The 71,746-nt window shown below is 43.5% G+C and overlaps 3 protein-coding genes across 3 annotated transcripts; all 3 read left to right on the top strand.

The window, feature by feature from the left end:
- The first annotated feature begins 15,135 nt into the window (after positions 1–15,135).
- Positions 15,136–38,111, top strand: LOC146578083 (endoplasmic reticulum chaperone BiP-like). The gene is made up of 9 exons (XM_085256443.1): positions 15,136–15,199; positions 33,585–33,719; positions 33,814–34,045; positions 34,142–34,279; positions 34,345–34,457; positions 34,558–34,948; positions 35,037–35,274; positions 35,364–35,531; positions 35,672–38,111. The coding sequence occupies exons 2-9, from the start codon at positions 33,607–33,609 to the stop codon at positions 36,172–36,174; spliced, it is 1,896 nt and encodes a 631-aa protein (XP_085112569.1). The 5' UTR covers positions 15,136–15,199; positions 33,585–33,606; the 3' UTR covers positions 36,175–38,111.
- A 10,196-nt stretch (positions 38,112–48,307) lies between these two features.
- On the top strand, positions 48,308–50,567 carry LOC146578082 (endoplasmic reticulum chaperone BiP-like). Its single transcript, XM_085249813.1, has 7 exons — positions 48,308–48,333; positions 48,712–48,846; positions 48,939–49,170; positions 49,267–49,404; positions 49,470–49,582; positions 49,684–50,074; positions 50,163–50,567. Exons 2-7 carry the CDS (start codon positions 48,734–48,736, stop codon positions 50,565–50,567), a joined length of 1,392 nt encoding a protein of 463 aa, XP_085105939.1. The 5' UTR covers positions 48,308–48,333; positions 48,712–48,733.
- A 15,025-nt stretch (positions 50,568–65,592) lies between these two features.
- Positions 65,593–69,622, top strand: LOC146578081 (E3 ubiquitin-protein ligase TRIM21-like). Its single transcript, XM_085256599.1, has 2 exons — positions 65,593–65,678; positions 67,248–69,622. Exon 2 carries the CDS (start codon positions 67,257–67,259, stop codon positions 68,913–68,915), a length of 1,659 nt encoding a protein of 552 aa, XP_085112725.1. The 5' UTR covers positions 65,593–65,678; positions 67,248–67,256; the 3' UTR covers positions 68,916–69,622.
- The last annotated feature ends 2,124 nt before the right edge of the window (positions 69,623–71,746 follow it).

The following is a 71,746-nucleotide window of genomic DNA, read 5'->3' as shown; positions in this document are numbered from 1 at the left end:
CCAGAATGCAATGCATAATTAAAGAAATACGGAAAAAAACTGTGAAAAATCAAAACGGAAAATTCCTTCATAGAAAAACGGTAGATTGTACAGTATTTTTACGGATTTTTTTTACAGTGTGTATACTCAAATGTGGCCCGTTATAGCCAACAGAAAAAAAGCAGAGGCCCGAAAAACAGGTGGGGGTCCTCCACCACCACCACTCACAGAGGCTGAGCAGTTGGCTTCCACATTTGTGATAATGTTGGCAGCATCACATATGATCTTCACATTGCAGAGAACACAAATTAGCATCCATTACTATAATGAAATAATTTGTTAGTTTGAAATGCTACAGGGAACTATGTACCTGTACATTAATGCTGTGGAAAGACTTCCTGTTCACATAGTCTCCTTCATTTACTGGAGGAGCAATGATTGGAATGTGAGTGCCATCTGTACAGCCAATCACGCCTGGGAACCCTGAAAATAAATGTAGAATTTAAGTAGTAGTCCAAGTATCACCACATCATAGATTAAGTTTTGTTCATCCTGATACCTGCAATTTTGTGGCATCCCTCTTTGATGAATCTTGTGGGTCTGTGACCGGGGAACACCACAGACGAGTGCAGGAGACGTTTCAGTGCAACTGTAACATTCCTGACTGCCCGACAGACGGTAGCCTTGGAAACGTGTTCAGCGTCACCAATATTATACAGAAAGCTCCCGTTTGCAAAAAACCGAAGTGCAATACAAATATCATGTACAGAACTGAGAGCATGTCCGCGATGTGTCACATGCGTAATATATGGCCTGAGGATGTTATTCAAATAAATTATAGATTGTGCTGAGAAACGGTAACGTTCACACAGGAAATCATCAGGAAATGATAAAATGTCCAAACGCGCTCTGATCACTCTCTCCCGGCGGAGAGCTCTGCGGAGAATTTGGGCTTCACGATCTACTGGCTCTTCAAGGAAGGGGCACGCCATGTCCGACACTTCCTACTGTCAGGTTTCCGACAAAGGGGCGGAGACAGTCAGGGTTAGTTGTAGTAAACCTGCTAGGGGGCAGGTTAGCTTCACGGCGTGTGTCGTCATAGTGACTCACTCAGGATTAATCTAAACTCGCTTTGTGAAACTGAAAACCCAGAGTTTTCGTTAACTCAGGGTATACTTAGTCAGAGTTTGCACTAAACCGGCTTCCTGAAACAGGGCCCTGGTGTGTTTTATTTAAACAGCAATTGCTAACGTACACGAAACGTTTCCTGTGCAAAAGAATGACGTTCTGACAGCTGCTGCCCACAGAGTCACAGAATAAGAAAGATATCGATTTATTCTGAGTGAATAATAAATCAGATGTTATTAATGTCTATGCTCTGAGTCTGATTAGTAAATGATTGAGTAAAATGAATTCCCTCTGAGCTTTCAGAGGAACTTCATGAGTGAAGAAATGAAGCCAGCAGTCAGTCAGCTGCTTCTGGTGCAACAGGAAGGAAGGAAGGAGTCAGACAAACCTCAAAGTTTACTGAAGAAAACCATTCAGCATTCCAGGTCAGGCTTACAGAGTCTGTTACCCCGGTAAGTGACTGGTAAGTGACTGGTAAGTGACTGGTAAGTGACTGGTAAGTGACTGGAGCTCTTTCTGAACCAGAAAACCCAGAGTTTCCCTCCTTCCAGGATGAGCTAACTTCACTAAACCTGCTTCCTGGAATGAGGCCCTGCATATGTCCCAAAGGTTAACCCCGGGTTTCCTGTAATACAAAGGTGGCTTGTTTCTTATGGTAGTTCGTGCTGCGAGCCCAGCCCACCCTAGACCAGGTTATGCTATTGATTAGAAATCAGCAGTTGTAAAGTCACAACTGTATGACTTGTGACTGTATGTTTATTTTATTTTAATATTATCAGAGCCTGACTTTTTCTCAGATGGTGATGATAAAATGGTGATTAAAATTCTATAAAGAATAGAAAGAAACGTGCAAATACGAGAGCAGCTTAATGCTGCTGAAAATCATTCATCCTGGGATTTATTACACAGAGCAGTAAAACAAATATTTTAATTTCTGCAAATTTTGTTATCGCTGAGTGTGCTCTCATGGCTTCTGTTTATGGTTGGACATTAGAGCCCTGAAACTTAAGTTCTTATTTCTCCTGACAATATTGTCAGTTATAGGGTTTTTTTTTTTGTGTGTGTGTGTGTGTGTGTGTGTGTGTGTGTGTGTGTGTGTGTGTGTGTGTGTGTGTGTGTGTGTGTGTGCAGTCAGGAGAGTTGGGGTATCCAATTTCCTTTTTTTTGGGTGCCTTCTTGTGAACGCTGTCTGTTTTCCACATTCTGCAACGGTAAAATACGACTTAGAGGCGGATATTTGTTTTACTTTATGGGCAACAGTTGTCTGCCCTTGTTCTTGCTCGTGACAAAACTCGCCTCCTGTTGACAAAACTCGACTCCTGTTGACAAAACTCGTCTCCTGTTGACAAAACTCGCCTCCTGTTGACAAAACTCGCCTCATGGTTTAAACTTGACTCTGAGAAAAAAACTCTTTCCCACAGAGGGGAATAAACTTATTCGAATATGAGCTTTTTTCCACTAAGGCTTATTTTATGGGGAGATGTACGAAATTATTTACCGGGTTACAAGCAATGATAATATCGACTGTTGACTCCTCAGGGACTCTCAAAAGGAAAAGTAGTATTCAAAGAAAAGTATTCACTAAGGGATATTTATTCATTTTTACACATACGGGGTAGGCAGCCTGTAGGTTACAAGCGGATAGAAAGTTCTTCTTTTCATCACAAGCTATGGTGTAGCCTAAAAATGCAATTTGTTGCTAGGCAGATCATCTTAAAGGTTTTTTACTGCGTCTGTATTATAGGAAAATAAAATACTATTGAAAGAAACGGTTCTCTATAGGAAGTCACTCTTTTTTCCCATTACAAGCGCCAGTGCAGCTTAAGAAAGTAAAATTACATCTGCTATTGTAAAAAAAAAAGAAATACAGAGAAAATTGTCATAATATTGAAACAGAATTCAAACTATGAGTTTGTGGAAAACTAACTGCCGCTCTGTCTCTCTATACAGCACAGACTCAACTGCTGCATCACCCCTATGCTTCAGGAACCCTCCCTCCCTCTCTGATCTCCCCAGCGCAGAATGAAAGGATCCATCTTGCGTCAGTGCCTAGAAATTGTGACGGCCTCCTCTCTGCTTTTATTCCCCTCCCCTGCCTCAGACCCTCCCTCCCTCTAAAAACTTTTTTCTTTTTTTTTCCAACAACAGGTGGCGCAACAGGTGGCGCAACAGGTGGCGCAACAGGTGGCGCGCTTAGGGGATCAAATTACACACTTCCGGGGGTTTCCCCTCCCTTCTCCGGATGCAATTCGTCACGCTTAGGGGATCAAATTCCACACTTCCGGGGGGGGGGGGGGGGGGAGCGGGGAGGTCAAAAGGTCATGATTAGGGTCATCAATCAAACCGAATCATGGGAGTATGGGAGTATCTCTCTCTCCACTCTCCTCAATCCACTTTATGACAACAGTCTCCTACTTTCCTTCCTAAAAACTTGAGATTTAACCATATCCATGTTATTTGTTTTAGACTTCTCATGGGCCAAGATAACCAAATTCCTCTTTTTTTTATGTAACAAAAGTGAAATAATTTTACTAAAATTATTGTGATAGCGTCAATATGTGAAACGAGGAACCTGGTGACGGCAGAGTTGAAAAATGGGGCGTGTCTGAATGACGCAGAGAGAAACATTTCTCTACCAAACTGAAACTGTGAGAAGAACAATGTATTAGTCTCCCACTGACTGTACACATAAAGATGTATTTTTGAGTCGTTATCTCACAAGTCGCTGTGATTTTGATGACAGAGATTTGAAGTTTCATTTTGCTCTGCACTGCCTACTAGGAAACCTGACACTGGTTCTCTGCTGAGTGCTGCCACAAACAGAGCACGAAGGGAAAGAGAAACTTCTAAAGGTTATCGCTGCTCATACTATTTTATTTTCTAAAAGAGAGGATTCAAGACTTCAACAACAAAGTCAAGCAGGTGAGACTCGAACTGGCGCCGGTTGTCTTAAATTGGGGTCTAGGTTGGTGCATAGTGAGCTAAACTGGCAAAATCATAAATTACAGTAGTTTGTGTTTAAGAAGTAAGAAAGGCTATTATTTAAAAATGTTGAGTGACTTAAAAGTCACCCACTCAGATTTGAGGGGGGCGTGTCTGGTAGCCATGTGAAGACGTGTTGTACAGGGCTCCTCAATGGACTAACTTTTTTCATAATTCCATTGCTCCAAAACTAACGAACTTTTAACAACAGTACGATAACACGCCCGTGTGCTGCTCTGAGGCACTTTTTACATCTTCAAGGCTACGGTGTACGAAATATGAGCAAAACTAGATCGGGGAAAGAGCAGGCCGCAAAAGCCTCGGACCTGTCACGGTTGTTAAAGAGTGGACTCAGGCGCGGAGCTCAGAAATAATGACAGTGCATTTATTTACAGTGCAGCAAGGTGACAACAGTTCAAATGTGCAACAATGGTGATAGTGCGTCCCTCCTTCCGTGTAAGCCCGTGCGTGGTAGTGAGTGCCCGTCTCTCCTCCAAGTGCTTCCTTAGTGTCCGTAAGTCCTCCGTCAATCCCTGGGTGAACACACACACACGCACACAGATATACACACACTGGCAGGTCGACCGGTCAGGGCGCCGTCAGATCCTGACAGGACCATGCTGAGGACAGACCGGAGGCACCACCCCATGACATGAATGAGATTATGAGAGCTATTGCTAGCTCTGAAAAGAGGATATTGGACCGTATCGATTCAAGCACGAAAGATTTAAATGATAAAATAGACACAATCAAAGAAGATCTGGAGAAGCAAGTGTTGAGTTTGCTTTGAATACTTCTTCAGACCGGACATGTCATGGTCCTGCGGCCATGACTCAGTGACTTTATGTTTATGTACTTATTGTTATTACTTTCATTATTATTCATGGCTGTTTTGGGATGGTTTGTGTTTGGGGTTTTAGACACTGGGTTCTGGGTTTGTGCTCCCTCTGTTGGTCCCTGGTGTTAGTGTTCCCCTGTCTCGTCAGGTCAATCAGGTCCAGCTGTTTCCCCCACCTGTGTGTGATTTCCCAGTATCTCTTTGTGTATTTATAGTGTGTGATTTCCTCTGCTCCTCGTCGTGTCGTCTGTGTTCATACCTGGTGTAATCCCCTGCGTGCTCTCCCTGCTGTTCTCCCTTCATGTTCAGGTTTGCCACCCCTTTGTGTAGTCTCTCCCAGTTTAGTTCATCCTTAGTTCTGTTTTACCATCTCCACTTTATGTTTGTTATTATCAATAAATCACCCTCACAACTGAGAAGTGCTGCGTTTTGAGTCCTCCTTCCACTCTCCACACGGCCGCTGCCCCGGACCGTGACAGTACGACGCGACCACAAAATGGACCCAGCAGCGCTTAATCCATCCAGGGAGCTACGAGAGACTCTCATCGATGCCACACAGGAGCTCATCGACCTGTGGCTGGAAAACCCGGGGGGGGGAGTCCCAGCGCGCTATAGAGAGGCGGCTACAGCGTCTGGTGACCGGTCTCCCATGGCTTTTTAGCTCGCTTTGTTCGTGGGAGCGGGAGTTCCTCCTTTTGGACCTTGGACTACACCCCCCGTCTGCATTCACTTTCGAGCAGCCCGATGCGGTGAGTGAGCGGGATGCATTGCTTTCCCCAGTTTCCGGGACTTTATTTTCTGGGGCTATTCAGAGCGGGATAGGAGACTGTACGGATCGCTTACCTACCTTCGTGGTAACGGATCCCTCCCAAGTGGGCGTGTACAAACCCGATGCTAAACTGACAGACTGTGTCTCTGCCGCTCCTTCTGAGCCAGGACTGTATCGCCATTCTCCGGCTCAGTTCTGTGTCCAGCTACAAGCTTCCCAGTCTGTAGCTCCTCCGTTAGCCTCCCTAGGGGCACAATTACATGTTCTACCGCCGCTCCAGTCAGCCACTCAGCCACCACCACCACTAGCATCGCTACAGCCCACAGTTCCGGTAATGGCTGAGCCACAATTTTCGCACTGTTTTTCCACCGCTGTTTCTGAGCAGGGAGATAAACTGTTTCACTACGGACTTGTTCCTCAAAAGCTGGCAACCTTAGAGACTGTTGCTCTCTCCGGGGCTTCCCCAGAGGCTGGGTTACAGCCCTCAGCTTACTCTGGACCCCTGGTGGCCAAGATGCCAGCTGTGAACTGCACCGGGCTGTCACTGCCTGAGCAGGGTCAGTGCTCTGCGCAGCTGCAGCCCTCCTTATGTGTGCCAGAGGCCCACGTGCCTACTGGTTTTGTTTCACATGTGCCAGAGCCCCACGTGCCTACTGGTTTTGTTTCAAATGTGCCAGAGGCCCACGTGCCTACTGGTTTTGTTTCACGTGTGCCAGAGGCCCACGTGCCTACTGGTTTTGTTTCACGTGTGCCAGAGGCCCACGTGCCTACTGGTTTTGTTTCACGTGTGCCAGAGGCCCACGTGCCTACTGGTTTTGTTTCATGTGTGCCGGAGGCCCGCGTGCCTACTGGTTTTGTTTCGTGTGTGCCGGGGGCCCCGGTGCCCACTGGTTCTGCGGCTGTTTTCGCTGGGGGGCCCGAGGAGCCTGTCCAGCCTCCTGTTTCGCCTGCTGGGGGGCCCGAGGAGCCCGTCCGGCCTCCTGTTTCGCCTGCTGGGGGGCCCGAGGAGCCCGTCCAGCCTCATGCCACACTGACTGCCACGTCGGCTGGGGGGCCCGAGGATCCCGTCCGGCCACCTGTGGCTGCTTCTCCACCTGTGGCTGCTTCTCCACCTCCTGCAGTATCATCACCTGCAGCGCTACCACCTGCTACTGCCACGCCTCAGCCTGAAGCTTCAGCCTCACCTGGTTCTGGTCCAGCTTCATCCTCACCTGGCCCAGCTTCAGCTTCAGCGTCTGCTTCGCCTAGCCCAGCTTCAGCTACAGCTCCATCCACGCCTGGCCCGGCTTCATCCTCGCCTGATTCTGGTCCAGCTTCATCCTCACCTGGCCCAGCTTCAGCTACAGCGTCAGCTTCGCCTGGCCCAGCTTCAGCTGCAGCTTATTCATCGCCTGGTCCGGTTTCATCCTCGCCTGGTTCAGCATCATCAGCATCGTCTGGTCCAGCATCAGCATCATCAGCATCGTCTGGTCCAGCATCAGCATCATCAGCATCGTCTGGTCCAGCATCAGCATCGCCCGATCCGGCCTCCGTGTCTTCATCCACACCTGGTCCGGCCTCCGTGTCTTCATCCACACCCGGTCCAGCTACAGCTTCATCCTCACCTGGTCCAGCTTCTGCTCCATCCTCACCTGGTCCAGCTTCTGCTCCATCCTCGCCTGGTCCAGCTTCTGCTCCATCCTCGCCTGGTTCAGCTTCTGCTTCATCCTCGCCTGGTCCAGCTTCTGCTCCATCCTCACCTGGTCCAGCTTCTGCTCCATCCTCGCCTGGTTCAGCTTCTGCTTCATCCTCGCCTGGCCCAGCTTCTGCTTCATCCTCGCCTGGTCCAGCTTCTGCTTCATCCTCGCCTGGTCCAGCTTCTGCTTCATCCTCGTCTGGTCCAGCCTCTGCTTCTGCTTCAGCATCCTCGTCTGGTCCAGCCTCTGCTTCTGCTTCAGCATCCTCGTCTGGTCCAGCCTCTGCTTCAGCATCCTCGTCTGGCCCAGCCTCTGCTTCTGCTTCAGCATCACCTGGTTCAGCCTTCGTGTCTGCATCCTCGTCTGGCCCAGCCTCTGCTTCTGCTTCAGCATCACCTGGTCCAGCCTTCGTGTCTGCATCCTCGTCTGGCCCAGCCTCTGCTTCTGCTTCAGCATCACCTGGTCCAGCCTTCGTGTCTGCATCCTCGTCTCTGCCTGCTGCGGTCCCGGCTTACGTGTCCTCAGCCTCGCCTGGACCGGCCTCGTTTGGGTCTGGAGCTAAACGGCCTGTTGCGACTTTCATCCGTAAATAAAGCCGCGGCCGGCTGAGTTGGTTGTGTCCCTGTGACGCGCCTCCAATAATCCATAGTGAGTCGTACTTATACTTTGCGCATTTATTTTAAGAACAAAACAAAAACAAACATTTGCGCTTTCAATCAATTTACAACTGGCGCATGGATTAACTGGTGTGCCAAAAAATGACGGTCAACAGAAATGTTTGCCCACAAACCACTCACCCAACACACCTGCTGCGAACACAGACACCAGCTAAATAGACTGTGACCACACCCACATCCCATCACCTGAGACGCAGGTAAAGCTATACACCTGTGCCACCAAAACAAAAAGGAAAAACATAAACATTGACTTTGGCTCTTACAATACCGGCCCCTAATTATTATCTTTTAAATAATAATTACAAAATAATCAAGTCTTACATCATTTGCTTGTTCATAAAACATGTCAATCACCCTTTAGTGCAACATGCATCAGTACTACTACTTGTGGTTCACCATCTGTGAAGTTAATAACCCATAAATAAAAGGAGTAGGTCACTTAAAGATTATCCAGTCAGTCCAATATGTTAAATATTCTCTGTTTCCTGCAAAAGACAGACTTTATTTATAGGTCTGTTTAAGAATCCAGTCTTTGTCTTGATCCGAAGATGACGAACAAATCCTCTTTTGTCCTGGATTGTCTCTTCTATTTTTCCAGTTATCCAGGAATTCCGTGGTGCGGAATCATCAACAATGATCACAATGTCTCCTGGCATGAAGTTTCGTTTTGGGTTGCACCATTTCTGTCTTTGTTGCAGTTGTGGAAGATATTATTTAATCCACCTTTTCCAGAATAAATCTGACATATATTGGACTTGTTTCCATCTGCGACGAGCATATATGTCATCTTTTTGAAAACATCCTGGTGGTAATGATGGTGCAGTCTTAAGAAGCAACAGGTGGTTTGGAGTAAGTGCTTCAAGGTCATTTGGATCTGTAGAAGCCTTTGTAATAGGACGGCCATTCAAAATAGCTTCAGCTTCACATAAAACAGTCCTAAGGCTCTCTTCATCAAGACTTTGTACATTTAAGGTGGAATTAAGAATCTTTCTCACAGATCTTATAAGTCTTTCCCATACACCTCCATGATGTGAGCCAGCTGGGGGATGGAAAGTCCATTTAATGCCCTTTTGAAGAAGGGTATTGTGTATACGACATTGATTCCAATCTGCTATCATTTCCTTCAGCTCACGATGGGATCCCACAAAGTTGGTGCCGTTGTCAGATCGCAGTTCTTTTACTTGACCACGTCTGGCAATAAAGCGACGAAGGGCATTGATAAAAGAGTCTGTGTCCAGTGATGATGCCGTTTCAATATGAATGGCTCTTGACGCTAAACATGTGAATATCACACCGTAGCATTTTACGGTAGTCCTTCCACGTTTCACCAGAAACGGTCCGAAATAGTCCACTCCAACATATGTGAATGGTGGTTCATCAGGAGTTACTCTGTGTAGGGGCAGGTCTGCCATTTGTTGTTGTCCTGGTGGGGCATTTACGCGCCGACACACAATGCATTTAGCCACAATTTTTCTTATAGGTACTGTGACACCTGGAATCCAGTATTTTTGACGCAGTTTAGATAACATGTGGTTACGACCTCCATGACCCACTGCTTCATGGACATGTTGAAGGATTAGGTTAGAAATGTGGAAGTCTTTGGCAAGAATAACAGGATGTTTTCTCTCGTCTGGCATTGCAGTTCTACTGAGTCGTCCACCAACTCTCAACACACCTTCTTCCAGGATGGGAGTAAGTTTATAAATGTGACTGGTTCTCTTAACATTCGATCCTTTTGTTAAACAGGAGATTTCATCAGCAAACCGCTTCCTTTGACAAAAGGAGATTATAGCCATTTCAGCGCTACTCAGCTCCTCAACTTTGAGACTGCTGGTGTCCAGACAGTGTTTCTTCATTTGAAGTTCAAGATTTTGTTCAGGATCATGTTTACTCTGTAGTTTTCGTCTACTGTAATGCAGAAGCAGTTTTTTAACTCTCAGAATCCATGCTACTGCACGCTTCAATCGAGTCCAGGAGGAAAAATACTGAATGAAGTGAGAAACCGGATCCATTTCTTGTGACGTCTGAACAGCATTCACTGTTGTTTTAATTTCTGCATCGCTTGATGAGATTTGTTTCACTTCATCAGGATTCTGAGGCCACTCCTCTTGTGGTAGTAGAAGAAATGGAGGTCCAGAGAGCCAAGTTTGTTTATTTTTCAAAAAGGATTGTACTGTTAAACCTCGAGAAGCCAAATCTGCTGGATTGTTATCCGTGTCCACATATCTCCATTGTTGAGGATTTGAAACTTTGACAATCTCAGAAACTCTGTTGGCGACGAAAGTGCGGAACCTTGTTGTTTTATTGTTGATATATTTTAGTACAGAGGTGCTGTCAGTCCAAAATACTGAGTCCTTCAGTTCCATCTGCAGCTCCTTTTTCCACATTACATCCATTCTGCTTGCTAAGGTGGCAGCAGTTAACTCCATTCGAGGGATTGTAACTGGTTTTAAAGGAGCAACACGTGCCTTTCCCATGATGAATGCACAGTGTGCCTGGTCTTGTTGGTTCTTTAGTAACAAATAAGTCAATGTTCCATAGCTGTCCTCAGATGCATCTGCGAAATGATGCAACTGAGCAGTTTTTACAGTTCCAAAACTGTTGGTTTTAAAACAACGATCAACCTTGAACTCCTCCAGCTTGTAGAGCTCTTGCATCCAAATAGTCCATTCTTGTATAACTGCATCAGGTAATGCATCATCCCATCCAATCTTTTTTCGACACAGATTTTGCAGAATCTTTTTAGCAGTTAAGATTACTGGTGCCAACATTCCTAAAGGGTCATAAACAGAGCTGACTACAGAAAGGATGCCACGTCTTGTCAAAGGTCGATCTCTTAGAGTGATTCTGAACTTGAAAACGTCAGACTCCACACACCATTGAACGCCCAAAACTCTTTCCACCGGAAGTTCATCACTGATCAAGTCTAGATCCTTTATTTTGCTTTCTCTGTTACTTTCAGGTATTGCAGCCAACACATTACGACTGTTACTTATCCATTTGTTCAGTGGAAAGCCTCCTTTCAAGCATATGGCACAGAGTTCATGATAGAGATCGATCGCATCCTCTTCTGTGGCTGCTGAGACGAGACAATCGTCGACGTAAAAGTTGTTCAACATTGCATCCACGGCTTGAAGGCTAAACTGTTGTTTGTGATCTTCAGCACATTTCCTTAGTGCAAAATTTGCACAACTTGGAGATGAAGTTGCTCCAAACACATGTACTGTCATCCTGTATTCAACCATGGCTTGAGTGTAATCTCCGTTGGGCCACCAAAGGAATCTCAACATATCTCGATCCTCCTCTGGTATTTTAACCTGGTGAAACATGGCCTTAATGTCTGCAGCAATGACAACAGGTTCTTTACGAAATCTTGTCAGAACTCCAATTAACGTGCTGGTCAAGTCTGGACCTTGTAAGAGCTTGCTATTTAGCGACACTCCTTGATACTTGACTCCACAGTCAAACACCACTCTAAGGGTTTTCTTTTGCGGATGCAGCACACCATGGTGCGGCAAATACCATTTCCTGCCATCCATCCGTTCTAAGTTGTCTTCTGGTACCTTTTCTGCATAACCTTCAGAGATCATATCTGACATAAAGCTGTTATAGTCCTGCAGAAAAGTAGCGTTCTTCATAAGTCTTTTCTTCAGATTCTGAAGGCGTTGTTCAGCAACACTTTTATTATCTGGCATGCAGACCTTTAAGTCTTTCAATGGGAGTCCAATATAATAATGACCATTATGTAGCTTAGCAGTATTGGAAACTTTATCCAAAAACTGTTGGTCTTCCTTAGAAGGTTCTTTCTCATCTCTGGCACACTCTGGGAAATCAGTTTTAAACTGCTGATTCCACAGCTCATCAAGTTTCACCACTGAAACTCTATTGACACTTATCTGTGGCTGATTGTGAACTTCAGTTTGAGTCTCACCCAAAGGTCCGTTCACTGTCCAGCCAAGGACAGTTTTAACAGCATACGGTCCATCTCCAACACTTCTAATGACATCCAGTGGTTCCAGAGCCTTTGGCACATTCGAGCAAATTAGCAAATCGATTTCAGAGTCAATTTCTGGCAGATGTACAGACTTCAAATATGGCCACCGGATTATATCGTTCTGGTGGGGAATGTTTCCTTCATGGACAGGCATAGTGAACTGAGTATAAAGAATGGGAAGATCACAAAACTAATTTCCGTCTAGTCCAGCGACTTCTAAATCTGCAATAATATCCGTTTCAACAACTTTATTTTGTCCCATAGTTCTCAGCAGAATGTTGGATCTTCTTCCATGAATTTTCAGCTTATTCATCAGCTTTACTGTACAAAATGATGCAGTGCTGCCTGGGTCAAGAAATGCATAGGTGTACAGTGTTACATTTCCTTTCTTGGCCTTAACTTTCACAGGCACAATGGAAAGTTTAAATTCATCTTTACCGGCCCCAGTAAGAGCACTGGTCTGAATAGAGACTATGGCACGATTTTGAGTTTGTTCCTTTGATTCTTGTTCTTTACTCATTGTCTTTTGATAGATGTGTAACATTTGAGGATGATTTAAGCCACACGTCTTGCACCTGAGGCGCTTTTTGCAGTCTCTACTAATGTGACCTTTACAAAGACATCCGAAACAGACTCCATTCTCTTTTAGAAAAGTGATTTTGTCTTTTTGCGTTTTTCTTTCCAGCTCTTGACAATTTTCTAAGGTATGTTCACCTTTGCAAAACAAGCAACTCCTCATTTGTATTGTTCTTTCCTTTTCCTTAACTTTGTTATTCAACTTTTCAGATGCCATCACAGAGGTAGCAAATGAACTTTCTTTGAATCTTGTGTGAGTTTGAGACTTAAGTTTTCTTGTGTCTCTATTTGTCGTGCAGGTATCCTTGATGTCCCCAAACACTGGGTCAGATGCGATCTTAACTTGTTTTTCTAAAAACTCCACAAGATCCTTAAATGTAGCTTGTCGATTACACTTCTCATGGAAATCACAGAGTGCAGTTCTCCACTTATCTCTCTGCTTGTAGGGAAGTTTCTTTGTTATAGCTAACATGTTGGCGGGCATGTCAAGCTCCTGCATATAACTGAGATCTTCCATAGCATTGCAACAGCCTCTTAGGAATATTGTGTAAGCTTGAAGAGCTTTCGTGTCCTCGGCTTTTATTGAAGACCAAGCAAGTGCTTTACTCATGTAAGCCGTGGCAAGTTTATGTTCATTACCAAAATGCTGCCGTAATAAAGACTTTGCCTTTCTGAATCCTGCTTCTGAAGTCATGTGTAGGCAACTCCTTACAAGTTCTCTTGGTTGACCCTTTGTGTGTTGTTCCAGATAATAAAGACAATCTCCAGGGTCTTTATTTCTGCTTTCAATGTTGTGTTCAAACGATTTAATAAAAGTCTGGTACTGAAGTGGATCTCCATCAAAAACTGGGATCTCCTTTTTAGGTAATGAAGAAAGACTATGTTGTTGGATTAATAAAGCAGTGAGTTCGTTTTGCTTACTCATGACAGATAAGATGTTACAGTCTTCTTCATGACTAGAAATTTGAGAAGGTACATGTTTATTGTCACGTGAATTTCTAATGTCTGACTGATATGTCAAGGGATCTTCAGAAAGAGTCTGAGGTTGTATTGGAACTCTGCCTGTGGTTAAGAGAGATTGTGAGTCTGCAACATTATGCTCCCTAAAGATATGCACATGTTGCCTTTCATGTACAGGAGTATCTGGACTAGTATTCAACACTTGAGTTACCTTCTGTCCCTTTTCAAAATATGACTCCATACCATCTGATATTTTTGATAGTTTACTTTTAATACTGGATCCTTTTGAGACTTTCAGTACTTTCATTTTTGCAACCGTGGCAGCTATATTTGTTTCCAGCTCCAGTTGCTCCCGCTGTCTCCTTAACTGTGCTTCATGTTCCTCCAAGGCATGTTTATCCTTAAGCAGTTTTTGCCTTACCATCAGAGCAGCTGCTTCAGCTTCAGCCATTATTCGTGCTGATGTTGTACTTGATGCTCTGGAGTTTGAGCTTGAAGAACTGATTTTACTCTTTTTGCTTCCTATGTTTGAAACACTGTCACCTGGTTGTATTTCATCTTGTATGTCAGAATTTGTTTTAACCTGCTTTGGAGATGTTAAGATGTTATTTTTATCATTTGTGGAAGAAACCGTCTCCTTTGATAAAACAGGCTCAGCAGAAACGGGCACATCCAAAGTAACAGCAGTAGGCACTTTCTCAGCTTCATTGTCTTTTTTCATATATGGTCTTCCAGCTTCAAGAAGCCACCGTTTCACATCTTCAACAAAATCATCATTACATTTTGTTATGCGTCCAAACCAGTCAATATGAGCATCTTGTTCATCTTTAGGAATCAATAAAATGAATGCATCATGAACAGCTTTGGCATTTTTATACAAATCATTCAGTTTTTCCAAGTTAAGCAGCACAGCTTTTGCATTGTCATCCTTGTTCATCAAGTCTTTAATATCACGAGTTAACCCTTTAATCTTGTTAACATGAGCTTTTCGCTCTTTCTGCAAAGTTTCCATTTTAAAAGCAAGCGCTTTAGCCGTCAGTTTTGCAGATCTTTTTTCTTCCAGTTCATGTTCGGCTTCTTTTATTTCACTCATTGTCACTTTTTCACATGCATCAAAACAACATTATATTCCACAGCCTCAAAGATAGATCACAGCCAATACTTTTCTTCCGCGTAAACCATTGCGCAGCAGCGTCACAGGCTGTCAAAACCAGAGCAGAGTCCTCCAGCTTGCCGAATCAAGCACACGCACGCACACAACGCAGATCAAACCAATGTCCCCAATGGACAAGCGATGACACTTACAAACTGTGTTCAAAACATCCAATAATACACAGAGTGAATCCGCGTGTCCTACCGCTTCTGAAGTGTCTGTTGCGCTGCGTTCCACCATGCCAGTGTGACGGTGCCGTTTCCAATTACTCACTTGAGAACTGCGTCCACTCATCTGAAAGCTCCGTGACTCCAAAACGTATATCCAAAAATCCTCTTCATTGTTTTGATGCGTGCAATAAAAGACAAGGTTTTTCTGTTGACTAAATGTTGCGACTTTCATCCGTAAATAAAGCCGCGGCCGGCTGAGTTGGTTGTGTCCCTGTGACGCGCCTCCAATAATCCATAGTGAGTCGTACTTGTACTTTGCGCATTTATTTTAAGAACAAAACAAAAACAAACATTTGTGCTTTCAATCAATTTACAACTGGCGCATGGATTAACTGGTGTGCCAAAAAATGACGGTCAACAGAAATGTTTGCCCACAAACCACTCACCCAACACACCTGCTGCGAACACAGACACCAGCTAAATAGACTGTGACCACACCCACATCCCATCACCTGAGACGCAGGTAAAGCTATACACCTGTGCCACCAAAACAAAAAGGAAAAACATAAACATTGACTTTGGCTCTTACACGGCCGTTTTCTGGTCCGCTGGCTAGGCTACTGGCTGGGCGCCATCGCCTGAGCGGCCGCCGTTGCCTTCCGCACGGCCGGCCCCCGGACCGCCAACGCCTGAGCGGCCGCCGGTGCCTTCCGCACGGCCGGCCCCCGGACCGCCAACGCCTGAGCGGCCGCCGTTGCCTTCCGCACGGCCGGCCCCCGGACCGCCAACGCCTGAGCGGCCGCCGTTGCCTTCCGCATGGCCGGCCCCCTGAACTTTTTTTGCGCGCCGTCACGGCCTTCTTCGTGGACAGCCTCCCGGACTCTTTACACGCCGCCACGGCCTTCTTCGTGGCCGGCCGCCTGAGCTGTGCTTCGGACTCTGCTCCCCTGTGACTTTTGTGAACATTTGTTTGGGACTCTGGGGCCTCCGTTTTGGTCGTGGCCCGGTCCCTCCGTCCTGGGCCCCCTGCCGCCCGCCCGGGTCTGGTGGTGTGTTTCTGTGGCTGTCTGGGGCCAGCCCTTGAGGGGGGGGGTACTGTCATGGTCCTGCGGCTATGACTCAGTGACTTTATGTTTATGTACTTATTGTTATTACTTTCATTATTATTCATGGCTGTTTTGGGATGGTTTGTGTTTGGGGTTTTAGACACTGGGTTCTGGGTTTGTGCTCCCTCTGTTGGTCCCTGGTGTTAGTGTTCCCCTGTCTCATCAGGTCAATCAGGTCCAGCTGTTTCCCCCACCTGTGTGTGATTTCCCAGTATCTCTTTGTGTATTTATAGTGTGTGATTTCCTCTGCTCCTCGTCGCGTCGTCTGTGTTCATACCTGGTGTAATCCCCTGCGTGCTCTCCCTGCTGTTCTCCCTTCATGTTCAGGTTTGTTATTCCTTTGTGTCGTTTCTCCCAGTTTAGTTCGTCCTTAGTTCTGTTTTACCATCTCCACTTTATGTTTTGTTATTATCAATAAATCACCCTCACAACTGAGAAGTGCTGCGTTTTGAGTCCTCCTTCCACTCTCCACACGGCCGCTGCCCTGGACCGTGACAGGACAGTGGAGTTGGAAAACGAGGTTAGCAAGCTGAAATCGGAGGGGCGACAACGCCGGTGCAATGCACGCATTGTAGGGGTGAAGGAGGGCTTTGAAAACACCGGGAAACCTACGGCAGTTATTGCTACAATGCTGATAATAGTTAAATAGTGTTGGGGGAAAACTCTGTTAAAGACCCAGGAGAAATAAAGACACAATGAGACAAAGTTACTTTTTATGCTTTAACGTGCGCACGGGTAAGCTGTTAAGAACAACTCACGACGTGAACAGAGGCTTGGCACTTTTTATAGGAAAGACAGTGAGAACAGGATAAGAAAATAATAAACAGATAAAATAAACAACTCCATATGTGGCGCTAGTCTCGTCAGCAGAGAGCTGGGAGAGATAAAACAATCTAAAACAATATGTCCCAAAACAATATGTCTTTGCTGAGAAAGTCTAAAAGGATAATTCTAAACTAATCTAACCATAGACAAAGGGCATCTTTGTACATTTAAAAGAAGGTAAAGAAACATAGAATCGTTTTTCCTGTAACATTCCCTCCTGTTTTAACTTATTTTAAATATGAAAAACAGTTGTCTGAAAAGGTTACTGATTAGTTACGCTTAGCAATTCTCTAATTTTCAAAATATCAGAAATGTAACTCATGTGGTCTAAAGAATAAAATAAATAAAAAAAGAACAAAAAGAACAAAGAAAAGCATAGTAAATGAAATAACAAGAAGAATAATCAAGAAAATAATAAAAATAAAACTACAAAAAATAAAAGGATAAAAAGAAAAGGATAAAAACCTTATATTGTACCTGCATAAACTACTAATGTGTTAATCAGTGCGTGATCACTTGACAAGTCATTTTTAATCACCACGTCATTCATTAGCAGCTATTACAAGTTCTCCTCTAACAGAATTGCAACGGGATGCTGGTCTTCTTGAGGCACGGCAACATAAGCAGTCATTGTAGTTGTTATCATCTTTGAAATCATTACTCTTAGACATGGCAACACACACAACACTAATATGAGCAGTGCTATCATGATGAGACCTAGAAGGACAAACGGCTTTGCTACAGCAGCCAGCCATGAACCGCCGAACAGCCAGTCCAGCCAGTCTAGCCAGCCTTGTGCTGCAGCTGCTCCAGGTGTGTGGTCAGTGACATATTTTTGCAGAACTGTCAAATTCTGCAAAGCTTCATAAATGTCTCCTCCAGCTTCGTATCCATCAGGGATAAAAGTGCAACATGTCTCCCCGATCAGCTTACAAACTCCTCCTTGTGATGCTGTTAGCAGGTCTAGTGTCAGTCTGTTCTGCAGCACCATCATTCTCATGGCCTTCTGTTCTCCTGCTAAGGCCGGTCCTAGGGTCTTTGTCAAAGTTGATGCGTCGTAGCAGAGCATATCGGTTGATCTCCACATGATCCCGCACCTCGGCAGCTCCAATGCCGGGGATCAAGCTCTGTAAGAATTTCACTCCTCCTCAGATGCGAAACTCTGGTTCCTTTACTGCTGGGTGCCGTCCGCGCACATCCTGTCTGGTACTGAGTCTTTGTTTGTAGTGTCATCCAGTAGATAGGTGAGTAGGCAGCTCCCCCACTGCCTGCGATCCATTGTTCATCACACATACTGGCAGTTGTGCTGCGTTCAGCTTGTTCAGTAGAATTACATCAGGCAGTGGGTCTGAGACTTGGGGCCAGGTCAGTAGGTAGGTCTGTCCGGAACAGTTCACATTTGTGGGTGATGATGACCTCCAGGTTGCTTTTGCTGGGATGCTGTAGTTGGCCTTGGACCAAAGAGTACCGTAGCCTGGATGTGTTGCCAGGCCCAACAGACACCAACTGTGATCTTCAGGTATGCTGTACGGCCACAGGCCAGACGTCTGTGAGGATAGGGGCATGTGGGTACATGCATAGCAGTCAGTTTTATTATTCCAGTAAGCTGTAGTGTTCATAAACTGCCACCAGAAATTAGTGGCGCAACCATGGGGAAACTTGGTGTACTTTCCTTTGTCATACAGTGTCTGCCTTTTCTTCATATAGCGTGACTTGTTGTCCCTCACGGAAGCAAAGATGAGGAGCCCGGCCAGGGTCAGGGCCGCTGCAGTTATTAGGAGCCACCACCTCATGACAACAGGACACACCCTCCTGTCGTGAGTAGACCCCCCGGCCAGGAAAGCTGTCCCCTCCACCGGGCGAGATCACAACAAGTGGGCACGCCTGTGTCAACTGTGTTTAGATGGCTTCACTTACTCGCCTGCAGTGACTCTGATGGATCCAGGATGGTCGTTCCGCAATTTTGCAAGCGGTGGGCGTGGTGAGGAGAACCTGATGTGGTCCCTCCCACCTGGGTGCGCTCCAGTTTTTCCTTTGGAGCACCTTGATCAGAACCCAGTCACCGGGCTGTAATCTGCAAGGCACTTGATAGACATCATTACGTTCTTCGTTATTTACAATCATCTCTTTATTGTTGTGGTTAGTTCAGTTTGGATCAGAGAAGAACGCAGGCTGAATCCAGGTAAAGGTGTCAAAAATAGTGATCTTTATTACATACTTCTAAAAGAAGCATGGGAAGACAAAGCATACAGCAAACAACAATCTTCTCCGGGCGGAGGCTCCTTTTTCCCTTTATATTATCCTGATGATGTCACACAGTTAGATCTTACTGGAAATGATATCAACTCTCCACACTCCACAAGATTACCTTATATAGACATCAGGATAAGACTTTTAGAGAAAAACAAGTGTGTTCTTATGTGTATTTTGTGAGGCTGTGTGTCCTTATAGAGAGGATGTCCTAACACGACCTCCTCTTATTAATAAGTGTGTTTGTGAACGTGCGTGTGTTACATGACTCTCCATGCATGTTGGTGTAGGCCTGACTACGTGCAAAACTGAATGTAGGCGTCCAAGGTCCAACAGGACCAGATGGTGCTCCAACACTGTGCAGACCATTTGAGACTGATTAGAAGATGATGATGAGCCTCAGATTAACATAGATATACTTCAGAGATTATGCTGTCATCAGATTCAACAATGATAAATGATTAATCAATGATGGTTATGATTATAAACTGTCATCATAAGAATACAAAATAAAATATCTCTTTTCCACATTATTTTCCTACAACTTAGACATACATTTTGCTACTGAAATTTCATCTGCCTTTTTCACTGGGTAGATTTCTGGCCACTTTGAGAATACATCTATAACCACTAGGGCGTATTTTTACCCCTGGCATTCATTTAGCTCAATAAAGTCCATATGGATTGTGTGGTCTCAGGTTTCCCTGAGCATTATATTTTTGACACGTCATGCACGTTCTGACAAATTGTTTTGCTGAGGTTTCAAAATTTACAGTGTAGAATTTACAGTGTAGAATTTACAGTGTAGAATTTACAGTGTAGAAATGAGAGTTGACAATACTGGTCAGTCCCCCTGTTGACAAATGCGTACAGCCATGAGTCACTAATGCCGCCGTTTTGTGGAGGGATTTTGGCAACACTGGCTTGCCATAACGCATCATTAAGTCGTTTTTTCAGAACTGCACCGTGTTTTAGCCATTTTGCCTGCTCGGCTGTGCTTGCTGTGTGTCAGCAAAGTTATTGCCTGTAGCAATGAAAGAGGCGTTGTAAGAGGTTGGCATGCTGAACCGGTTTTCCGGTTGGTGTAATCATTCCTCTGTTTTGCCAAATTTTTTGCAAAATGATGCACAGCAGAGAAAACATACTGGCTGTCTGTATGTATGTTTATTAGTTTGTCCTTGTGTATTTAGCTTTTGCGTATCACAGCTATCAGCTCAGCGCTCTGTGCAGAACATGAAGAAGAAAATGGTTTTGCTTCTATTATTTTACTATCTGTGGTTACTGTGTAACCTACACAATTTCGGCCTGTGCTGTAAGGTCAAATGCTGTTCTCCTAGCTTCCACACTTGCTGATCATAAGGTGGGTCTGGGCCTGGAGTTTGTTTAAATCTCAGAATGTTGTGATACTCGGTCGGTTTCTGGAAAGTGGATGTGGCGGGTGTCATTTAGTACGCACTCAGGTGTAATACCAGAAAAGAATGGCATGACTGCTATCTTAAGTTTTGTCAGAGCGTCTCTACCTAGCAAATTTACTGGACACGACGGGTCATATATGCATTTAATAAAGCACCTGCGGCCACTTGCTGTATGTACTAGTTCTAAAGGGGCAGTTAATTGTTGTACAGTTGTGTGGCCTGAAGCTGACTTTACAACTAATTTGTCCTTGGAAAACTGTAAGTTTAAGTGGCTGCCTCAGAACTGTTTTGCATTATTTCTCTGTGGCCTACTCCTACAATCTCGTGTGAAGTGACCTTCCTCTCCACGGTTCTAGCAGGCGTTGTCTCTATGTTATCTGCTGTTTCTGCGTGGCTGTCTGCGGCCTTGGTGTTTGTGACTTTGCTCGCCTCTCTGTTCCTGATAGCCACCTGCAAATTAGTGTTTTAGTCTGTTGTCAACACGTCAGCCTTATTTTTAAGTTACAGAATGCTCCTTCTTTTTTTTTGTCTTGGTTTGGGAGAATAGATGCAACACTACATTTTCACTTAAGGCATTTTTTGATAATTTCTAGTTCTTCAAACAGTTCATGGATCTCACACATTTCAAACTTTCAAGTTAGGGTTGTTTCCCATTTATATATATATATATATATATATATATATATATATATATATATATATATATATATATATATATATATATATATATTTTTTTTTTTATATATATATTTAACTTTGCATTGCTCACAGCTCATAGCTCACAGCTCTAAACCTAGGCATTTTTCAATCATATGCCTAATCACTATGTGTCATTGTGACTCTCAAGTATTGTCACAAGTTCGTTTAAATTAGTTTCCAAAACCAACAAAATAATCAAACAAAAACAAAAAACATAAACGTGTCAGGACACAAAAGAAAAAAGAAAAAAAAATGCTGCCACCCGAACAAGGCAGAAGTCTGCATATGTTGGCTTTTAATAGCATGCAGCTTGTAACATGGTAGACTAATGTGCCTGTGTTAATTCAGCTCCATATTATTGTGTGAAGTTGCACTGGGTTGGGAGTGGTGTTGTGTGTGTCACATTTTTGGTGAGCCAATGGCTGGAATGGGGTTGGACTAATTAGAGGCAGGTGTACTTGATTGCACTGATACACTGGTCTACTTATAGCCCACACTACAACCACTGCTGTGTCGTTGTGTCTCTCTGTGCAGATATGTAATGTGATGAAATCAGATATGTTTGGATGGATGGGTTTTGCGCTATGAATGTTATATTAAGTGTGTCGTTTTGTCTCTCTGTGCAGTCCAGGGCCTATTATATGCCACAGCCTAAAGGCAGCAGGGTTGCAGAGGCTTGAGTGACCACTGACTATATGCTTGCAGGGTGGTGGGTCTCCAAGGACAACTTCTAACCCTGTTAAAGGCAACATGTGGAGTGCAACTTGGCTGTGTGGCATAGCTGGCTCTGGCCTTGGGACTGTGTGTTTTTATACAATTCTTAAGTGGGAAACTGGACTGTTTTATCTTTTATCTCTTGATATATTTTTCGTCAATAAATTATCTTTTAGAATTTTATTGACTGACATCTTTTTGCCCACGACTGAGACGGTTGGTCAGACCTAGAGTCTTTCTTTGGGTGTGTTACAGCAGCTTCTGCTCTAAAAGAAACAAATAAATAAAAAGAAAAGAAAATGTGGAACATGCTCATCAGCTTAGCAGTGTCTACATATTTAATTCAGCTTCTCAATCCTGTAGTTTTAGCTGTTGTCTACAGGGTTTTGCTTATTGGTTGTTATTATAGGTGTGCTCTATATCTCAGCAATGTGTCATTCTAGGATGATAGGTTTCAAGCTGGTCAAGTGCCTCTATGCACTTCATTAGTTTAGTTATTCTCTGTATTGTCTTCATCTCACATGTCATTACACTGAGTTTCAGCAAACTGTAAGCTTGATGCAGACTACTGCTTAACAATTATCCACCTCACATCATAACCGATTAAGGTGCCTCTTCATATTAATATTATGTCATTGTTAATATTATCCTCTTTGTCTTATATAACAGCAATAGCATATTATAATATTTTATTAGTGTGTACCATTATACTACTACTGAGCCAATTTCTTATTCAGCAAACAGATAATTTTGAATTCATCCAATCTGCGGTCACATTTGTTCTCTCTGTTGCATGGCGGACCAGGCAGTTCTATTATAATATATTATTTATATTTTATTTTGTATCCATCAAGGGCTTCAGGTGATCTGCAGTTATCACCATTTTCCCAAGGTGGAGACAGTTACATTTTCACACACTGTCCTTGGCTGAACAGTGACACAGTCTTAATATACTTTATTTATTTTATTAAAATATTTTCGTGTGAATTATTTGCTTTATATTCATTTTATACATGCTGGGCATGGTCATCATGCCAACTGTGTTTCATTGTTAACATCACTTTACAGGTTGTTATCCTTGCTATTATTAATTTCAAATACTCTAAAGATCATTTCTACTGTAATTTTCCCTTTGTTCATCTTTATTTTGTACTTTTTATATTTATATCTACTCAGTGGGGTCTGTTTTCAACCCTTTTAAACTACTTCAAACTACTTTGATCTCTAGTTTTCACTTAATAAGGGATTATTAAGTTCTTCCTGATATGGGTGTTGCTGCAGATGCGGCTGCAGGAATGAGTGATGGTTTACTAAAAGGATTGTGGGAACTGCAGTGTCTCGTCTTCTGGTTTTACTAAACTGGCAGTTGGATTCTGTTCTTCTGACTGTTTATATTTTGTTTTCTTAAATCTCTCAGTTTACAGACACTGTTTTTGTCCGGCGTCTGGACTTTTCTTTTCTCACCACTGCTCGTCAGCAGGAGTGAGTTTTAATTTCACTTGCTTGATTACCCATCTTATTTATGTATTTACTTATTTTTGTTTAAGTAATATATACACGATACAGCTGCTATCACCTTCGCTGGTATTAGAGACGAGAGTGGTTGCTCACACGCCCTTCTACTTTCGGACTATTTCCAAAAGCGGTGTGAACTTTACGAGACGGAACTCGACCATTCAAACCTAACCCACAGAGGTGGGGAGCTTCCAGTCGACGAGCTCCAAGCTACCAGTCGACGAGCTACTTCCACTATTTTAAATTCCCTGAATTCAAAACGTGCTTTTACGCAAGATTGTGTCAGTGTGTCTGTATCTACCTGGTCAGTGTCGCCGGGTCTGGTCCACCTCGATCGGGCCCCACCACCGTGGGTCGCTTTCTAAGACGTTGGCCAAGACTCGAATTTAACGCTCTTGGTCTTTTACCACACACCTGGTGTGTGGGCTGTCGACAGACGAACAACGTGGACTGGTCACGGAGATGGGACACGATGGAGGCGCTCCGGCTCTCGAAGGACCAAGAAATGTTGTGGGAAAACTCTGTTAAAGACCCAGGAGAAATAAAGACACAATGAGACAAAGTTACTTTCTTTATCAAACGTGTACACGGGTAAGCTGTTCAGAACAACTCACCTCATGAACAGAGGCTTGGCACTTTTTATAGGAAAGACAGTGAGAACAGGATAAGAAAATACAAAACAGATAAAATAAACAACTCCATATGTGGCGCTAGTCTCGTCAGCAGAGAGCTGGGAGAAAGCTGTGAGAGATAAAACAATCTAAAACAATATGTCCCAAAACAGTATGTCTTTGCTGAGAAAGTCTAAAAGGATAATTCTAAACTAATCTAACCATAGACAAAGGGCATGCTTGCACATTTAAAAGAAGGTAAAGAAACATAGAATCATTTTTCCTGTAACAAATAGTAATATAGGTAATATAAGATAATAGTTTAGATAATAGAATTCTTCCCAAGGTTTTAGTTTGCCAATACAACTCTATTGTTATCTCAGACCATAGAAGGTACAATTAGATGTAAATTTTTATGAACGCTCAAGTCAAAAACCGGCCTGCTTGATCCTTTACTCCTAACTAAAGACTCATTTAAAAAAATGGTCTCTGAGCAAATACAGTTTTTCTTAGAGACAAATCAAACCCAAGGGATGAAAATGACTGTTGTATGGGAGGCATTAAAGGCCTATCTTAGAGGCCAGATAATTTCATATGTATCATTTCAAAAAAGAAATACTTACAACAAATGAACAACCTAGCCAACAGTATAAAAGAGTGCTTAAAAACTGCTTATATGCAGAAAATCCAACACCAGACCTCTATAAGAGAAAATTATTACTAAACAAAATCTTGTCCATTCAGCAAACAGAACATTAATTTTTCAAATCAATGCAAAAGTTCTATGAACATGGAGAAAGAGCCGGAAAACTTTTGGCACATCAAACTAAGCAATCCATATCAGCTAACACGATTTCTGAAATCTGTAAAACCTCTGGAGAAAAGACGTCCGATCCGAAAACCATTAATGACCAGTTTGAAAATGTTCTGTTCCAGTCTTTATACTTCAGATCCGGTTGATGAAAAAAAGATTGCTGAAACTGTCACGGTCTGGCTAGGGCAGACCGTATGTTGCAGGGAAGGACTCAAGCGCAGACCGAAATGAGGTGTGAATAACAAAATAAGCCGTTTATTGAAACTAGAAATGAGGGTACAAAATAACAGGGCATCGTTGAAAACTAAACAAATACCTAAACTGGGTGAACTAATAACAAAACATGAAAAACCTTAACCATAGTGAACTGACATGGGTACCTGGAGATGAGCAGACGACCTGACAATGGCATGCAGAAAACAAAGGGCTTAAATACATACATGAGGTGATCAGGGGAAGTGGAGACACATGGGGGAAACAGCTGACAGACATAAACCTAATGACAGGACCAGGAAAGGAAAGCTAAATACAATAAACAAAGAACACATGACATTGTCAGAATAAAACAGGAAATACTAAAACTAAAACATGACAACACAACTTAACAGACCTAATATGTGATGAATAAATACAAAACCCCAAAAACATAGAAAACCCAGGAACAATAACTGCCTAAACTAAAGGCAGATAGGAAATAACACAAACTAAAAATCGCATAACAAAATGAGACGAATACAAACATGAACTCAGAGCGCTGGGTCAGAGACCCAGCCTGTGACAGAGCCCCCCCCTCAAGGGCGGATACCAGACGCCCAAAACCTCGAAAAAACAAAACCAAAAACAACACACCAAGGGCGGGCGGTGGGGGTCCAGGACGGAGGGCCAGAAACAAGGCCAAAAAAAACCAAAATGTCAATCAAAATCACACGAGCGCAGGGAACAGTTCATGACTCCTCAGGGGGCCGACCCGGAGGGTGACGGTCCAGAAAGTCATAGTCCATGTGATCAGGGGGCCGGCCCGGGGGCCGACGGCACAGAAGTTCATGGTCGAACAGTTCCGGGGGCCGTCCGTGCGGACGGCAATGGCGGCGACATGGAAACCGTTCAGGGGGCCGACCGTGTGGACGGCAACGGCGTAGAAACAGTTCAGGTGGCCGACCTCGACGGCGGTGACGTCCAGCAGGTGGCCGAAGATTCCCAGGTGCAGAGCGAGGCTTGGGCGGCGGCATAACAGCCGTAGGACCAGGCGACGCTGAAGCAGAGGCCGGACCGGGCGGAGCAGAAGACTCGGAGGCCGGACCAGGCGGAGCAGAAGACTCGGAGGCCAGACCAGGCGGAGCAGAAGACTCGGAGGCCGGACCAGGCGGAGCAGAAGACGTAGCAGAGGCCGGGCCAGGCGGAGCTGAAGACGTAGCAGAGGCCGGGGCTAATGGCGGCTGGATGGGCTCCTCGGGCCCTCCAGCGGAGACAGGTGGCTGAAGCGATTCCTCGGACCCTCCAGCGGAGACAGGTGGCTGAAGCGATTCCTCGGACCCTCCAGCAGAGGAAACGTGAAGCTGGCTGGGTTCTCCGGAACCTCCAGCAGAGGAAACTTGAAGCTGGCTGGGTTCTCCGGAACCTCCAGCAGAGGAAACTTGAAGCTGGCTGGGTTCTCCGGAACCTCCAGCAGAGGAAACTTGAAGCTGGCTGGGTTCTCCTGAACCTCCAGCAGACGAAGCATGACCAGCAGGTGTAGAGACCACCGGCTGGACAGAAGGCTGAGCAGGTGATGGAGCGAATGACTGAGCTGAACAATGGGGAGCTGGCTGAGCTGCACAGTGGGCTAAGGGCTGAGCTAATGGAAACACAGGAAAATGAACTATGGACTGGGCTGCTAACAGAGATAATGACTGAGCTATAGACTGAAAAGCATGCAGTAGTGATGGTGGTGTTGGTTGCGGACTGAATTCTCCTGAGCCTTCAGTAGAGACAGGGACGGGTGCAGGAGCATGCCGGACACTAGCCACTCCCACCCGAGGAGTAGGTACGGGTACGGAGACGGGCTGTATCCTGGCTGCCCTCACCCTGGGGACCGGCATGGGTGCAGGGGTGGACTGGTTCACAGCCCCCCTCACCCCGGAAGCCGGGACAGGCACCGGCAACGGCTGGGCAACTGCCCTTCCCACCCGAGGAGCAGGTACGGGTGCAGAAAGGGTCAGAGCCTCAGCCGGCCTGGAAACCAGAGCAGGGACCAGCTGGGCCTCAGACTCCCTCACCCGAGGAACTGGTACGGGTGCAGGGGTATGCTGGGCCCGAGCTGCCCTGGCAGCAGAAACACGAACAGGCAAAGGAGCAGGCTCAGAAAAAAACAGTCTTAGAAACGGCAGGCTTAGGGTTAATATGTATTGGGTCGACAAAAACTGATCTATCAAAAATGAATCCGCCGTCCACTTCATGTTTTGCAGTCTTAGTATTAGCAGTCCTTGGGTTAACGGTCTTAGAGTGATCTGACTTGGGGATGATTGAACCAGACTTAACAAAACCTGAACTGACAGAACCTGAACTGAGTGTTGTAGACCTGGTAGAAGTGTTAACAGTTTTTCCTTTAACCGCATGTGCAGACTTAAGCGAGCGGGAATTGTCTTTCATCCCTCCCTGCGTAGAGGGAGTAAAACAAAACGGATCCTCCCAGTCCACGTCGTCATCCATAAGGGAAATTCCCCATGGATCGGTAGTGAGCCGATTGTTTTTAATGTCAGACGGGACGTGAGAATAAAAGTCATTTTCACTCACCACCGTGTGCTCGGCATTGTCCAGTTTATGGTGACGGGTGCGCCGCTTCCTTCGAGCGGAGGAAGCCGGCGGAGCGAGCGACTGAGCCCCTGGTGCACAGAACGGTGACACCGAGGCTGGAGCGTGAGTGCCTGAAGCCACACGGAGGACTCCCACCTGAAGCGAGCGAGGCTTAGATGCAGGCAGCGCAACAGGCGGGGACTTTCGGCAGCTCTTGGGACCTCCGAGAGCTAGCCGAGTCCCGTGGAAAATGCACTCGTAGTCGGGGGTACGCCACGGCTTCCAGCGGAGCCCCTCCTCCAGCTGGGCGAAGGCTGCCTCCCGACGCTCGTAAAGCTCGCGGTCTGCTGAGTCCATAGTGGTCAGGTCGTACTGTCACGGTCTGGCTAGGGCAGACCGTATGTTGCAGGGAAGGACTCAAGCGCAGACCGAAATGAGGTGTGAATAACAAAATAAGCCGTTTATTGAAACTAGAAATGAGGGTACAAAATAACAGGGCATCGTTGAAAACTAAACAAATACCTAAACTGGGTGAACTAATAACAAAACATGAAAAACCTTAACCATAGTGAACTGACATGGGTACCTGGAGATGAGCAGACGACCTGACAATGGCATGCAGAAAACAAAGGGCTTAAATACATACATGAGGTGATCAGGGGAAGTGGAGACACATGGGGGAAACAGCTGACAGACATAAACCTAATGACAGGACCAGGAGAGGAAAGCTAAATACAATAAACAAAGAACACATGACATTGTCAGAATAAAACAGGAAATACTAAAACTAAAACATGACAACACAACTTAACAGACCTAATATGTGATGAATAAATACAAAACCCCAAAAACATAGAAAACCCAGGAACAATAACTGCCTAAACTAAAGGCAGATAGGAAATAACACAAACTAAAAATCGCATAACAAAATGAGACGAATACAAACATGAACTCAGAGCGCTGGGTCAGAGACCCAGCCTGTGACAGAAACGCTTGATAGATTACCGATTCCACAAATATCTGTAAATGACAGAACAGAAATTGATAGAGAGATAACCATTAGTGAAATTGTCAAAGTAATTAAATCAATGCAAAGTAACAAGGCACCAGGACCTGATGGTTTCCCTATTGAACTATATAAAATATTTATAGACAAACTAGCACGAATACTCAAAGATGGAGACATATTTTCTTTCAAGAGAAATTACCAGACACTATGAAACAAGCCATAATTTCTGTGCTGTACAAAAAGGGTAAGGATCCCTCACAATGCAGCTCCTACAGACCGGTGAGCCTCTTAAATTGTGATTACAATATTCTCACAAAAATCTTAGCTAATAGAATCGATCTTACACTGCCAAAAATTATTAATCCTGATCAAACCGGCTTTATACCAGGGCGACAGTCATTTTATAATATGCACCGCCTATTTAATATTTTACCAAAAGAAAACCAAAAGAAAAGTCAGAAATAATAATTTCTCTTGATGCAGAAAAGGCCTTTGACCGTATAGAATGGCCATATCTTCATGCGGTCCTAAATAAATTTGAATTTGGCCCATTGTTTCGAAAATGGATTAAAATACTGTATTCAAAATCAAATCAAAATCAAATCAAATCACTTTTATTGTCACAGGCACACTGGCACAGCACATGCGAGTGAAATTCTTGTGTGCGAGCCCCACAAGCAACAGAGATGTGCAAACACAACAACACAAATGAGCAAAATACAAGAATGGCCAACCTGAAACTAATAAATATATGTACAATATATAATAGTGTATGCATTTCTGGATGTGTATACTAAATATTATCCTACGTGTGTGTGTGTGTGTGTGTGTGTGTGTGTGTGTGTGTGTGTGTGTATACACATTTTTACAAATTAAATAGTAAAAAAAATAAAATAATAATAATGAATAAAATATATAAAATATACAGAGTTGAATATGTGCAAAACAAGTGGCATTTATATACAGTGTGGAGTGCATAGTGTTGCAGTTCCAGTAGTGAAGCTGAGGTGTCTATGAAGTGTTCAGCAGTCTGATGGCCTGGTGGAAGAAGCTGTCTCTCAGTCTGCTGGTACGGGACCGGATGCTGCAGAACCTCCTTCCTGATGGAAGCAGTCTGAACAGTTTATGGCTGGGGTGACTGGAGTCCTTGATGATCCTCCCCGCTTTCCTCAGGCAGCGCTTCCTGTAGATGTCTTGGAGGGAGGGAAGCTCACCTCCAATTATCTACTCGCTGGAGAGCTTTGCAGTTGTAGGCGGTGCTGTTGTGTACTGACCACGTAAGATCCTCAGCCAGATGTACTCCGAGGAACCGGAAGCTGCTCACTCTCTCCACAGCAGCGCCGTTGATGGTGATGGGGGTGTACTTCTCTACACCTCCGGAAGTCCACTATCAACTCCTTTGTCTTTGCGACGTTGAGGGTGAGATGGTTGTCTTGACACCAGTGGGTCAGGGCGCTGACCTCCTCCCTGTAAGCCGTCATCACCGTTGGTGATAAGACCCACCACTGTAGTGTCGTCCGCAAACTTCACAATGATGTTGGAGTTGTTAGTGGCTGTGCAGTCGTAGGTGTAGAGTGAGTACAGGAGAGGGCTCAGTACACACCCCTGTGGAGCACCAGTGTTCAGTGTGATGGGGGATGAGGTGATGCTGCCCAGTCTGACCACTTGGCGTCTGTCAGACAGGAAGCTAAGGATCCAGCTGCAGAGGGAGCTGCTCAGTCCTAGATCCTGCAGTTTCCTGTCCAGCTTCGAGGGAACAATGGTATTGAATGCTGAGCTGTAATCTACAAACAGCATTCTCACATACGTGTCTCTCTTCTCCAGGTGTGACAGGGCAGTATGTAGTGTCAGGGCTATGGCATCATCAGTGGACCTGTTGTGGCGGTATGCGAACTGTAGAGGGTCCAGTGAGTCGGGTAGTGCAGAGCGGATGAAGTCCCTGACCAGCTTCTCGAAGCATTTGCTCACGATGGGGGTCAGGGCTACAGGTCGCCAGTCGTTTAATGAGGAGATGGTGGAGGATTTGGGTACAGGGACGATGGTGGCCATTTTGAAGCAGGCTGGGACTACAGACAGAGAGAGGGAAAGGTTGAAGATGTGTGTGAACACTCCAGCCAGCTGAGCCGCGCATGACTTGAGGACCCGGCCGGGAATCCCGTCCGGACCAGTAGCTTTGCGCGCGTTCACCTTCCTGAAGCCCTTCCGCACATCCTCCTCAGACACAGTGTGCGCACTGACGTCATCTGCGGTGCGCACACTGTCCGGTCTCATGGTGTTCGCTGTGTCGAATCTAGCGTAGAATACGTTTAGATCCTCACACAGAGAGGCCGTGGTCTGCGGTGTGCTGGTTTTCCCTCTAAAGTCTGTGATCGTGTTTAGTCCCTGCCACATACTCCGAGGGTTGTCAAACTGTTGCTCCACCCTGTCCCTGTACTCATGTTTGGCTGCTTTGATCATCTTCCGGAGTTGGTAATGTGCGTATTTGTAGTCCGATGTGTTCGTGGAGGCAAAGGCGGTGTTCCGTGCCGCGCGAACATCTCCGTTAATCCAGGGTTTTTGATTTGGGAAGGATTTAACTGTTCTATTCCTCTCCAGTTGCAGCAGTGAGGACAAATAATGTAACCTCTGACATTTTTCAGCTTGGTAGAGGCTGCAGGCAAGGCTGTAGTTTATCTCCCTATCTTTTCAAGTTAGTAATTGAACCTTTAGCTATCGCTCTTAGGGAGGACGGTCAGGTTGCCGGAATCTCTAGGGACGGGACAGTGCACAAAGTATCATTGTGTGCAGATGACCTATTGCTGTATATATCTCATCCAACGGGATCAATCCCTAAACTGCTCAAGGTATTAGACCACTTCGGACGCATATCTGGATGCAAATTGAACTATTCAAAAAGCCCACTGTTCCCTATTAATAACATAGAGCAAGATTTCTCTGCCTTCCCTTTTAAATTAGAAAAAGAAACGTTTAAACATTTGGGAATAAATATAACCCGTACAATGAACGAGTTGCGGATTCATAATTTTGACACTTTGTTAGAACAAACATCACAAGATTTTAAAAAATGGGCAACACTTCCGATCTCATTAGCAGGCAGAATAAATATAGTTAAAATGACGGTCTTATCAAAATTTCTCTATGTTTTCCAAATGGTTCCTGTTTTTATAACCAAATCAAGTTTCAAAGATTTAAACAGATTAATAGCAACATTTATTTGGAAAAATTCAAATCCCAGAATAGAAAAAACATATTTGGAAGTACCAAAAGAGGCTGGTGGGCTAGGGTTGCCAAATTTTATCTTTTACTACTGGGCGGCTAATATCACCAAATTATTGCACTGGAAATATGTTTATGAGAACAGCGAGGGTGAGGCTTGGGTAAAAATGGAACTGATGTCAAATCCACTTCTCCTCCTAACCTCATCCCTAGCTCTAAATCAAAAACAGAAAATAACAAATCCAGTTGTAAGAACATCTATTAAAATATGGCTTCAATTCAGAAGGCACTTCTGTTTGCAACAGGTTAGTAATTTTTTTTCCTGTTGCTTTTAACCCTTTTTTTTTTGCCATCCATTTCAGATAAAGCATTCCAAATTTGGCATAATAATGGTTTGAAGTTTTTTTACAATTTATTTTCAGGAGAAACTTTTAACACCTTTGACGCTCTGATGAGAGATTACAATATACCAACCTCACATATGTTTAGATACCTGCAAATACGAAGTTTTGCAAAAACATTGTTTCCTTCTTTCCCCTACCTACCTCCTAAAAATCAAGTGGATACCATTTTGGAAATGGATCCTTTTGGCAAAAGGAGAATCTCCGTCATATACAAACTGATACAGAGCTTAAGGCCTATTACTTGGGAAAAAACTAAAAATAATTGGGAAAAAGACATTGGGGTGGATTGATCTGATGATGAGTGGAGATCTTGTTTGAATCGTATACATACTTCCTCCCTTTGCATGCGCCATGGTTTAATTCAGTTTAAAATTCTTCATCGTCTTCATTATACAAGAGAGAGGCTTTCAAAATTTTTCCCAGAAGCCGATCCTGCCTGTCCCAGGTGTGGATATAATCCAGCAAATGAGGGTCACATGATGTGGTCTTGTCCGAACCTGGAAAATTACTGGGGAAATATATTTAAAGTATTATCTCACATCAGTGCGCAGAATTTAGTGCTTGATTTCCACATTGGCATTTTTGGAGTTATGCCATTTCAATACAAAATTAGTAAATCTCAGGAAAATGCCATAGCGTTTGCTACGTTGCTTGCCCGTAGACTTATTCTATTCCACTGGAAGTCTGATAAGGCTCCTTCATACATACAATGGTTAAAGGAGGTGCTTTTCTTTTTACCACTGGAAAAACTTAGATACAGAGTTCTCTCATCACAACAAAAATTCTCTGCGACTTGGAACCCATTTATTGACTATATAGAAACGTGTTTTCCAGACGTGTGACATACGTTTTTTGTTTGTTTTTGTTTTGTTTCTGTTTACATGAGCCTCGGGTGGGGGGGGGAGGGGGGGATGTTTCTCTTTTTTTTTTTTTTTGTATAATGGCAACGTTTTCATTATGTATTGTGACCATGATTTGTGAAAAAAAAATTAAAATAGAAGTTTAAGAAAAAAAATTAAAATAGAAGTTTAAAAAAAAAAGTCATTCACTCAGTCAAACATTTTATTTTTACAAATTGCAACAAACGTTGCACAGTTTTGTCAATATATTTTAAGTTGCTAAAAGAAGACTGGACTGATTCTACTCTAGGTACAATAACACAGTCATAAAATATTTACAGTATTTATTCTCTAAGACCAATTTCAAATCTGCCACGGTTCTGGGACTCACCAAATCACATCTGTACCATTGGCTTTTTGAACTTAGTCCACTTATTGATCTCAAGGCCACATTGATTTATGTTGTATTTCTTTTCTACATTTCTCCTTGTAGATTGGAGAGGAAACAAACAAAGATGAAGCTGTTGTGGGTTGTGATTCTGTTAGTCGGCACAGTGTTTGGCGCCGCCGATGATGACAAGAACACTGGGACTGTGATTGGGATTGATCTGGGGACCACATACTCTTGGTAAGTCACTTCAGACTCTTTAAATAATGACACGATACCACTGTTGGGAAAAAAAAGGTGAGATTCAGACTGAATTCAAGCTGTTATCTTGCAGTGTTGGAGTGTTCAAGAATGGGCGTGTGGAGATTATTCCCAATGACCAGGGAAACCGAATCACCCCCTCCTACGTGGCCTTCACCAGTGAAGGTGAGCGTCTGATTGGTGATGCTGCCAAGAATCAGCTGACCTCTAACCCTGAGAACACCATTTTTGATGCAAAGAGGCTGATTGGTCGCACATGGGGTGACTGGTCTGTGCAGCAGGACATCAAGTACCTGCCCTTCAAGGTGAGCTTCTAAACTGAAAATAAAACTTGTTGGTTCTTTGGGTCATGTTTGAGCTAAATTCTTGTTAAATTAATTTTGATGTATATTCCTATGAAGGTTATTGAGAAGAAGAGCAAGCCCCATATCCAGGTTGACATTGGTGGTGGCCAGGTTAAGACCTTTGCTCCTGAGGAGGTTTGTGCGATGGTGTTGACTAAGATGAAGGAGACAGCTGAGGCTTACCTGGGCAAGAAGGTACAAAAATGCTAATCTTAATTAATTGGTGTATCGTCAAATCTAACTTTATCCTTTTTCCTCAGGTCACACATGCTGTGATCACTGTCCCAGCCTACTTCAATGATGCCCAGCGCCTGGCCACTAAGGATGCTGGTACCATTGCTGGTCTGAATGTTGTGCGAATCATCAATGAGGCGTAAGCATCCAATCAAAATGAATTTGATCATCTGCTATTTGAAACTGTAAAAATGTCCCTGCCCTCCCTTCTAACAATAAGTTCTCACTGTATTCTTTAGAACTGCTGCTGGTATTGCTTATGGCCTGGACAAGAAGGATGGAGTGAAGAACATTCTTGTCTTCGATCTGGGCGGTGGCAGCTTTGATGTTTCTATTCTGACCATTGACAATGGTGTATTCGAAGTGGTGGCCACCAATGGTGACACTCACCTGGGGGGTGAGGACTTTGACCACCGTATCATGGAGCACTTCATCAAGCTGTACAAGAAGAAAACTGGCAAAGATGTGCGCAAAGACAACCGTGCTGTGCAGAAGCTGCGTCGCGAGGTCGAGAAGGCCAAGAGGGAGCTATCTGCCCGGCACCAAACCCACATTGAGATCGAGTCATTCTTTAAGGGGGAAGACTTCACTGAGACCCTGACTCGTGCCAAGTTTGAAGAGCTGAACATGGTAAGATATTAATCTGGTTTTGAAAATATTGCATATCAAATCCTAATGAAGAAGCGGTAGGACAACTTGTGTGTTCTTTAAAACCCAGGACCTGTTCCGGTCCACCCTGAAGCCTGTACAGAAAGTGCTGGAAGATGCTGACATAAGGAAGTTTGACATTGATGAGATTGTCCTGGTTGGAGGCTCCACTCGTATCCCCAAAATCCAGCAGTTGGTGAAGGAGTTCTTCAATGGCAAGGAGCCATGTAGAGGCATTAACCCTGATGAGGCTGTGGCATACGGAACTGCTGTGCGGGCTGGTGCGCTTTCTGGAGAGGAGGACACTGGTGAGTCATGGCTCTTAGAAAAATTTTATTTAATAGGGTTGAGCTTTCAAATGTGATCCTGTTTACTAAACCTTTTCCTTCACTTGCAGGTGATGTGGTTCTTCTGGATGTATGCCCCATTACCCTTGGTGTTGAGACTGTTGGAGGAGTAATGACCAAGCTGATCCCCAGGAACACAGTGGTGCCCACCAAAAAAGCCCAGATGTTTTCTACAGCCTCTGATAACCAGAAAACTGTCGCCATCAAAGTCTATGAAGGTAAGAGTTTGGATATAGTTTTTTCAAGTTCCATTATAGTGCTTTATAAAAAGAATCCAATGACAAGAAACACATGACAGTTAAATTATATGTTCCACAAGTCTAATTGTCACCTTTTTTTTTTTTTTTTTTTTTTTTAGGTGAGCGTCCTTTGACCAAAGACAACCATTTTCTGGCTACCTTTGACCTGACTGGCATCCCCCCTGCTCCTCGTGGTGTACCGCTGATTGAAGTCACCTTTGAGATTGATGTCAATGGCATTCTGCATGTTACTGCTGAGGACAAGGCCACAGGCAACAAGAACAAGATCACAACTGACCAGAACTGGCTAATGCCTGAGGACATCAAACGCATGGTGAACGACGCCAAGCACTTTGCTGAGGAAGACAAGAAGGTGAAAGACAGGATCAATGCTCACAATGAGCTGGAGGGCTACGCATATTCCCTGAAGAACCAGATTGAATCCATTGAGAAGGTAGTGGAGGAAAAGATTGAGTGGTTGGACTCCCACCAAGATGCTGACCTGGACGACTTCCAGGCCAAGAAGAAGGAACTTGAGGAGGTGGTTCAGTCCACTATCAGTACGACCTGTGGTAGTGCAGGTGGTCCACCAAAGAGAAGGATGAGTTGTAGGCAGGTCTGAAGTCTTATCACTCCTTGGCCCTCTGGCATGTTGGTGTACATATTGGACTGATGGGACTCAAATTGTGAGAGGAGTGGTGGCAAAGGGGCTGACCATAATAAATTGAGTATGGGCTGACCATACTGAGAGACTTTAAAATACGTTTCAGTGTGTAGCTGTACTCGGGTGGTAGAGCAGCTCATCTACCAACCAGAAGGTTGGTGGTTCGCAGTCTGCACCAGGTCCTCTGGTGGTCAGGGCCGTCTGACCACCAGGTCCATCATTTACCAGGCTCCTCCTGGTAAATGATGGGCGCCCAAATCCTTCTCAGAATCATAATCCAACACAGCGATGATGATGAGCAGAAATAGACGACATCATTCTGCTAAGATGTTGATCAGACTCATGTCTTTGATTAAGAACAAAGATGATCTACTTACTAGCAGCTCTCTTTAGCACTCTTATGTTTATGACAAAAGAATTTCTCTCTGCCTCGGTAAAGTTCTTCTTCTCTTGTCCTATCTTATCTTAGTTTATATTATCTTATCTTATGCTATGGAAATATAATGCTTCCTATGAAATGAAATAGGGAACCTACAGTATGTATTTCCACTTTATCACATGACATGAAAACAACAAAAAAATCTGTTCTTGCACATTTGTGTTTTTTCCATTTTCACTAGAAACTGGAGTTCAGCAGCAGAAGCTTCTGTTTCTTTCACAGTTTTTCGTTTTCTCGTGTTATTGAGTGCAGCCTGTCGCGCGGTGTTGTGAGCAAACTGTATGTGTTTGTGCACAGATGCTCCTGACAGTGTGGAAATCTACACTATAGTAAATGTGGAGATTGGAGTCCAGAACACTCTGATCTGTCATGTGACTAAAGGCTGCATGTGTGCAAAGCAATGGAAGTGTGTTCAATGATCTCTAATAATATGGTCTGAAATAAAAAAAAACAAGCAGAAAGTGTTGGTCCCAGCACAAAGACTGACTGTTTACAGATGTGAAGGTCCACGTCTCTCTCTGTCTCTGCAGAGGTGGAGGACGTTGAATCCATTCTGGGACCTGCAATATTTTGTGGAGTGGGTCTGACTGTCGGTGTCCTCGGCGTGGCAGCAGGAATCTATCTCTTCATCTGAGGAATAGAATAGAATACAATAGAATAGAATTCAACTTTATTGTCATTGCACATGCACAGGTACAGGGCAACGAAATGCAGTTTGCATCCATCCAGAAGTGCTTTAGTGATATAGGTATATTACAATATATATTAGCAATAGTATAGATATGTAAGTATATTACAGAAATGGGTCTGTTATGGTATGTTATAATGTACACGGTATGAAGTATGTTGTGAATATTCTATAACTAAGTATGTACAGGCTGTAGTGAGTACAAGCTATGTACAGGCTATGAACAGGATATAAATATGAAAAACTATACAGAATGTGAAATAAATAACTTTACAGAAATCTGAGATATACAGCTATACAGAAATGGGAACTATGCAAGTTGTAAACAGTTGTAGGATTAAAGATTATTGAATGTACAGAATGATTATTTACACAGAGCTATACAGTAGTGCAGTTAAGATAAGTTAAGATAAGGAAGAAAGTGATGCTGATCGGTTGATGCTAATGTTTTAATAAATTCTGAGGTAGACACCATCCTGTGATGAACTGATTTTTATATGATTCATTACAAATGAAACATGTGGAGGAAAACTGTGGCAGCTGGTCCGAATGATCTCAGACCCTCCTCATCCTCACTGGGACTGATTATTGATGTGAAACGGAGAGTTTCACATCATTAAAGATTTACTGAGGAAACGTTGATTTCAGTGTGTTTCTGAATGTTTCTGTTGTGGAACGGTCTCATGCTGTATTTGGTGAGCTGATTTTTCTTGTGTGCAGAATGAAGATGAAGCTCGTGACTTTTTGAATTAAAATAACTGAATGTTTCTTTTTGATATTAAATTCATTCTTTTTATGGAGCAGCAAAATTGAAAAACAAATAAAAATCAGGTTAAAAGAAAGGCTAAAAAACCTCAGGCCTTATCAGACTTCTATTTCCATTAATTGTTTCAAAGGTCTTGTCCGGGAACCTGAACAAATTAAACCTGATTACATTTTAAGAAAAGACTGAAAAGATGAGCCCATCCAGCACCATCCTTGCCTGGTCCAGCCTCGTCTGGTCCTGCCTTGTCTTGTCCGGCAGTCGCTCGGCCTGTACCACCTCACCATTGCCAGCCGCTCTCTAGGCCCCTAGCTGGACATTGTTACTGTGTAAGGCGGCCTCCTGAACGAGTTCGTTGCTGCAGTTGGCTTCGTGGTCGGCTTCGCGGTCGGCCTCCGGATCTGCTCTGTCACCGCCACTGCTTTCCGTGTTGTTTGTTCCCGTACCTGGTTGGTCTTTTTTTCTCCGCCGCTGCATTCTGCGGTGGAGTTTGATTTATATATATATATATATATATATATATATATATATATATATATATATATATAAAGACATTGTGTCTTTTTGTCAAAAGACATTCAGAAAGAAGACAAGACTAGTTTCAATTGGTAAATTCAGTCTTTCTTATTTATTAGTTCATGATGATACTCCCAGACAATCATTTTATCTGCATTAAAATCCATTGAGCCAATATTTGCAGCTTCTATGGCAAAAGTGTTTATAAATGATGAGCTTCCAACAATAAGTTAAACATATGATGAGTTTGGAAAAATCACATTAAAAAAGAGAAATCAACCATTTGGATTAATTTTCATGAGCTCAGACTTGTTGAAAATCCAGAGGAGCTGGAACTGTGTGAACTGAGCTTCAGAGAAACACAACATACTGACATTCACTGTGAAGCTTTGAGTGGAAAAAATATAGAAAAACAACACGTGGGCCTGGAACAATAGTAGCTTGCATCTTTAAAAGACTGAAGAGGAAGAAGTTTACAAGAAATCATTTAGAACAGCTTCAAACATCAACTGATTGAATCCATGAATCTGAAAACATGTTTCTGAGTGAAAGAGACAGACATGTAGAGACTGAACTATCTGTTCAACAACTGTTACAGTGTTTCTCTAACAGGAGGACACTCTTTACACTCCACTCAACAGAAGCACTGATGAACCATATTCAACTGCAAACCCAGGATAAAGAGTTTCAGTGAATGTGGTGTTGAAGGTGTGGAGGTGGATCAGAGTGTCAGAGAAGACTCTGTAGAAGGACAGAGTGCCAGCAGGACAGTCCACATACACTGCTGCTATGTTAGAGACAGAGGAGGAGGAGGAGGAGGAGGAGGAGGAAACAGAGGTTAATCTGTTATTGTGAAATACACCTTGAGTGTCATCATTAGAGCAGATCAGACACCAGGGAAGCTCATTCCCTCCAAACGTAGAGTCCATACTGATTCCTTTCCTTTTGATTCTTCCATAACTAACTGATACATGCACCTCTCCTTTCCATTCAACCTCCCAGTAACAGCGACCAGTCAGACCATTTCTACACAGCAGTTGAGGATCACCATCAAATCTGTCTGGATGATCAGGATATGACTGAACCTCATCAAATGTACATGTCACCCTTCTGTTGTTGTCAGACAGTTTGAGGTATTTTTGTACTGTCATTGTGTCGATTGTGAGTTGACAGGAATCTGATGAGAGAACAAACACAATCCAGCTGCAGTTATTGATCCATCATCTGTTCATTGATTGACACTTTGATGATGACTCCTGACATCAGAGATGTGAATTAGTGATGTGACAGTTTGAAGATGGTTGAATGTGTGCTGCTTTGTTTTCATGAATCCCATTAAAAACACACTTACACTTCCTCAGACCTGGTGTCAACCATCGGACTCCAGCAGGCTCCACCCTGAAAGGAGGAGGGGGGTCAGAGCAGCACAGTCAGCATGCACACATGGACATTACATGGCTCTCACACACACACTGTTACACACTGATAAAGGAACAGTCCGAGATTTTCACAAATACACTTCAATCCATATGTGGCTCAAACTGCTAATGATCTGCACTCAGTACAACACTGTATTGAATGAAATATAACTGATTCAAACTGTCACCTTCATTATTTTTATATTCCTCTTCTGTTTAGCTGGAAAGGATACCTCCCTGCCTTTGATTTTATTAATGACCTTTCATAGTTCCCTGTAGCATCCAGCGATCTGAAATGTGTTTCATGCTTTCTAACACTATAAACTCAAAACGTAAACTCAAAAGTTTTAGAACACCCTTTTCTACATATTTATTGCAGTTTAAGTCCTGTTAAGCACCCACACCCCAAAAATTAGGGGAAAAGGGAGGAGATCGCATTTAATCCATCATAACACGGGTTTAGAAGTATAAGTCCAAACATGTGTGGTATCCAAAGAAACAACGAAAACAAGTGATGATTAAAAGAGCAGTTATGTAAAAGTCCACTAAACAAACAACTGAACCAGAAATTCTCATGTAACCAGCTAAAGAAAGGCTAGCTAGCCTTCAGAGCTATCACAGATTCCAAATACCGAATGTGACAGGTGAGACCTGGAGACTCGGGACCGCCCCTGGTTGGCGGAGCTGGTCTTTGCTCCTTTTATAAGCGCAGGTGTGGGCAATTGGGTATCTCTCTGCAAACCTGAACTGCGAGTGCTTGGTCCGAGTTGGGCAAGTTGGTGTTTTATTAACTACGAAAGTCTGATACGGGTCTTCCCCTAACCTTCTGGTTGAACGGTAGGTTACATAACAATGTACCACTTGAGCTCTGGCTGTTGGCAGGAGGTTTACAGTAGTGATGGGCAGATGAAGCCCCATGAAGCACTGAAGCTTTTCATCCAATTGGTTCACCCCAACGCGAAGCTTCATGAAGCTTCATTTGCTCTAGCAGGACACCTACTGGACGTAAAAATAATAGCTGGCATGAATTTGAAGAGTGTGGCATTTTGCACACAGCCTGTAAATGTCAACAACAAAAGGAGTGTGTAAAACATCTATATTGTAGTGATGCAGTATACTGTGTATATTTATACTGGCAGTATGGGAAATTATTATTTGGAAATGCTTAGAATGGAAATGATCATTTACTGTGAGGTGAGGTGAGGTTGGGGTGTGGACAGTTGTTGTGCTTTTGTAACGTTGAGGTATGGACAGCTACACACTGAGGCTTTGAGCCTCAGTCCTGCCTGTTCACATTTTATTCAGTAAAAACTAAATTTTCACTGCTTTTACGACCTTTTTAGTGGGGAGAACATAGCTAGGATTTAATAATTTAACAAATCTTTTGAATCCTTTGTCCTCCACAATGCTAAATGGCTGGGAGTCCTCGATCACCATGGTAACCAAGTCTTCATCTATTGGAGATTGTTCTCCTGAGGAAAGACAACAAAGACAAAGCACAGATATAAATATCACACACGTAACTTATAACAGTTGTATAATATTGTTATATCATTTAGTAACATTACAGCATGCTATATTATCATTGCATTTGATGGCTCACCTGGTCTTGCTCCACAATCGGTGTTCCCCTTATTCTCATGCAAAGCTCTGTAGTGCCTAAGCATGGATGAGGTGTTATATCCCAGCTCCCTGGCACATAGCAAACACTTCACCTTGTACAAAAGTCAAGACAGCTCAACATAAATTGTATTGCACCATCAGTATCATGAAAATACATCTTCTGTAGAAATTTACATACCTTGTTGGGAGGAATAAGATCAAAATGTTCCCACACAGGGGAGGACATCCTCCTCTTCTTAGCTGGCTCCATTCTCTCCTGACTTTCTCTCCTCACTCTCATAAACCTCCAAACGGTCTCCAAACTCTCACTAACCGCAACTCTCCATCAAACACCCACATTTTGAATGAAGTCTGAGGGTTTATATCGCTGTCATATCTCGCGGCAAAGTTCGAACCGCTTCATGAACCAGTCACGTGGTACAGCCGGGCAGCGAGGCTTCGGACGTCATCATTTTCAGCTCCTCCCATAAATGAAGCAAGCCTCGATACGCGCTTCGCGGAAACGCCCCCTCCATTACTCGACACACGCTCCGAAGCCTCGATACAGAACGTCCCATCACTAGTTTACAGTTATTTGCACCCTTGTAGGTGGGAAACATTGCTCCCGTGGGAACGGTATAGTGGACTTCATCGCCACTGACCCACATTTATTAGGGTGTGACACGAACTTGTGGACAGGTAACAAAAACCAATTCAGCAGAGGAATATTCCTGTGTTTTACTGTCCAGCTAAGTGATCTCCTGCCTTTTATTTACAGAATACCGAGCTGCTGCTTTGCCAGGTGGATTTCTGGTTGCGGGCAAAGGACCCGACACCTCAGTGTGTTTTAATTTGTTTTAAACCGGTGTAAATCGGCAGACTGACTGTTGCGGCTGTCGATGGTTTTTGTTGTTTGTTTTAATTTTTTTCTGTATCAGTAGGCACCATAGATATTGATTTTTTTAGTATTTTAACCTTTTTTTCTCATATATATATATATATATATATATATATATATATAGCCGCAGACGGTGAAGGCGCTGCAGGGGAAAACAAATCCTTTTTGTCTCACCGCTTTTTGCATGCACAGCGGTGGGCCTGAGTGAGGACTGCACCAAAGATTTGATTTCTTTTCTATAGTGTTTTACCCATCTGGGGTTATGTGTGAGTTGCCGTCTATGTTTAACCTGTGTGTTATGTTGATTTGTTTTTGAACGGTCCCCCGCAGCGCTTGTCCTGCCTCACGGGCAATTGCATAGTTTTATCATCTCCAATAAGGTAACGTTTTTAATTGTTTTTAGGTGCCGCTGTTACACGGTTTCTTTTATTTTGTATTAAAAATTAAACTCCTTTAAATTGACTGTGCGCCTACGGCTCTGTCCTATTTTTAGGTACCTACCACGGGTCACAAACTGGCGTTGTCGGACAGGACGAGCCTCTAGGTGTGCACAGCGATTAGTCAGTTGGTTTGTGCAAAATTTTTATTTTTTTATGGGTGTGTTTTAAACTGTTTTATATTTGTATGTATTTATTTTTTTAGGCAAAGCAGCAGCTGGTAAATCCTGGTGGTAACAAAGTGTAATCTGCATTTAAACACAGTAGGCACTTACTGTTGAGGGTTTTTTATTTTTCTTTATTATGGAGTCCCAATCAGGCATTTCTAGCCCCTGTAGACCTCATGACTCTACCCCTATGGAGGGCTCTCTCCAAGAGAGGCTGGTTTATATCCCTAGAGAGAGGTCGTGCCCCCTGTTTAGTGGAACTGGGGAAATTAGTGTCCAAAGTTGGGTGGAGGAAATAAAATCTGTGATGCGCACTCGTAGACTTGCCCCTGTTGATAGAGCCCATTATATCTATGATCATTTGACTGGTGATGCTCGTGAGGAAATAAAATATAGGTCCCAGCAAGTAAGAGAAGATCCGGACCGCATTTTTGATATTCTCCTTAGCCAGTATGGTTGCCCCATGTCCTTTATTGCTGTTAAAGAAGCTTTTTATGCGAGAAGGCAGCAAGAAGGAGAGTCACTGAGGGAATTCTCCCATGCATTGTTTTCTCTCATGGACAAAATGATCCAAAGTTGTCCAGAGAGGCAAATTCCTGAGGCTGCTAGACTGCTTTCTGATCAGTTTGTAGAGGGTGTCCGGGATGGAAATTTGAGCCGCGAGCTTAAAAGCATTGTTCGCGAACATCCAGATTATGACCTCCATACTTTAAGAGATGAAGGCCTCAGGTGGGAGCAGGAAGGCAGAGTAGGAGTAGAACCCGGCCGGTTCAGGACTTATTCTGTCCCAGCAGTCTACAGCATTCAGCATACAGGACAAACAAGGGTGCCAAGGGATACTATTGGGTCAGAATTAGCAGAGGTTAAGGAAATGTTAAAACAGCAGCAGGCCCAGATTGACCAGCTTACACATGAGTTGAGAGTTGCCCATACATCAGGTAAGTCTAGGTTCACGCAGAGAGGAAGGCAGGTTATTTGCAGACTGTGTCAGAAGCCTGGCCATTTTGCTAAAGACTGTGATAATGAGAGGGTAGTAGCCTTTGAATCTACAGCCCCTAGCAGGAGCTCATCTGGTCAGGGCACGTTTTCCATGCAGGCGGAAAACTAGCACCCTCTGTTATGCTGAGCCACATATCAGATGGGGGCATAACTGGCTCCAACAGTTGTAATGCTCAAATGTCTGGTCCCCCACCCAAGTTGGTAGGCTCCTGTCCAAAGGTTACCATTAATATGGGAGGGGTAGATGTCTCCTGCTTATTAGACACTGGATCCATGGTCACTACCATCACGGAGAGGTTTTTTTTTGCCAAACATTTTAAGAACTGGGGCCCAGAGAAACTGAAAGCATGTCATTGGCTGCGGTTACGGGCAGCTAATGGGCTAGATATTCCCTATGTTGGCTACCTGGAGCTTGATTGCCAAGTGTTAGGGAGGCAAATACCGAAACGTGGTGTGTTAGTTGTTAGAGATCCTTTGGAGCCCAGCCCCAACTCAGAAATGTGTGGAGTCCTCGGCATGAATGTGATCCGTGAGTGTTATAGGGAGCTGTTTTTGGAACATGGCTCTGCTCTTTTTGACCTTCCTTTAGTGCAGGAGGATCCTTGGCAGCAGGCTTTGCAGCGTTGCCATACAGCGTAGCTACAGCCTGAAGCACAAGTTAGTGGCCCAGTGAGAGTTAAGGGTAGAAGAAAAATTTGCATCCCCGCAGGCACAATGAAGTTTGTACCTACTACATGTCGGAAAGCCCCTTCAGCACACACTGGAACAGCGCTTTTTGAACCATTAGATACCGGTTTGCCTCATGGTCTTTCTTCTCCAGCTTTGGTCCAGGTGGTCAGTGGCACTGCATTTATCCCAGTTACCAATGTGGGATTAACTGAGGCCATTTTGCCACCTCGCAGTCAGCTTGGCACCTTGTGCCAAGTTGAGATTGTCAGCCAATCAGATGGCTTGACCAGGCTCTTGGAAGATTTGGGAGAGGAAAAATGTGTTACCATGGCAACTCAGAGTGTGGAATCTAACCCTCTGAAAACTGCAATTGATGCAATTGATCTCTCAGCCCTCACTGTACAGGATCAGGACAGGGTAAGGGCCCTTTTGCGTGACTACCAATCTGTTTTTTTCTTCTCATGATGGAGATTTAGGGTGTACCAACTTAATGACTCACGAGATCCCACTTTTAGATGAGACTCCGGTCCGCCAGCGGTCTCGACGGATTCCACCTTCAGAGTATGAGAGCGTTAAGGCCCATATTCGACATCTGTTGGAGAGTCAGGTGATCAGAGAAAGTTGTAGCCCTTTTGCATCCCCAATCGTGGTAGTACGGAAGAAGGACTCCAGTATTAGGCTTTGTGTGGATTACCGTCTGCTGAACTCAAGGACTAGGAAGGATGCTTTTCCCTTGCCCCGAATTGAGGAGTCCTTGGACGTGTTGTCAGGTGCATGTTGGTTCTCTACCTTGGACTTGGCTAGTGGCTACAATCAGGTCCCTGTTGCTGAGCCAGACAAAAAGAAAACTGCTTTCTGCACTCCTTTTGGGTTATTTGAGTTTAACCGCATGCCATTTGGCCTCTGTAATGCACCAAGCACCTTTCAGAGACTGATGGAGCGAATGTTTGGTTCCCAGAATCACCAGTCTTTGTTGTTGTACTTGGATGATGTGATTGTCTTCTCTACCACAGTAGACGAGCATATTCAGCGCCTAGGATCAGTACTGGAGACCTTGCGGGTACAAAACCTGAAGGCCAAGTTGGAAAAATGCTGTTTCCTGCAGACAGAGGTAAAGTACCTTGGGCATGTGATCTCCAAGGACGGGGTAGCCACGGACCCAGACAAAATATCTGCGGTGTCTAATTGGCAAACTCCTAGCTCTGTTGCTGAATTGAGATCATTCTTAGGGTTTGCTAGTTATTATCGCCGCTTTGTTCCAGGTTTTGCATCCCTAGCTGCTCCGCTCCACCAGCTGGTGGCCGAACTGGCTGGGACTAAGCACAAACGCCCCTCCAAGCGTGCATTGCAGGAATTTTGGACCGAGCAGTGTGAAAATAGCTTTCAAAAGTTGAAAGCTCGGTTGGTGCATTCCCCCGTATTGGCTTATGCTAATTTTTCACAACCTTTTATCTTGGAGGTTGATGCCAGCCACTGGGGTCTGGGGGCAGTGCTTTCGCAACAGCAAGCTGATGGCAAGGTGCGCCCTATAGCTTATGCTGGAACCAGTCTCCTGGAGAGCGGCTGGACTCTGTCTCAGTCTGGAGTTGCCCCTGGTGAGAGAAGGTGGGCTGGGTTGGGTTTTCTAATATCCCCTCGGCTTGCTGCCTGTACGTTGGGATTCTTCCCGGTAATGAAAGGGTTTGTTCCCTGTGGTAAATACAGTTATATAGAGAGAGGTGGGAAGGTTAGTCGCAATATAGTATAATAAACATAATACCACTTTACTCTCCACTGTAAGAAGCTTCAATTACTGATTGATTACTTGATTCCTTTAGCTCAGCAAAAGCGATTGTTGTCTTTACTTTTTTGTCATCTGTTTTTAATTACACAGAATTAAAGTAGAAGGCAGGTAAACTAACTACAGTGATCAATCGGTCTATATACAGCCATAAGTGCTTTGACTGGAGCTTCTGATACATCACTGATCTGCTGTATTACCCAGAACTTCCTGCAACATCACCTCAGGTATGCCTTGCTGTGACTTACCTGCATCTTAGCAAACATCTCCTCTTCAGAGTTTTAACAAGCCAATTTCATTATCGCTCTTTTTCATTTGTATGTGTAGAATGACCACTCGGTAGCTTTCTTATGATGCTGCTTTATTGAACGTGTATCCAGCATGGGTTATAACAGCACAACAACGCGTGTGGCAGCTAAGAGAAGAACTGCACATAGACAGCCCTGCCGCAAAGCATGTCATGGTGGCGTAAAGCCGCAACGCCCACCCGCTCGACACAGGCAACCCAGTATATGACAGTATGTAGTGATGCAAGCAGTCAAATGTGTCTGTATGTTGTGCTTCACTTAATTAGCAGCCCAGGTCTAGAGCTTTTTTTGTTCTTTTGTACCTCAGGCATCATTACAAACCTGCCTTTCATTCATTTATTATGCACAGCTAAGATGCACAGAGATTGTACTTCATCAGTCTGAGAAGAGAGGCCATGTCCTGGTCACGCGCCTGGCACACTTCACTGCACATGTCCCTTCACACTTCCTGTAACTGCGAAAATAAGGGTCATGTGATAGAACAGAAAGTGTTAGTCAAACATCAACGCCATCAATCAAATTCACATTTTTAAGTGACACAAGGTGCAATGGAGTAACTCTCTCATCAAGTCTTAAAACAATAAAACTGAAAAATAGAATAAAAAATAAAGAAAGAATAAAACAAAAATATCCCTCCAGATCTTTACACCCAACACCAACAAATTCATCCTTGAATGGCCTACTGCAAATTAATGGGCAAAATAAAGTAAAAATAAAATAAACCCTCTCAATATAGCAAATAATTGCAAAACTAAAAGGGTTATTAGTATAGTAGTTAAAAAAAATCACCATGTCTTTTTCAATTCTTAAACTAATTTGCAGAACAACAGATTTTGTCTTGTTTTAAGCTTGTTTGTTTTGCAAGGAACTGAACTCTGTTTGCAAGTGCATAGCTCCACTCTCCTCAGTCCACTTCATGACAACAGTCTCCTACTTTCCTTGCTAAAAACTTGAGATTTAACCATATCCATGTTATTTGTTTTAGACTTCTCATGGGCCAAGATAACCAAATTCTTCTTTCTTTTATGTAATGAAAGTGAAATAATTTTACTAAAATTATTGTGATAGCGTCAGTATGTGAAACGAGGAACCTGGTGACGGCAGAGTTGAAAAATGGGGCGGGTCTGAATGATGCAGAGAGAAACATTTCTCTACCAAACTGAAACTGTGAGAAGAACAATGTATTAGTCTCCCACTGACTGTACACATATAGATGTATTTTTGAGTCATTATCTCACAAGTCGCTGTGATGACAGAGATTTGAAGTTTCATTTTGCTCTGCACTGCCTACTAGGAAACCTGACACTGGTTCTCTGCTGAGTGCTGCCACAAACAGAGCACGAAGGGAAAGAGAAACTTCTAAAGGTTATCGCTGCTCATACTATTTTATTTTCTAAAAGAGGATTCAAGACTTCAACAACAAAGTCAAGCAGGTGAGACTCGAACTGGCGCCGGTTGTCTTAAATTGGGGTCTAGGTTGGTGCATAGTGAGCTAAACTGGCAAAATCATAAATTAAAAGTCACCCACTCAGTCAAACATTTTACTTTTAGTAATTGCAACAAACGTTGCACAGTTTTGTCAATATTTTTTAAGTTGCTAAAAGAACACTGGGCTGATTCTACTCTAGGTACAATAACACAGTCATAAAATATTTACAGTATTTATTCTCTAAGACCAATTTCAAATCTGCCATGGTTCTGGGACTCACCAAATCACATCTGTACCATTGGCTTTTTGAACTTAGTCCACTTATTGATCTCAAGGCCACATTGATTTATGTTGTACTTCTTTTCTACATTTCTCCTTGTAGATTGGAGAGGAAACAAACAAAGATGAAGCTGTTGTGGGTTGTGATTCTGTTAGTCGGCACAGTGTTTGGCGCCGCCGATGATGACAAGAACACTGGGACTGTGATTGGGATTGATCTGGGGACCACATACTCTTGGTAAGTCACTTCAGACTCTTTAAATAATGACACGATACCACTGGAGGAAAAAAAAGTGAGATTCAGACTGAATTCAAGCTGTTATCTTGCAGTGTTGGAGTGTTCAAGAATGGGCGTGTGGAGATTATTCCCAATGACCAGGGAAACCGAATCACCCCCTCCTACGTGGCCTTCACCAGTGAAGGTGAGCGTCTGATTGGTGATGCTGCCAAGAATCAGCTGACCTCTAACCCTGAGAACACCATTTTTGATGCCAAGAGGCTGATTGGTCGGACATGGGATGACTGGTCTGTGCAGCAGGACATCAAGTACCTGCCCTTCAAGGTGAGCTTGTAAACTGAAAGTAAAACTTGTTGTTTCTTTGGGTGACACTTGAGTGAAATTCTTGTTAAATTAATATTGGTGTGTATTCCTATGAAGGTTACTGAGAAGAAGAGCAAGCCCCATATCCAGGTTGACATTGGTGGTGGCCAGGTTAAGACCTTTGCTCCTGAGGAGGTCTGTGCGATGGTGTTGACTAAGATGAAGGAGACAGCTGAGGCTTACCTGGGAAAGAAGGTACAAAAATGCTAATCTTAATTAATTGGTGTATCGTCAAATCTAACTTTATCCTTTTTCCTCAGGTCACACATGCTGTGATCACTGTCCCAACCTACTTCAATGATGCCCAGCGCCAGGCCACTAAGGATGCTGGTTCCATTGCTGGTCTGAATGTTAAGCAAATCATCAATGAGGCGTAAGCATCCAATCAAAATGAATTTGATCATCTGCTATTTGAAACTGTAAAAAATGTCCCTGCCCTCCCTTCTAACAATAAGTTCTCACTGTATTCTTTAGAGCTGCTGCTGGTATTGCTTATGGCCTGGACAAGAAGGATGGAGTGAAGAACATTCTTGTCTTCGATCTGGGCGGTGGCAGCTTTGATGTTTCTATTCTGACCATTGAAAATGGTGTATTCGAAGTGGTGGCCACCAATGGTGACACTCATCTGGGGGGTGAGGACTTTGACCAGCGTGTCATGGAGCACTTCATCGAGCTGTACAAGAAGAAGACTGGCAAAGATGTGCGCAAAGACAACCGTGCTGTGCAGAAGCTGCGTCGCGAGGTCGAGAAGGCCAAGAGGGCGCTATCTGCCCAGCACCAAACCCACATTGAGTTCGAGTCCTTCTTTAAGGGGGAAGACTTCACTGAGACCCTGACTCGTGCTAAGTTTGAAGAGCTGAACATGGTAAGATATTAATCTGGTTTTGAAAATATTGCATATCAAATCCTAATGAAGAAGCGGTAGGACAACGTGTGTGTTCTTTAAAACCCAGGACCTGTTCCGGTCCACCCTGAAGCCTGTACAGAAAGTGCTGGAAGATGCTGACTTAAGGAAGTTTGACATTGATGAGATTGTCCTGGTTGGAGGCTCCACTCGTATCCCCAAAATCCAGCAGCTGGTGAAGGAGTTTTTCAATGGCAAGGAGCCATGTAGAGGCATTAACCCTGATGAGGCTGTGGCATACGGAACTGCTGTGCAGGCTGGTGTGCTTTCTGGAGAGGAGGACACTGGTGATCATTGTGGAATCTGTCTCCAGCCATCCTCCCATGAATGTAAATCTTTGAATCCGCTGCTTAATGAATGTGATTGTGTTTCAGGTTATGACCAAGCAGAAGACACTGAAACACATTTACATGGAAGTGATTGGTGGAAAAATGATTGTTATTTAAACATATAAACTTTTCATAGCATGTGTCAAAAGTGAAACATGAAAGAAACAAAAGAATATGGATTTTCATTTTGAAAATCTCAATCACAGACGAGAAATATGTCGAACAGTGACATATGTTATTTCCTCAGCACTAGATCTTTCTGTACCTACCAGTGAATGAATAATGAGTGCATACATTCACTTAATTGTTTGTGGGTAACATAGATAGTGTGTGTGTGTGTGTGTGTGTGTGTGTGTGTGTGTGTGTGTGTGTGTGTGTGTGTGTGTGTGTGTGTGTGTATTCAATTTCATCTCTGAAGCAGATAACTTCTGAAATACTGTCAGGTGATGTTAATGTAAAGCACTGCAATAAGAAGCAGGTTTATTTGACACAAACCTTTACCAAAGTCATGAAGTTTGGAGTCTGAGACAGGCGCAGATCCTATTTCCCCACCAGAAAACACAAACAGCCCGTCCCCAGACAGGCTGAGGTGGTGTGGTATGTCCTGGGACTGGGGGGTGTCCCATTTGTCACTACATTCCAGCGAGGGTTACTGTCTAGACACACACATAATGGAAAAGATTTGTGGATATTCATTATATCGTGTGATCTATTTATATAACGTATGGTTACAAACTACAGGTTTTCACAGCCATGGTTTCACAGGGCAACAAGAAATCTGAGTGAAACTTTGCTCATTTGTGAAAACCCATCAGATTACTCTGTGAATTTAAAGGTGATTCACCTGCCAGTTGTACATTTTGGATACAGGTGCGATCTCCAGTGTGCTGTGCACCCCCAAACACCCACAGGCTCTGGAGGCAGCTCTTTGTTACAAATGTGCAGTGTTCATACCTTCCCATATGGAAAAGATTTATATAAATCTTATAAAGTTTGTATCTGTCTTGTATGAAACTTGTATGAAAAGCATACAAGAGTGAAAACAGATATAAGATCCCTTGAAAAATTATATAATGAAACTTGTGTGTTTTGGATACTTACTAAAACAATATATGAAAGTAATCTTTTGAAATATTCTTGAGGTGATAGTAAGCTGACTTTGTTATTGTCTTAATGTGTTTTTCTAAGTTTAGGTCTGCATCCATCACTACACCCAAATTTCTCACCTGGTTTGTGGTTTTTAGATGTATAGATTGAAGTTCTCTGGTGACCTGTAATCATTTTTCTTTGGTGCTAAAGACTATTACCTCAGTTTGTTTTTGTTTAGCTGGAGAAAATTGTGGCACAACCAGTCATTAATTTCCTCAATGCATTTACCAAGAGCCTGCACAGGGCCTCGGTCTCCTGGTGACATTGTGATATATATTTGTGTGTTATCTGCACAGCTGTGGTAGTTTATTTTGTTGTTCTTTATAATCTGTGCCAGTGGGAGCATGTAAATGTTAAACAGAAGGGGTCCCAAGATGGAACCTTGGGGAACTCCACATGTGATACTTGTCTGCTCAGATGTGAAGTTACCTATTGATACAAAGTATTTCCTGTTTTCTAAGTATGTTTTGAACCAGTTTAGTACACACATATACAGTATATAGACTTGTTCCTAGGTAAGAGTTCAGACATATGTTGCTTGTAACTGCATTTATTTTGGGCCTGCATAAGTGACAGTTTAGTTCCAGAAGTAAGCGAGAGTAAGAAGGTCAACAGGAAGCATCTGGCGGAGGAACAGAGGAACGAACTGTTCTTTTTGAATGTGTCAAAGGTTGTGGTTACTGTAACTTGATGCATGTTATCTATCTGCTTTGACGCACGAGGGGTGTCATAAACGATACCCCGATATTATAAAAACAACTGCTGGTGTATTGTTCGGGGGAGATCGACGCCGACTGTGTGACAGTGTTCATCTCCCCACACGTGTGTTTAATAAGGGGGTTTTATGCTGAGGATTGTGATGGTGTATTTCCTCCACACGTGTTTAATAAAATCATTGTTTTGATGCACTTGGACCTGCGGTCGTTTGTCTCTCACCTCAATCACGAATCGGGACATGTTACAGATATAATAGAAGCCAAGTTAAGAAAAGATACCATGTCCACTGTTGATACTTTATTAACCTAATAACTGAATTAATTAATGAGCAAAAGTATGAAAGCAAGAACATTTAAAAACCTGAAAGTAGAGACTCAAATGCTTGAAAGCCTTTGTATCTAAAACCTGTCAAACATATGTGTGCTTGCTTATTAGTAGCCCAGAGCTACTTGAACTCTTTGAAGCCCACTTTATTGGTTATTAATCATAATCTCAAAGAGATAAATTAGATAAATCCAGTTTATTAGCCTACCCTTTTACAAAGGCACATAGTCGAACCTTTTTGAACATTTATCCCACACTTAGAAAGAATACAGTAGATATTGTCAGCATGTCCTTCTGTTAATTCACAGAAAAAGGAAGGAATTAATCAGATAAATCTTTTAAAAGGATTGCTTCTTTCAAGTTTAGGGACATAATGAAAGATTGATTATATAATATATTATATCGTTTTGCCTCAACTGTCTGTATTTTGAGTGGTTGCATAACCTGCCACTGTGTGCTGTTCTTTCGCAAAATATGAGCGTCGTGGTATTGATGTATTCAAAGTCCATGCAAAGAACTTCTTTTCATACATGTGCAGTTGCTTGGGCTCTACGTATACTGGACAGCAGATTCTTCATGACTCTTTTCAAAACAGCAACATCCATACTCAAAGAATACTCACTCTTGACCCCTGTACTCCTTTGTTTTTCTAAATTCGACACTTTCTGATATAGGTTTTGCAGCTTTTTCTTTTTGTATTTATAGCACTTACGTGGAGTTACATAAAGCACCAATGGATAATTACCAAGTTAATAAGTAATTTTGGCTAATATCAGAAGACTGAGCCCCTCTGTTGGTCTTCCTTGGTCTCTTGTGTTCTGGGGGCCTCTGGATGTCTGGAGTTTTGATCTCCTCCATACCTGCTTCATACCCTGGAGGACGGGGCTGTGCCCCCCCCCCCCCCCCCCCCCCCCACACACACACACACACACACTCCCTAGCAGATCGTTACATGGAGAAACCTTTGGAATACAAGCACTCTGATCCACACAGGTATGCACACGGGTGTTCACTGTTCGTAGACTTAAATCACACCTTTCTTGGCTACTACTTCGAAGCACATCTGTCCTGCGTGCTGCACAACAACATTGAATATTTAGTATTTACTGCTGTTTACACTTAGCTAGATTAATGCGATGGTTTTGTGTTTAGTATATTGCTTTGTTTTTTTTTTTTTTTTTGTTTGTTTTCTATTCTTCTCTCAACAGGTGATCCAGGAGATTTTTATTTTTTTTTCTCCCCCCCCCTTCTCACTGTCCCTCTCCCCTTCTGTTTTTCCTTTCCTTCCTCTTTCTCCCTTTCCTATCCCTCACTCATGTCTGTCCCGTCTGTAACAACTGAAAATAAAATATAATAAATAATAAAAACAAAGATCGACCAAATGGACCAATACGGCAATGCCACGATGATCAATTTGGCAAAGTAAATCCATTGGGTATCCTTGTTGGTCTTCAGACAACAATTCTGACGACTAAAGAACCAAATGGGACAGGCAAAAAAAAAAAAAAAAAGACTCAGAACGACTCTTAGAGCTCTGGTACACGAATGGCAGAGAAACCAGACAAACACAGTTGTGTGGCTTTAAAAGTGCTTCACTGATGTTAAGCCTTGTAAAAGAAATTTGTAAACAACACAGTATTTCAACAGGTTTTAACAGAATGTCAAGTATAAAAATTTCCCCCAAAGTAGCAAAAAAATTGAATAAAATAAAATTGTGCACAAGTAAAAGAATTAGTCCTTTTTAAGTCCAAATGGTACCGGTGGGGCCCATGACAAACAGGTGTATTCCAATAGAATTCGTCCGACAAGGAGTGTGTGTGATTGTCTGTCCTACCGTACTACTTGTACAGTAGAGGATTTTAGTCCATCAATGTGCGCGTGAGTGTGCATGTATATGTATATCGTCACCTAGGATCTTGAGTTGGCTCGCCATCCAGTGAACACTGGAACACTCTGGATTCTGGAATCGCTGACCTGGTCTTTGGATTCGTCCCATATAAAAACCTGACCTATAAACAATGGCCAAATATATGTCACGTGCCCTTTAAGGATAACTCTCACAAATTAAACTAAAGTAGTGTCACAGTGCAGTAACAACTATTCAGATCAGCTATCATCAATTCAATCATTATCAGTTCAGTCACGTTGTACAACATTAAAATATCAAGTTTCAAAGATCAAAGTATCAATATCCAAAATTTCACAGTATCAAGGTTCAATACTTGTTTGTAACCTGCAGTAACATTAAAGATTATCTACAAGGTTGCAAACATTCAGGAATTATAGCCACCATATAATTCACTTTCATTGTAAACATTAATTACATCCATCAAAATATGGATGTACACACCGGCCCAGACGGTGTGTCTCCTGCCACCCTCAGACACTGTGCAAACGAGCTGGCCCCAGTGTTTTCTGGCATTTTCAACTCCTCACTGCAGGCATGTCATGTGCCTGCCTGCTTCAAGTCCTCTACCATTATCCCTGTCCCCAAGAAACCTAGGATCACTGGACTAAATGACTACAGACCCGTGGCTCTGACATCTGTGGTCATGAAGTCATTTGAGCGCCTGGTTCTCTCCCATCTCAAAACCCTCACGGCCCCCCTCCTGGACCCCCTGCAGTTTGCATACAGAGCCAACAGGTCTGTAGACGACGCCATCAACATGGCCCTACACTTCATCCTGCAGCATCTGGACTCCCCAGGAACCTACGCCAGGATCCTGTTTGTGGACTTCAGTTCTGCCTTCAACACCATCCTTCCAGACCATCTCCGAGGCAAGCTTTCCCAGATGAATGTGCCTGATCCCATCTGCCGGTGGATCACTGACTTCCTGACGGACAGGAAGCAGCATGTGAGGCTGGGAAAGAATGTCTCGGACTCCCGGACCATCAGCACCGGCTCCCCTCAGGGCTGTGTTCTTTCTCCTCTGCTCTTCTCCCTGTACACCAACTGCTGCACCTCCACCCACCAGTCTGTCAAGCTAATCAAGTTTGCAGATGACACCACCGTTATTGGGCTCATCTCGGACGGGGACGAGTCTGCCTACAGGAGGGAGGTTGAACGTCTGGTGTCCTGGTGCAGCCACAACAACCTGGTGCTGAATGCCCAGAAGACAGTGGAGATTATTGTGGACTTCAGGAAGCACACAGCCCCACTCCCCCCCATCATCCTGACTGACACCCCCATCACCTCTGTGGACTCATTCCGCTTCCTGGGTACCACCATCACCCAGGACCTGAAGTGGGAGCCCACCATCACCTCCGTCATCAAGAAAGCCCAGCAGAGGATGTACTTCCTGAGGCAGCTGAAGAAATTCAACCTGCCAACACGGACGATGATGCAGTTCTACACTGCAATCATCGAGTCCATCCTCACCTCCTCCATCACCGTGTGGTACGCTGGAGCCACTATCAGGGACAAACATAGACTGCAGCGTGTTGTGCGCTCTGCTGAGAAGGTGATTGGCTGCAGACTCCCATCTCTGCAGGACCTGTACACCTCCAGGACACTGCGGCGTGCAGCTCGGATCTCAGCTGACCCTTCTCACCCTGGACACAATCTGTTTGACCTGCTCCCCTCAGGCAGGAGGCTCCGGTCCATTCGCACCAGAACCTCTCGCCATAAGAACAGTTTCTTCCCCTCTGCTGTCGGACACATGAACAATAACCGTGTGACTGTCCCCGCCACTAACACATGACCCTACGCTGTATCACTGCATCATTCCATGTTTGGCACTGATCACCACCTGCACTCATGTATATATCATGTATGTATCTATCTACTTAGCACTTTAAATTCTTATTCTCATGTATATCTCATGCACATATCTTTCTACGGAGCACTTTTAATTCTTATTCTTATTTTATATTTTTATGACACTATGTTTGCACTGAAGCACCGCAGCAATTTCCTAATGTTGTAAACCTGCTCAACATTTGGCAATAAACCCCTTTCTGATTCTGATTCTGATTCTGATAACTCACTGTACAGATATATCTAATCACAAATAAATAAGTATATTACCCCTTTTAAGAAATGGATTAATATGCAAATGCTTATCAGAAATTGAACAAAGTGCAAATAATCAATTTCAATAACACGTAAACACAAGGACTCAGTCCACAAATAGGAGTATTAAAATAGACGTGCTAAATCCCGCTTGTACCATAGGCCTACTAGTACAAGTGGAAATACACTAAAAATTACCTCCAAGTATTCAATACTGAGTATTGTAAAACAACTGATTGACATCAAAATTTAAACAGTAAGCAGGATAAAGTCTGTTTACAATTATCTCTCATCAAGTTATTTTTAGCTGTTTTAACCATTTACAGCTTTTCACATGTTAATGACTTAGTTAATGATCTAACTAGCATAACAACAGTGCGTTTCAGAGACATCGAACAACTGTACCCACACTCCGCCCATCACGTGTCTGATTAGCCACATTTAGCTTACCGCCGTCGAGTGGATGCTCAGCATTTACGTGGAGCCAGAGCTCAGTAAACCTTCCGGTTTCGCTCTGCCCTTGACAACAACAAGTGCAAATACATAATTTGTGAAAAATATCAGTTTAGATGGTATTTTTTTAACTCATTAAAGGTTAATTTCTCCAGCTTACCGATAACAAAGTTTTAGTCCGTCTGCTCTGTTCGGCTGTAGGAGCAAGAGACTGAAAACTTGGGAGCTGGTACTAAGGAGGGACAAGAGCTGCCTAGAGCTTCACCGATTGGCTGACATGCGAGGAGTGGAGTAAAACAATAGGCTCTCATCAGAGCTCATCAACCCTCTGAGAAAACTTAACCCTTGTTTGACCAAAGCATATCATATATAATCTGCGTCCCTTCTATATTTAAATAAATATTTTGATCTTTCATTAACAGGGACAGTAAGAACAGAACAATGAACATTAAATGTTTTAATTTTTCCTCTCTTTTTTTGTTTGAGATGATTTCAGGAACTGGGTTACATATTTCCTTGTAACAACCCCCAGGATGCCATTTATTTAGGATGACATTGTTGTGGATTCTATTCTTTAACGTTTTCTGCTTTTGGACTGAGGGTATCTAATACACACGTTGTCACTTTTTTTTGTACTAGCAGCTGTTAAATGAGCACACAGAGGCCTCTGCTCTTACTTTGGCAAGTCTGTTTTTATTATGTCTCAGGGTCCAGACTGTTGAACACTTTAACATCCTGCTGATGCTTCACATCACCGTCTTTATGATAAAAAACATGTTCTCTCATTAACAGATGTCTGAGCTGTCACTTGTTATGAAAATGGACCCAATGTGTTTCCGCGTTGTGTCTGACAAAGAGTAAAAGTAAAAGTATGAATGACATCCAAGTAAATAACTTGCTCGCTCCAGCTCCTACAACCAAATACAAACAGTGGGGGAGAGGGTTAGCTCAACCCACCACAACTCCCAAGCTAGCCAGAATTATATATTCAGTCGTGTGGAGGTGAGGAAGGAGGATCCAAAAGCAGACAGTGGCGGAGGTGCAAGTGGGTTTTATTTACAGTGCACAATAACCAAGGTGTGGGCCATGACTCTGGCAGACGAGCTGAACACTTTCTATGCTCGCTTTGAGGCTGCAGCTAAGGACTCCAACGATGCTAGTGCTAGCGGCGCTAACGGCTGCAGACAGGAAGATACTGCCAGCACCGGAAACGTGCTCGTCATCTCCGAGCATGAAGTAAGGAGAGCCTTCAAGAGAGTGAACACCAGGAAAGCAGCAGGACCAGACGGCATCCCAGGTCGTATCCTCAGAGACTGCGCATACCAGCTAGCTCCTGTGTTCACTGAGATATTCAACATCTCTTTATCTCAGTCGGTGATCCCCACATGCTTGAAAGAGTCCATCATTGTTCCTGTCCCGAAGAAACCCCACCCTGCTTCTCTCAATGACTATCGCCCTGTAGCCCTCACCTCAGTAGTGATGAAGTGCTTTGAACGCCTGGTCAGAGACTTCATCATTTCTTCACTACCAGACACACTGGACCCACAACAGTTCGCTTACCGTCCAAATCGTTCCACAGACGATGCCATCTCTCATCTCCTCCACACATCACTCACTCACTTGGACACTAGAAGGGGGAATTATGTTAAAATGCTCTTCATAGACTACAGCTCTGCATTTAACACCATAATTCCCTCCACACTCACCACCAAGCTGGAGCATCTGGGACTCAGCTCATCTATGTGTCAGTGGATCTCCAACTTCCTAACTGGCAGACCACAGGCAGTAAGGATGGGCGGACATGTCTCAGCCTCCACCACTCTCAGCACTGGAGCCCCCCAGGGGTGTGTTCTGAGCCCCCTGCTGTACTCTCTGTACACATATGACTGCGTGGCCACTACCAGCTCCACCACCATCATCAAGTTTGCTGACGACACCGTCGTGGTGGGCCTGATCTCTGATAACAATGAGACGGCCTACCTGAAGGAGATTAGGAATCTGGAGAACTGGTGCCAGAGGAACAACCTCCTTCTAAACGTCAGTAAGACAAAGGAGCTGATAGTGGACTTCAGCACTAAGCAGGAGAGGAACTACCAGACCCCCGTCATCAACGAGTGCCCAGTGGAGAGAGTGGACAGCTTCAAATACCTCGGAGTTCACATCACGCAGGACCTGTCATGGTCCTGTCACATCAACTCCGTGGTGAAAAAGGCCCGTCAGCGTCTCTACCACCTCAGACGCTTGAGAGACTTCCAACTGCCCTCCAAGGTGCTCAGGAACTTTTACTCGTGCACCATAGAGAGCATCCTGACGGGAAACATCTTAACCTGGTTCGGGAACAGCACCATGCAGGACAGACGAGCTCTACAGAGGGTTGTGCGGTCAGCTGAGCGCACCATCCGCTCCGAGCTCCCTGACCTGCACTCAATCTACAGCAGGCGGTGCTGGACCAAGGCCAGGAAGATGGTGAAGGACCTCAGCCATCCCAACAACAGACTGTTCTCTCTGCTGAGGTCGGGAAAGCGATTCCGCTCCCTGAAGACCAACACAGAGAGACTGAGGAGGAGCTTCTTCCCGCAGGCGATACGGTCTCTCAATCACAATCACACCACCACACAGTACTGACCCACACATATAGTTCTTACACACACACACTGGACATTCTGGACTTTGTTTTCACTTCATCACTTAAATCACTGCTGCTGTTATTGTGTATATATTTATTTATACTTCTTGTGTATTTTGTTCATACATTCTTATATAGTTCTATATTGTGTATTGTGTATTTTGTTGTACAGTTATTTTATTTTCAATTTAATTTATATATTTTATCTTATTCTTTCCCAGTGTGTTGTACAGTTATTTCATTTTTAACCTTAATTTATATTTTATTCCTTCCTAGTTAAATTTACCCTTTTTAATTTTTCATATTTATTTCCTATCTTATTCATAGCCTTTTCCTTTTTTGTTTTCTTTAGGTCACGAGCAGTTGTCCAAGCATTTCACTACATATCGTACTGTGTATGACTGTGTACGTGACAAATAAAAATTTGAATTTGAATTTGAATTTGAAAATAAACATGATAACCCCATGAACTAATACAAAATCAGAATAAACTAGAAAATAATAATCATAAACTCAAAGCGCTGGGTCGCCGACCCAGGACCATGACAGTACCCCCCCCCCAAGGGCTGGCTCCCGACAGCCCCAAAACACACCACCAGACCCAGGTGGGCAGCGGGGGGGCCCAGGAAGGAGGGCCCGGAACAGAGCAAAACAAGAGCCCCCCAGGAAGGCAAACCAAATGTCCAAAATGCGCACAGAGGAGCAGAGTCCGAAACATAGTTCAGGTCTATGTTTCGGCCTGGGGGCCGAGAGCACCGAAGGCCAGGGTGAGACAGTTCAGGGGGCCGGCCATGAGGAAGGCAACGGCGGCGCCGAGAAAGCAGTTCTGAGGGCCAGCCAATGAGGAAGGCAATGGCGGCGGTGAGAAAGCAGTTCTGGAGGCCAACCGTGCAGACGGCAACGGCGGCGGCGAGGAAGCAGTTCTGGTGGCCGACCGTGCGGACAGCAACGGCGGCAGGAATGCAAGTCTGGAGGCCGGCCACACGGAAGGCAGTGGCGGCGTTTAGGAGGTCGTCCACGCGGAAGACGGGGGCAGCAACAGAACACCGTTTGAATAATCAGCACTGACAGACATTTATTGAGCTCTACAAACTCATCGATGGACGATAACCTAATGATGGGTGAATTTGGAGGGCGAGCTTGAACAGGATTGACTGCTGCGTCAGTACATGCAAAAAGTCTTTGATAGGTTTATAAGATCATGTCAGCGTCAGAGCGATCCAGCGATATTGATCAGGCAGTGTTATGTTTATATTTTCAAAAATCAACAGACTCATATTCATGTTTCTGTCTGTTAATAGGAAAATTGTACTTAGTAGTCAGTATAGTCTTTTAATGATATAAGTTTCTCAGTGCGAGTCTCAGTTCTGGAGGCTGCCCTTGCTAGCAAGAAGTTCTTTGTGCTTCTCTTCTCTGAGTCTTTACTGAAGAAGTGTTTTAGAGTATATTCCTTAACATTTACTTGGTCCTTCGTAGCCGGAGCAGAAAATATCAGAACTGTTATCTGTGACTCTGTTCCAGGATCCAGCACTGATTCCTGACGCCGTGGGGAGCTGTGCACAGCCCTCTTAGTCGAGGAGAGAGCCCCAGGACGTTAAATTTGGGTCTGGGCCGGTGTTATAATCTGGTCCACGGCGGTAGGATTCAGTCTGATAGATTACCGTTACTTTCCCATAGGAACGGTAACGTAGTAACGCTGCGTTACTGCGTTACTAAAATCGTGATTTTTTGCGAGAATGTCTCATGACAGTGACGTAAGCGAGTGTGCCGTTAGTGACAACAGCTGTGTGCAGATCAACAATGGATCACATATCGATTGTGGGAGAGAGTATGAGCGTGCAGCGTTTAAAGCGTGGAAGTAGAATACAATAGAATAGAATTCAACTTTATTGTCATTGCACATGCACAGGTACAGGGCAACGAAATGCAGTTTGCATCCATCCAGAAGTGCTTTACTGATATAGATATATTACAATATATATTAGCAATAGTATAGATATGTAAGTATATTACAGAAATGGGTCTATTATGGTATGTTATAATGTACACGGTATGAAGTATGTTGTGAATATTCTATAACTAAGTATGTACAGGCTGTAGTGAGTACAAGCTATGTACAGGCTATGAACAGGATATAAATATGAAAAACTATACAGAATATGAAATAAATAACTTTACAGAAATCTGAGATATACAGCTATACAGAAATGGGAACTATGAAAGTTGTAAACAGTTGTAGGATTAAAGATTATTGAATGTACAGAATGATTATTTACACAGAGCTATACAGTAGTGCAGTTAAGATAAGTGAGGGTGTAGATAGTTTCTACAGAGGCTATATAAAGTGCTAGTGGTTGTGAGTGGTGGTTCAGTCCATGTTATTATTGTGTGTTTGAGGGTACAGTTGTCCATTGTGGGTGTGTGTATGTTCAGTCCATGAGTTTAACATGGGTCAGATGTCAGGAGGCAGAGTACTGACCTTACTTTGAGTTTGATTCCATAAAAAGTGACAAAAACATTAGTGTCCATCGTGCGTGGGAAGAAAACTTCTTTTTACAGCGAAAAAAAACCCTAAACTTTCTGAGGCAGTCTGAGGTACACCTGTGCACTACTCATGATGTCAGATCAGCATCCTGATGTGGCACACCTGTGAGGTGGGATGGATTATCTCAATATGGCAGATGTGCCCACTACCACACATTTGGACTGATTTGTGACCACTGTTTGGGAGGGATGGTTATATTGTGTATCTGGAATGAATTTTAGGTCTCTACGTCCATCCCATGGGGAATGGGAGCAGTAACAAAGGTGTTGCGTTTATATTTTTGTTCAGTGTATATGAAGGAGAGAATAACTGATAGTAATCACTTGTTACTTTACATTGACATGTACTGACAATCCTCTCATGTATGACATGTATGAGTGGAGGAAGAATGACAGAGCTGGTCAAGACCAGACTGATTTGTGTTTGGTGTGCTTTGCCACATAGATCAATCTGCTGTACACAGAACAACCTTTTGCTTACGACCCCGTGATACAGATTTCAACATAGCAAAGTCTCGAGGGGTGAATTTGAGATTGATATCCAGAGGGAAAACTAATAAGGCATGAGGCTACATTAGATTCTTGTTTTAGAATAAAGGGCCTCCTGATGCAGTGCCTTAAATAGGAACAGTTGCTTGCCTCAGTGGCCTTGTTTCAACATATCATGTGAGGCGTGATGTACCAAGAAGATGCATTCTGGAGGTTGCACTAGATGGAAAAATGTCAAATAAAATCTTTTTTGTGCAAAAAAATAAACAAAAATAAAAATAAAAAAGACAGGATCAGACTGAAGAGGGAACATAAGAAGAGTTTCATGCTGGATTTGAACAGGACAGGAAGATAAGCTCTGCCCAGCAGCTGAGTCCTCTCTGCTCACACTGGTGTTGGACTGCAACATCAGGGAGTCTGCTTCCACATCTGGTTTCCACAGCTGGAGGAAGCTGTCCCACGAGCACGCCTACGCCCCTCTGTCATTACTGAAGTAGTGATGGTGTTTAGTCAGTGTGAGACTGTTTCACTGGTCCAAGCAGAGATTTACATAAATGAGCTTTTATGAGTTCTTATATTATCTGATCAGGCCGTTTGCTCCTGTTAAAGATAAATGTGCATCGAATATTCATGAGTCTAACAGTTTAAACCTGTGTGTGACGTTGTGTCCTTGAAGGGCCCTGACAGACGGCTGTAGTCCATAATATTAATGTTTCCTGCTGACTAAAATAAGCAGCTGAGCTCTGTGAGGGCAGAGCTGCTGCTAACAGGTGAGTCTGTTACCTGGACTGGACTGAGTGAGCTGCTGTGTCACAGCTGTATCAGTGACACACTCAGCATGTGTGTGTGTGATATGTCACAGTGCTGGAAACACACATGAAAATATATTAAAGGTTGAATCTTTTTTCTTTTGGTTTGTGGAACAAAAATCAGCAACGAAGAAACGCGAGCGTAAAACTTGGTGTAGATGTGCAACAAATGTAAGCCGGCTCATTTGATGCTGTGACGCTTGAAAAGGATTTGCGCACGTACATCATTATTTACGGTTTAAATTGTGCTGCCTTCAGGTGCACCTGGTAAATTCAGGAATCTCTACTCCAAACCACAGCAGGTTGTTTTAGAGGCTTTTCTGGGTTAATGTTGGTTTGTTGGCAGAAACATGTCTGTGATCGCTGTGTTGTTCTTTTTGATGCAGGATTTCATGTAACTCGGTGCTAAAATCATAACAATGAAGTTTAACAGTTCTAGTGCTCATGCGTCAGCTAGCATGCGGCAGCTAGCATGCGGCAGCTAGCATGCGGCAGCTAGCATGCAGCCTGTTTCAGTTGCTCCTGCTCCTGCTTTTACTCTTTACTCTAACTTTTTCTTACTTATTTCTTTGTCCTTTACTGAGTGTGTTCATCTGTTTAAAAGCTTTCTTTTCAAACATGTGGATCGAGAGAGTTTTTGTTCTGCTGTTGCTTTCACTGAGGAATGGGAGCGCAGCACAGCAGCTACACACCAGAGATCAGCTGAGCCGCCTGATGCTGCTGTTGCAGATTAACTGGTGTCTCAGATTAACTGGAGACGGTCAAACAGATGTGTGACAGACTTTAAGGAGCTGCTGCCAACAAACCAGCAAATAAACACTGAATATTTCATGTGTGACATTTGTGAGGTGGCCTTAAACACAGTCCGTCAGTCTTTTTGCTCTTGAACAGTGAAATATTAAAAACTGTCTGGAGTTTATTTGGTGATGTTCTCGTGCACGAGGCGAAAACAGCAAACAAACGTCACAGTAAATCTTTCCAGCTGATGTTAGGCATCCTCCACCTGCTGAATCCACTTCAGCCTCTTCCTGCTCATGTTCCTGTTTAGAGGCACAGTCGGCCTGTAAATGGAGAAAACTGAACACCGGAATATTTGGATTTGCTTCTTTTTCTCTGCTCCTGTTCAACTTGTCTGATTCAAGCTGGGAATATTTATTAGAAACAAAGTGAATAATATTATTTTATTATCACGTTGATGCAGCACATGGTTCAGTTAGCTTTGTATAAACACGTGTTAGAAATGTTCTTCAATCAGCTCTTTTTACTCTCATTTCACTGTCAGGGTTCCTGGTCGTTGACCCAGTGATTTCAGTTTGTTCATGTTCAGTTTAGTTCGCCACATTAATGTTCTCACTTCCTGTTTTTTCCCGTGTCAGCTTGTCTCCCGTGTCATTAGTCAGATTATGTTCAGCCCTGTACTCACCTGTTTCCAATCATTGTCATTATTCAACCTGTGTATTTAAGTTCCTCGGTTTCACCAGTTCTCTGTCGTGTCATTGATGTTATGTCGTCGTCTCCGTCTGTATGTTCAGTTAGTCAGCCACTCCGTCGTTCCTGCTTTGTTCATTCACCCTCCAATAAATCTTCTTCATTTCTGCACCGTGAGTCCAGCGTTTGGGTCATCTCTTCCACGCCTCCACACACAACCACTGACATTCACAGCCAGTACTTTTTACTTTTACTTCAGTAAGGAAGTTGAAACAGTACTTGGAGTAATTTTAACAGTAGTACTTCTACTTCAGTACAGACTGTGTGTACTTTTACCACCTGTGTCTGAGACCTCCTTCAGGGTCCAGCTGAAGCTCTCAGTCTGCTGTGGAAAAAGGAAATCCAGGTGAGTTTCTCCTGATCACCTGAGGCCGTCATTACTGTGTGAACCCACACACCACTCCTCACTCCTCCCACCCGCTGCACACAGTCACTGAGTACAGACCGGCTGATTCCTGTAAAGGGAGAGGCAGGAAGAGGCGGAGCAACACCTGAAAAACAAGAAGCTCAACGTCATTTTGCAGAAGTGAAAGTGTGAGAGGGCAGCAGCAGAGCTGCAGTCGAGTCCTGTTTGTCTCTAAAAGAAGATTCACTGGAGTCCATCAGGTTCCTCTCAGCAACAGTGGTGAGTGCAGCTGATCACACTTCCTGCTTCTACACAAATCTTCACTCTGTTCACTTCATCAGGACTCATCACAGTCACACTGGATCCATAGAAATCTGCTCATGTAACCACAGATCCACTGTAGGAGCATCGAGCTGCTGCTTCAGTCTCACTGTGGCTCTGCTCAGGACTGTGGACTCAGGCTGTGCTCTGGACTTCAGACTGACTCCACACTTCCTGGTTATTCATCACTTCCTGTTCCTCTTAGATTGACTCTGGATCTGATTGATCATAAGGATTACAGAGATGAAAACACCTATTTATTCTTTATTGATATAAAGCCTTTGATACTGTAAACCAGCAGATTTTGGTCAGTACTTCAAAAAGTCATTCACACATTTTACAAAGATTATCTGACTTAGTGTATCCTGTAAGAGTCACAGATGATCCTCAATCATTCAGAAAACAGTCGATGCTGCACTTTATAACTTTGTGTGGAAACATGAATCTCATTATTTAGACAGATGTGTTTGAATCATCCTGATAATCAGGCTTTAAACATGTCAGAGTTCCACACATCAGCTGTGATATTCAAGCTGACCTGGATCAAACATGTCATCAGACACAAACATAGATGATGCTGTTTAATCCCAAAGCTTATTTAAACAAACTGGAGGACAGAATTCCTCCTTAAATGGGATTTTGATCAAATCCACTGATCTCGTTTTCACACACAGGCTTTATCATGGTGGCTTCTTCTCTACTAACATCAACCTTTGATTTGGACAAACAAATATGTGAAACACAAAAATAAATCAATGTTTTCTGAGGATCCAGAATAACATGAATGATGTATCCCAGCGAGTGACTGGGAAAGTTCATCTTCTTCCACATCCTGAGTTTGTGAGGATGTTCCAGTATCTGTGAGAGAAAACAGGACAGTTTTTACTGACGCACAAATGGACCAAATATACAGACACCTCTGAATAAACATGTTCTCATCAATGCCATTAAAATACTGGATCAACAGTTAATAACACATTTCTGAGGTTTGTGATTCATCGTCCTCCTCACTGTCAGCTCTACTGGAACAGTCACTGTTTAATATTAATGGCTCGTTGATCTGGACGTACAATAAGAAGTATTCAGTCACCAACAAGGTCGAAGTTTACTTCACAGTGATTGATGGAAAATATCCAACAAACTGATTTATTCAAGTATACAAATGATCTGGATGAATCTTGGACCTTCTGTAAAACAGAGAAACAATTTCACATCTTTGTAACGACTGTATTTATCTTCATCCCCAAACGTTGATCCTGTTCATCTGGACGCTGCACTGTACAGCAGACACTACGATGTTAGGTTTGTGTTTGGATGAACCTGTTTGTGTCTGAGTGTGTTGCTGGGTCTCCACCAGTTACTCTGAGAACTGAAGAAGCTTCTCTGATGAAACGTCTTCAAGAAACTTAAAGAAGTCCAGACGCTTTTCTCTCCAAGCTCCTCAGACTCCTGACGCTTGTTTCTCTCTTTGTAAAATGAAATTTAAAGTAAATTTTGAATCAAATGTTTCTCTTCTTTCTCCCTCAGAGTGCAGACATGTCTGCTGCCAGCAATCTGCGATCTGAAGATCAGTTTCTGTGCTCCATCTGTCTGGATGTGTTCACTGATCCAGTCACTACACCATGTGGACACAACTTCTGCAAAACCTGCATCAGTCAGCACTGGGACATGAGTCAGAGCTGTAAGTGTCCCATGTGTAAAGAGACTTTCTACACTCGACCTCAGCTGAGGGTCAACACCTTCATCTCTGAGATGGTTGCTCAGTTCAGACGTGAAGCTCAGCAGAAAGCCAGCAGCAGCAGCTCAGAGCAACAAGCTGCCAAACCAGGAGAAGTTCCCTGTGACGTCTGCACTGGAACCAGACTGAAGGCCCTGAAGTCCTGCCTGGTGTGTCAGACCTCCTACTGTCAGACTCACCTGGAGCCTCATCTGACAGTGAAACGTCTGAAAAGACATCAGCTGGTTGATGCTGTGGAGAACCTGGAAGGCAGGATGTGCACGAAGCACGATAACCTTCTGCAGCTGTTCTGTAAGACCGACCAGACATGTGTCTGCATGCTCTGCTCTGTTTTAGACCACAAGAATCACGAGTTTGTTCCTCTGAGAGAAGAATATGAAGGAAAGAAGGCAGAGCTGGAGAAGACAGAGGCTGAGATTCAGCAGATGATCCAGAAGAGACGACTGAAGATTCAGGAGATCACAGAGTCGGTGAAGATGAGTAAAGATGCTGCAGACAGACAGAAAGCAGAAGGTGTTCAGGTCCTCACGGCTCTGATGGAGTCTGTTGAGAGACGCCTGAAGGAGCTCATGAAGGAGATCGAAGACAAACAGGAAGCTACAGAGAAACAGGCTGAAGGTCTCATCAAAGATCTGGAACAGGAAATCTCTGAGCTGATGGAGAGAAGCTCTGAGGTGGAGCAGCTCTCACGCTCTGAAGACCACCTCCACCTCCTCCAAAGCTTCTCCTCCCTGAAAGCTGCTCCACCCAGCAAGGACTGGACAGAGGTCAGAGTTCATCCACCATCATATGAGGGGACTGTGGGGAGAGCTGTGGCTCAGCTGGAGGAGACAATCAGGAAACTCATGAAGAAGAAGCTGTTTGAGGCTGAGCTGAAGAGGGTGCAGCAGCATGAGGTGGATGTGACTCTGGATCCTGATACAGCTCATCCTGACCTCATCCTGTCTGATGATGGAAAACAAGTTTATCATAGTGATGTGAGGAAGAAACTTCCAGACAACCCAGAGAGATTTTCTCTCTGTGCTGGTGTTTTAGGAGAGCAGAGTTTCTCTTCAGGCAGATTTTACTTTGAGGTTCAGGTTAAAGGAAAGACTGAGTGGATTTTAGGAGTGGCCACAGAGTCGATCAACAGGAAGGGAAACATCACACTGAGACCTCAGGATGGTTTCTGGACTGTAGCACTGAGAAATGGAAATGAGTACAGTGCTTGTGCTGGTCCTTCAGTCCCCCTCTGTCTCCATCCTGGTCCTGAGAAGGTGGGGGTGTTTGTGGATTATGAGGAGGGTCTGGTCTCCTTTTATGATGTAGGTGCTGCAGCTCTGATCTACTCCTTTACTGGCTGCTCCTTCACTCACAAACTCCACCCATACTTCAGTCCCTGTCCTAATGATGGAGGTAAAAACTCTGCACCTCTGATCATCTGTCCTGTCAATCAAACTGATCAACGACTGATTTAATTGGATGAATGATTGATTTTTCTTGAAGGGAACAAATGAACATATTGAGTGTAAATCCTCTACAGTCTCCATGTTTCTATAGAATCTGATCATCAGGACTCTGATTCACACTTTGATTCTCATGGAGTTTGATTTGAACAGAAGAAAAGTTGAATCAGGAAATGTTCCCACTGATGGAGACTCGAGCTGAAGAGCAAATATCAGAGAACAAATGTCCAAAAGCTTCATTTCCAATAAAGTTTGTTCAATGCTTTGAGTGAATCCAGACTCATGTGTGGCTGTTATACGGAGCATCAGAGTCCAGCTGAGTTATGTTGGATACAAACTGCTTATTTTGGCTCTGTGAGGAGTTTTGTTCACTGAAAACTGATGAGACGGATAATATTCAAAGAACTCTGTAGAGATTCATGCATCCATGTTCTCCACCTGCAGGTGTGGAGGAGAAAGGTGGAGCACAGACTGCTGCATCCTTCCAGTCACATCATTTTGATGATTATATTTGCATGTTGTGATGATTTGGGTTAAAGACAAACAGAGTTGAACGGCTGCAGTCACAGCATGAAGACGATGCTGAAGCTGAGCTGTCAGTGAACATGTTTCACTGTGATTTGATTTGAAGAATAGAAAGTGTGTGTGGCTGCTGACAGCTGCAGTCTCTGCTAGTCTGCATAACACACACACAACGTTCCCCCTGAGGCAGCGATGCAGCAACAACACAACAGCTGCAGACACACACACACTGTTAAAGAACACTTTACTGTTTAAGGCAGAATTCCTCAGTAACAATGATTTGAGTCTACTGTGTCTACTGTGGTTTCCAACATACAATCTACTGAAACATGTTTTTCTTTCTGCCGTACAAACTATTTGATCACAACATCTTTGCTTTTTTCCTCCAATCGTTTATTCTGATTATTTTATTTAGTTTAACTAAGAAAAGCTTAAAATTTAACTCTTAACCTGATTTAGACGTTTAATTTCTCATTAACTCAGACTTTGAATTTATTTCCTTGTTTAATGTATTATTTCTTTATCCTTGTTTAAGTTTTGCCGATCCTTTCTGTGTAACCTGTTTAATCTGACCTTTGACCTTTTAATTTTAACTTAACAGTACTCTTGTTTTGACCTTTGACCTCTTTATTCCTTATAACCAAATAAACCCTTTTATCTGATATTTTCACCTTATTGATTGATTATATAAATCTATTATATTTTCTCACCTTATTTTGACCTTTGACCTATGTCCTTGTTGGCCTTGATCTTCCTTCATCAAACGTGAAATTTCTTTCACCTTTGAACTTAAAGCTTAAATCAAACCTTTGTTAAAAAGCTTCTTACCAACTTGTAATTCCAACTTTCTGCATTAAACACGTATCTTATCATATAAACACTGGATCACTGAGAGAACTTTAGGCAGAACCAAATGAAGCAGCTGACCTCGTCAAACTCACAGCGACAGTAACTGACAGTGAATTATTTTAATCTTCTTCATTGTATTTGTTAGAAACATTTATTTTCCTTTAATTGGACTTTGGTTAAGTTAAATCCGATGTATTAACCGACCTTTGAGGTGAAGTGCAGCTGCGAAGAACGCTACGGCAGGCAATGAGGTGCGTTTAATGTCGCTCTGTTAATTTGAGCGTCCATAAATTGAATGTCTTATTTTTTCTTACTTTATTATTGCTAATTTATTGGAGAATTTGGCCATTTAATTAAGATGGATTTTATGTTGTTGGTGGTAAAGATCTGGATGGATGCTTTATTTTATTCTGTGTTTCTATTTTTCAGTTTTACTTTTCAAGACTTGGTGAATTGCCTTTTTCTACTTTTTGTTTAGTTTTGTTAAAATTAGCAGCAGTGAGAAGTGTTGTTGTCGGTCTTGAATATATTTGATGTAGCCCATACTGTTAAGGTAAGTGTCATGTTTTTAGTTGTTAGTCTGATGAAGAATCTTTTACTTTTCTCCAAAAGTTGATTGTGTTTATCTGGACATAGTGTTTTTCAGGTCCAGCTGAATGCAGGTTTCCCCAGTCTTATACGTGTCAGGAGCATCAGCACAGCTGAAATGCATTTTTTCTAAGCACCGCATCTCTGTGGCTTTTAAACCCCAAAACACGCTACAACAAAAATGGGTCCACCCCAAGGATGGGGTCCCCCGGTGTAGTTTCCACTGTGGGCTTCCTCAGAGTGAGGCTGAGAGCGGCAGGCCCAGCTGGAGTCTGACCTGTGGCCCTTCAGATAAAGCTGAAAAAGGCCAATATATGATATTAAATATAAAATATAATTAAAAAACAACATCAGAATGAACAACCAGCTGCTGTTAAGAACTCCCGACGTCCGTCCAAGGCCCGATTGGTTTCTGTTTCCATGACAACAACAACCGTATGTGGAAAAGACCAAAAACTGAAGCGGTGAAAAAGTTTTGTTGCAGATTAACTATTAACTTTATGTTATTCATTGTCAGCTCGTGCCATCATTAAAGCATGTTAGAACACACGTAGGATTTCACAAATCAACGCTCCTACATTTAATCGTATCCATAACAACTGTGTGTACGTGTTCGCTTTGAAAACATCACGTTCTTTATGTTGGTTGGTTTAGACGAGTGATCTCCAGGATGAATGAGGGCAGAGGCCCGTTTCATGGAGACTGTTTAAGTGTAAACCTGGATTAAAACCCACATTTGAACACCTTCATCAGAGGCTGTGACCATGTTGAAGGACTGATGCTGACGTGCTCTGACACTCATTAGCATAGAAAACAAAGTGGTGAAAGCACAGAGCCCTGAGGAGCTCCACTGGACGGTCTGTTCACAGAACATTTAATTATTT

Source organism: Mchenga conophoros, linkage group LG3 (genome assembly GCF_057382185.1).
Source record: "Mchenga conophoros isolate Kocher_MC1m ecotype Shallow Benthic linkage group LG3, M_conophoros_male_GT1.1, whole genome shotgun sequence".
Taxonomy (NCBI): Eukaryota; Metazoa; Chordata; class Actinopteri; order Cichliformes; family Cichlidae; genus Mchenga; species Mchenga conophoros.
Note: the sequence above shows the minus strand (reverse complement) of the source record. Positions and strands in the feature narration are given on the sequence as shown.

Excerpts from the sequence above, each read along its gene's own strand:
- LOC146578083 (XM_085256443.1), top strand. The coding sequence starts at position 33,607 with ATGAAGCTGTTGTGGGTTGTGATTCTGTTAGTCGGCACAGTGTTTGGC. Across the intron at positions 34,458-34,557 it reads GTGCGAATCATCAATGAGGC|AACTGCTGCTGGTATTGCTT; the intron begins GTAAGCATCCAA and ends TGTATTCTTTAG. Across the intron at positions 35,532-35,671 it reads CGCCATCAAAGTCTATGAAG|GTGAGCGTCCTTTGACCAAA; the intron begins GTAAGAGTTTGG and ends TTTTTTTTTTAG.
- LOC146578082 (XM_085249813.1), top strand. The coding sequence starts at position 48,734 with ATGAAGCTGTTGTGGGTTGTGATTCTGTTAGTCGGCACAGTGTTTGGC. Across the intron at positions 48,847-48,938 it reads CTGGGGACCACATACTCTTG|TGTTGGAGTGTTCAAGAATG; the intron begins GTAAGTCACTTC and ends GTTATCTTGCAG. Across the intron at positions 49,171-49,266 it reads TCAAGTACCTGCCCTTCAAG|GTTACTGAGAAGAAGAGCAA; the intron begins GTGAGCTTGTAA and ends ATTCCTATGAAG.
- LOC146578081 (XM_085256599.1), top strand. The coding sequence starts at position 67,257 with ATGTCTGCTGCCAGCAATCTGCGATCTGAAGATCAGTTTCTGTGCTCC.